This window comes from Nelumbo lutea, chromosome 3 (genome assembly GCF_056320005.1).
Source record: "Nelumbo lutea isolate HS-2025 chromosome 3, American lotus-T2T, whole genome shotgun sequence".
NCBI classification, from domain to species: Eukaryota; Viridiplantae; Streptophyta; class Magnoliopsida; order Proteales; family Nelumbonaceae; genus Nelumbo; species Nelumbo lutea.
The window spans coordinates 27,206,027-27,277,943 of record NC_142686.1 but is presented as its reverse complement, the minus strand read 5'-3'; the positions used below and the strand labels follow the sequence as shown (position 1 = coordinate 27,277,943).

Below are 71,917 nucleotides of genomic sequence, written 5' to 3'. Positions count from 1 at the left end.
GACACTTGGTAGCTCTTCGGCCCACAATCCCTTAGCTCGATCCAGACGTGCTTTCAGTCCGCGCAGGATGGCTCTATTCATTACTTCTGTCTGACCGTTTGCCTGCGGGTGCATGACTGACGTGAAGTTTTTCCGAATCCCCATGTTCTGGCACCACTCTTGGAACTTGATATCCTCAAACTGCTTGCCATTGTCAGAGATTAGTACCCGAGGTAACCCGAAGCGACATACTATGTTCTTCCAAAAGAAGTTCTGTATGTTTCGGGCCGTAACAGTTGCCAGAGGTTCGGCTTCTATCCACTTCGTAAAGTAATCTACTTCAACAACTAGGAATTTTCTTCCAAGTGGGAATGGCCCCAGGAGGTCGATGCCCCATTGTGCAAAGGGCCACGGGCTGGCGAGGTGTTTGAAGTCGGAGGCAGGTTGACGGTAGATATTGGCGTGCTTCTGACACTTGTCGCATTTTCTGACGAGCTCGACAGCTTCTGCCTTCATCGTTGGCCAGTAGTATCCTTGTCGAAGTGCTTTTTGGGCGAGTGCTCTGCCCCCCAGGTGTCCGCCGCACAGGCCTTCATGAGTGTCGCGAAGTACGAACTCGGCTTCGGTAGGTCACAGGCAACGCAAGTAGGGGAGCGTGTAGGACCGTCGGTATAACCGTTCGTCTATTATGACGTATTTGGCTGCTTGGCGCTGCACCCTCTTGGCCGCATTGCGTTCTGTAGGGAGGGTTCCGTCTATCAAGAAGCTCGCGAGTGGGTCGATCCAGCTCGACTCTGCTTCCAAGACGGGAGTGACCTCCTCTGTCCCCCCGAGAATACTAGGCCGAGGTAAGTCTTCTATGTAAACAACTCTCATGTTGTTGTGACTTGTGCTGGCTAACCGTGACAGAGCGTCGGCCTCAGTGTTCTCTGACCTCGGGATTTGCCTGATGAAATGTGACTGGAAGTTGAGCAGTGCTTCTTTTACTTTGGCCAAATACGCGATCATGGAGAGCTTGCGTGCTTCATACTCGCCCGTAACTTGGTTGACCACGAGCTGGGAATCGCTGCAGATGACCAAGTGTTTTGCCTTTACCTTTCGCGCTAGGTCCAGCCCAGCTATCAGTGCTTCGTACTCTACCTCGTTGTTGGATGCCGCGAACTCAAAGCGTAGTGCGTATTCTAATTTCGTGCCGCCCGAGCCGCATAAGACTATTCCAGCTCCGCTGCCTTGCCAGTTCGAGGAACCATCCACGTGAAGGATCCAGGGCTCCTCATCCCAGTTCGTGTTTCGCCTGACCAGGAGAGATGCCACACTAGCTGCTACTTCGCGGGGTTCAGACTCTATTGGCTCGGGAGCTCCGGGTTCGCCCGAACTGGGGACCTCGGGCTCGACCTGTGGGGCTTCGTGGCTGAAAGTGCACTCGGCGATAAAATCTGCCAAAGCTTGGGCCTTAATAGCGGTTCTTGGCTTGTACTGGAGGTCGTACTCACTGAGTTCGATGGCCCATTTCGTCAGTCGACCGGAAACCTCGGGTTTGAGTAAAACTTGTCTCAGAGGTTTGTCAGTCAGGACGATGACGGGGTGAGCCTGGAAGTATGGGCGGAGTTTCCGAGCTGCTGTCACTAGTGCGTATGCTAGCTTTTCTATCTGCGGGTACCTTGTCTCTGCTCACTGCAAAATTTTACTAACATAATAGATGGGTCGCTGGACCCAGTCTGTTTCTTTTATTAGTACCGAACTGACCACCTCGTCGCTTGCCGAGAGGTACAGTTCTAAGACCTCGCCCTCCTCGGGCCGGGCTAAGGTTGGCACACTAGCGAGGTAACCTTTTAGCTCGTCAAACGTGAGCTGGCAGTCCTGGGTCCACTCGAACCCTTTGCCTTTGATTGCTTTGAAGAAAGGAAGGCGGTGGTCTGCCGATTTGGACATGAAGCGGCTTAGAGCGGCTATGCGGCCGTTTAGCCTTTGAACTTCTTTTACTTTCCGAGGTGGTCTCATATCTAGAATGGCTTTTATCTTGTCCGGGTTGGCCTCAATACCGCGCCGATTGACAATGTACCCTAGGAATTTGCCCGAGGTGACGCCGAAGACACATTTGTTGGGGTTCAATTTCTTGCTAAACTGACGCAGGATTTGGAAAACAGAATCTAAGTCTTGTATTAATTCTCGTGAAAACTGAGTCTTGATGATCATGTCGTCTACATAGCACTCTATCTTCGTGCCAATCAGGGGCCGAAATAGCCTATTTACAAGTCTTTGGAAAGTCGCCCCAGCATTTTTTAGTCCAAAGGGCATGACCTTGTAGCAATATAGGCCGAACTTGGTTATGAAGCTGGTTTTTTTCTCATCGGATGGGTCCATCCGGATTTGGTTGTAGCTCGAGTAGGCATCCAGGAAGCTTAGCAACTCATTTCCCGAGGTCGCGTCCACTACGCTGTCAATTCTGGGGAGGGGGAAGCAATCTTTCAGGCAAGCTCGGTTCAGGTCGGTGTAGTCGACGCACATGTGCCACTTGTCATTTGCCTTTTTTACCAACACCGGGTTGGCCACCCAACTCGGGTAATGGACTTCCCTTATGAAGTTTGCTGCGAGGAGCTTCTCGACCTCCTCGTCGACCGACCTCCAGCGTTCTGGGGCTAAGTTGCGTTTCTTCTGTCTAATGGGTCTGACTACAGGGTCAGTATTAAGTTTGTGAGTTATCAGGCCGGGGCTAATGTCGGCCATGTTGGCCGCGGACCAGGCGAAAATATCTAAATTTTGAAGTAAAAAACTCACCAGTTCGGTTCGTAGGGGTTCCTCGACGGAAGCTCCGATCTGAAGTGTGTGAGCTGGGTCCGTAGCCGAAGTCGGGATTGCGACCGTTTCCTTCGTGGGCAAAGCTCGCTCCTCACCTTGCTCCGCAGGTCGCTCCAGTTCGAGGTCGTCGGCCGCCTTGGTTTTTCCCTTCAGGGCGGCAACATAACACTTGCGGGACTCAAGCCGGTCGCCCCGCGCTACCCCCACACCGAAGTCCGTAGGGAACTTAACGGCCAAATAGTAGGTGGAGACCACCGCCCGTAGGATATGCGTGATCGGCCGCCCTATTATGGCATTGTATGGGGAGGGGGTCGCGACCACCAGGAAATCATGGTTGAATCTGACCGCACAAGGCCATGTGCCGACTTCCACAAGTACTATTATTTTTCCGAGGGGCCTGACTTCCTCTCCGCTGAAACCCACCAGGGGAGTGTTCGAGGGCTTCAGCTCGCTCCTCTGTAGTTGTAGCTAGTCAAATGCTGATTTAAAGAGGATGTCCGCTGAGCTGCCCGAATCTACGAGTACACGTCTAACCTCGAAGTCGCTGATCCTTAGCTTAATGACAAGCGCGTCATCATGGGGGTAGCGGACCCCTCGCGCGTCGTCCTCCGTGAAGAAGATCGGTTCTTCGGTCTTTGGTCTCTTTGGGGAGTTCCGTTCCTCGAGGGCCGCTTTGCGAACTGAAGTCCGGGCCGCTGCCGAGGTACACCCCGCTACCACCGAACCTCACACAATTACATGGATGGTTCCCCGAACTGGCCTCTCTTCCGGAGGCTGTCGCTGCAACGGTTCGGCAGGTCTGCTGCTAGACTTGGGGGCATCCTTTTTGTGCTCCCCTTGCCGTCCCGCCTTATTGTTATTATTGGTGTGCTGTACAAAGTTTCTCAAGTATCCGCGACGGATGAGCCCCTCTATCTCGTCCCGGAGGTTATTACACTGCTCGGTACTTTGACCGTGGTCTCTATGGAAACTACAATATAAATTCTTATTTCTCTCGTTCGGATTTCCCTTTAGGCGAGGTGGCCACTTCACGTACGGGGCGTCTTTGATCATCATTAAGATCTCGTTCCGCCTTGTGTTTAACGGCATGTAGTCCGTCTGAACTGCTAGGGGGGCTCGGAACGACTGGCTCAGTTTCGGCTCCCGGGCTGGGTTTTTTCTGTCGACCGGGTTGGAGAGCTCGCCTTCCCTCTTTCTTTTCTTGTTCCCGCCTTCGGTTCGTTGGTTGATTTCTTCCTCTGTCCTCATGAACTTATCCGCGAGCTTGAGGAATTCGGCCACGGTCGCAAGCTGATTAGCCACCATGTGCCATTTGAATTCTTTGTGCGTCACCCCTCTTTTGGCCATCGCGAGCTGCACTGCGGGGTCCAACCGCGGTATCTGCAAGCATGCTTCGTTGAATCGCTTGATGTAGCCCCGGATGGATTCTCCTTATCTTTGGACTACTCCGAAGATGCTTTCCTCTGTTCTGGGGCACCGTTGGCTGGTGACAAAGTGTGCGGTGAAGACCTGCATGAACTGGGCCCAGCACTTTATCGACCCGGGGGCCAGGTTACTGTACCAAGTGTGGGCTACCCCCCTGAGGGTGGTGGTAAAGGCCATGCAAATGCACGATTTGCTGGCCCTGGCGAGGTGCATTTGGGACTGAAAGGCGTCAACGTGATCATTGGGGTCGAAGGACCCGTCGTACTTGTCCAGAGGTGGGAGCTTGAAATTTCTGGGTAAGGGGACCGCCAGGAGTTCTGATGCGAGGGGGGAAGGAACCGAGAGAATCGGGGCAGCTCCTACCTCGTCCGAGCTCATCTCTTTGCCTCTGAGTTCTGACAAGGCACGGGTGGCGGTTCGGCGACTTCACCGGCACCTTCGTTGTTGAGTGGGCCTTGTACTGGCGCTGCTGGCCTCCGTGTTACCGAGCTCGATGGGCCCAGAAGGCTGGTAGTTTGCCGCCAGGGTGCCGAATCGGTTTTCCGTGAGCGGGAACTCGGTTTGGAGCGCCAGGGTGTCGACCTCGCGGGCGAGGTTCCCGACCCGCCTACGGGTTGCGAGGCAGGGATGATATTTTTCTCTCTTCGGCCTGGGGACGAGGCCTGACTGTTAGGGGGGTGGCGAAGTGGAAGTAGTGGTTGGTACAGTGGCAGTTGGGGGAACTGCTGTTGATAGTGATACTGGGAGATGTTGTGCAATACTTGGTGCTGGTGAAACTGGTGCTGCTGGAACTGTTGCATTTGGGCCTGCATTGCTCGCATGCACTGCATCAGGTCGTCCAACCGGTTTTGGCTGGCTGCCAGGAGGACGGCAGTCGGTTCAGTAAAGGTTGTCTCAATGGGGAGAGGAAAGGGAATGCTTGTGGTAGGAAGGTTTACGGGTGCCACTGCTTGTGGTGCGTTCAAGCTAGGGATCCCATCCACCGAAAGGGGGATGGTAAACTGTCCAACGCACACCACGGGGACTTGAAGTTGTTCCCCGGTGGTGTTTGTCTTCGTGCCACGTTCGGCGTTGCTGGAGGAGGCCATGAGTGTTGGGTTTTTTGAAGAAAAGGGGTTATGGAAGTTTGGAGGGAGGCTTTTTGAAGCGTTCCCACAGACGACGCCAATTGATGGAGCGCGATCCGGCCGGTCTTAGCTATCAACGACCTTGCTTCTGAACGGGGTAGCAGGGAACCTGAAACGGAGGAGATGAGGAAGCTCCGGGGGGAACCCGGTGTAGCGGCTCCGAAGCTCAAGTTAGAATCCTTCAAAAGCAAGATAATACCAGATAGCGCAAAGTTTGCATACCTTCTTTGTTGGGGGCAGGGGGCTCTTATAATCACTTCGTGCACTCGCTCCGAGGCCATTGTCAGGTCGGGTATGATTACCCTTGTGCTTGTCAATTCGGCTGTCATCCTTTCTGCTGGGACAGAACCGTCACTGCCTAACCGTCTCTCTAACTGGAAATGGCGGTGTCAGTGGCGGTGGTAGGTGGCCGTTTAGAGTGCGGCCGCCAAACGTTAGATCCCAAGTCAGTCAGGTGCGGCGCCCTCGGGCACGGACTTCCTCAGTGTTAGGCATGGTACGACTTGTTTGGTTTTGGTGCCCAGGAGGTGATGCGGAGTGCTGAGCGAGGCGAAGTCTTGAGTTCGGAGTTATCTATAGGGCAGGTCAGTTCGGCGAGGTGTATCTCGAACTGTTACAAGGTAGGCCAGTTCGGCGAGGTGTATCCCGAACTGTTACAAGGTTGGCCAGTTCGGATTACTCTGGTTTTGGGGCCAAGGGTGAGTTCGGGCCCCCCGTAGGGAGTTCGGTCCGCTGGTGTCCCCTTGTTCATGCCTTAGACTTGGCCTTTTTCCGAGCTGTTGTTTCTACCACGTGTCGCGTAACAGTGAGGTCGGGCCAAATCTTCCTTCATCAGTTACGATTAATTACAAAACTGATATTAGTTGATTCATACTATTAGAAGAAGATCATGAAAGGAGCTTTTTAGCATTTTTTTCCTTTCCCCATGGCTGGGGTTGAACTTTGGAGGACCATCTAACACAAGCACAAGAACCAACCGAACCCAACCAAAACCGGGTTGGGATTATCACACCCAAATCCTAGAAGCCTTCTGTGGTTTAATGGGTCCGATCATGATTCAATAATTGCCAGCCTTCCTTGAGTTGGAAAGAGATGGCTTACTTAATCATTTCAACTTCAACAGAAATTTTATTCAGAACATTACAATTGAGATTATGGTCATTTATTAGAACATTTCTTATAGTTTCACAGATTTATTTAAACTTACCTTATAGTTTACATTTTATTAAAATACCTCTTATAATTTTCAACCTATTTACTTAATCGACATTTCATTAAGAACTATTGGTTTTTCCATATGAAAATAGTAACATGATCACCTAAACTAAGTGGAAAATGTTTAAGGGCATTAACCCATGGTTGTTTATTCCAAAAGTAGCCCCTAAATTGAGTGGAAAATGTTCAAGGGTATAGATCCATGGTTGTTGATTCCAAAAGTACCCCTAACACTTTTTTGTATAAAAAGAAAAATTAACCAAATAGAGAAAAATAGAATGGTTGTCCGTGTTTTACTAGGGGCAAAAATAGCATTCTTGTTTCTAATTTCTTTTGATTAAATTTATTCGAATAGATATTAGTATTAAAACAATCATTTTCCACTTTCATCCAATGAAAAATGGATTAAGGAAATTGATTGCAAACTATCGAGGATGTTTTAGTAAAACATAAATTATAGTATAGGTTTTAATTAATTCATGAAACTATAAGGGGTGCTTTAATAATTGCCAGGCTAGACCAACCCTGGTCTGGCTGTTTGGTACCTAGCAGTCTAGCACAAGCACGGCTCTTCTAACCCGGTCTAATGACAAGTCAGTCCAATGCAATAAGCCTATTCCTAGGCCTGCCCGATCATGGGCCAGGCTGGGTTACCCATTGCCAAGCCGACCTGCAACCAGCCAGTTAACCAAAAGAGGAACCCTCTGATTTCACTACATTTATATGGACAGTGGATAAAAGTTTTATCCTGAAATAAAATAAAAAGGCTCCACCATTAGGCGGTCCTAGCTCTTGAAGCGTTATTGGACAGATAGTAAGGTGTAGATCGCCACACCAGAATTGGTTTTCAAGCTAGCCTGATGCCACATTGTTTTTAAAGGAATTAGGGCTCACATCTTTTATATCAGAATTCATGTGTTCCCTTTTTCTTTTTCTTTTTCTACTTTCCCCTTTTTCCTTTTTCTTGACCTAACCCACCCAGATCTAGTTGGAACTAATTACTGAAGATTGTTAATGGTGGGTATACAGAACCTCACTGATTATAAGTGGTTAAGTTTGGGCCTGATAGCTGGGTTATGGTGTTGTGTAATTCCAGCCCCTGTGGAGCTCTAGAGGGCCTTTTCTATTTCATTTCCAGCAGCCTTTGTTAGTCGGGATGTTTTTTGTGTCTTTTTATCCTTTCAGCAACTTTTCTATACGGTATATAATAAGTAAAATCTTGGATAAATTACAGAGTGCTTTGGGGGTAGTACACTTAGAGCCTGTTCTTTCCTCTTAAGTCTTATCTTTTAATTTCAAGAGAAAAATGGTTGTTCTTTTCCTCTTTTCTCTTAAAGTACAATTATACAATTTTTTGTTTTTCAATGATATCCCAAAAAAAACAAACAAAAACTCTCATATATAGGGTCAAAATGGATATTTGATTATTTTTAAAATTTAAAACAATATTCTCTGATTTAGGCTTCAAAAAAAAGAAAATTTCACCAATAGCAATATACCTCTTAATGTAATTATTGCATTTTATGGGCCAAGAGAAGAAATGATAGTATTTCTTGATAAATAGTTCTACCACTTTTTTTTTTGTATTTTTCTTTTTCTTTCGCAATTTTCTGTATTAGTTTTTTTCTTTATTTTTTTGGATTCATGGCCTGATGGCCTGTATTTTTTCTTTGTTGCATTTTTTTATAATTTTCTACATTTTATTTTATTTTATTTTCTGTTTTATGTTGTATTTATCAATTATTTGCAAAATAGTTTGATGAGATGATATAAAGGCATTTCGGGATGTAAAAATGTTTAAACAGTCCCATGAGAATATTTTGTAAAGTTAACTGACCAAAATTTAAAACAGGGACAAAGTGCTGTAATTGATGGGTCTTTGTCTCAATTCTCAAAAGAAATTAAAGTTTGGGAGGATGGCAGTTTGTAATTTATCTATGTTTCTATATCTCCTAATTTACAGTTTCTACGCAAAACCGAAGCCGAAGTGAGACATAACATATCTCCTCTATATCATCTGCAATGTGACATATCTTGGATGGATACATTAGTGAGGCATAACAAAACATAAAGCACAATACTATTCGACACGCTAGCCATAGGAGAAGCCATTACCTTTTTCTTTAACAAAGCTGATGCTACAGCTAAACCGCTTCCAATTCAAGGTGTATCAATCGTGGATTGTTGTAGATTATTGATTCTCATGACTGTAATAAACTTTTCAAAAGAAGGAGAAGGAGAAGGAGAAGAAGATGGAAGAAAAAAACACAATTGAACAATTCCTAATCATTTTTAAATCGCCAAATTCAAGCCAAAGGAGCTAGGCCCATTTTCTGAGTTTTCAACTTACTAAGGAATCTTAGATATGGCAAATCGGTTATGATGGAGCGCAATCCGGCCGGTCCTATCTGTCAATGATCTTGCCTCTGGCTGGAGCAGAAGGTGTCTGAAACGGGGAAGAAAGCGAGTATCTCCGGGGAAGAACCCAGTGAGAGTGCTCCGAAACTCAAGTTAGTATCTTCTCAAAGGCAAGATAATAAACCAGATGGCGCAAAGTTATCACATACCTCCTTCTTAGGGGGAAGAGAGCCTTTTATAACCACTTCGAGCACTCACTCCCAAGCTCCTGTCAAGTCGGGTATCATTACCTCTGCACTTCTGCCAATTTGGGTGTCATCACCTCTGCTGGGGTAGACAACCGCCACTGCTCTCTTTGTTGGAACCGTCTCTGTGACTGGAGGTGGCGGTGGCAGGTGGCCGTTGAAGTGTGGCTGTCAAGTGTCAGATCCTAAGTCAACCAGGTGCGCTGTCTCAGGATACGAATTCCTTTGGTGTCAGGTACGGTTGTTCAGTTCGGCGGCCTTGAGCCGAAGTGCTCGAGTGGTGTGCGAGGTGAAGTCTTGAGTTCGGGTAGAGGTGTGGCCCGAACTGCCTTGGGGCGGGCCAGTTCGGGTTGTTGCCCTTTGCGCTCCTCGTAAGGCTCGGGGTCAAAGGGAGAGTTCGGGCCCCTTTTGGGGAGCTCGGACCACTGGTTCCTCCTCTCAGAGCTCGTGCCTTCAGCGTACTGCCATGCCGAGCTATTGCTTCTGCCATGTGTTGGGTGGTCAAGAGGTCGGGCCAAATCTTCCTTCATCAATTGCCCCCCACTCCTCGCGCTAAGGGGCTTGCCTTGGCACAGGGAGTTCGCGAGGTGGCGGGTGGATTTGACCTGTACTTCGAACCGGTTTACTGATAGCGCGAAGTGTGCATTCGTCAGGAAATTTTCGGGTTTCTCGAGTGCCAAAAAAGTCAGGGAACGCGCTAGTCCATCTTTAAATGCTGGGAGACGTGACAGCGTGCATTATTTCAAAATTTAAAAAATGCACGACTGGGAGACGTGACAGCGTGCGTTATTTCAAATTTGAAAAATACACCGCTGCTGCCTTCAATGCGGGGAGATGTGCGTCGACGCTGCTTCAGTTTCAAAAGACATGCGACTAGTCACGTCTCGGTCTTAGGAGGCGTGCGGTCAGCTTGATTGTGGGCCGTTAGATTTGCCTCGATCAAAACCGTCGGTTTTCGGTCACTATGGTCTAAATAGTGGGGGACCCCCAATCGCTTCCCATTGTCATTCTCATGCGTTTGCTTCTTGAACTCGCGTCCAAGTTTTTAGCTCGCGTCAACCTTCCGTAGTCCATTTGCTTTTTCCGGGTGAGTCTGTGCTTTCTTCCTGGTATTCTTTTCCTCCCGATGTCTAGCTCGGACAGCTCAAACAGCTCTTCGAGGGGGTCAGATGCAGGTTCTACGAATCGAGCTGCATCCCCCGACAGCCTTAGTGAACCCGAGGTAGAGCTCGAGGAAGAGTTCGAACCCATAGGCCGAGTCGTCTCGGGTAGTTTGGCATCCTCCCGTTGAGGTCGGACGTTGGACAAGTTTGGGCCCTCAACCATGATGCCTGAGGGGCTTTACACCCTTATCACCCAGTTTAACATGCCTAGGGAGTATACCTACTTTATACCCTCGGGCGACTTCCCTTAGGAACACAGTCCTGACGAGATTGTGATATTCCGGGAGCAGCTCGCCGCTGGGTTGCGCCTACCTTTCCACCCCCTCATCGTCAAGGTTATGAACCACTTTGGCGTTATCGTTGGTCAACTCCACCCGAATTCTATCCGAAATTTGGTTGGGACTATCTCCCTCTTCTGCGAAGAGATTTTGCCTTTAGACCTTGAGATCTTTTCCTCCATTCTAATGCTTAAGAAGCAAGCAGGTCCCCTTCCCAGGCAGACGGGCGTACTATCTCTCTCCTTGCCCAGGTTTCAAGCTTTTACACGACCTTCCCAACAATGTCCCGGCATGGAAACGGGACTACTTCGGGGTGCGAAGTGCAATGGGGTGACCGTTCCAAACCGGGTGGGGTATGGCTACCCCCGATGCCGGTGTTACACTAGATAGGGAGACGGTGAAGGGCCTCTGGGAATGGGCCCGGATTGGGCTAAAATGCCACCATTATTTGATAGAGAACAAGCTCATCCAGGCCGGCCTGAGTTCGGGTAGATTCCTTGCTCAAAGGCTTTCCTTTTGTTTTGCTTTCTGTTCTTTTTTTTTTTTTCTTGATGCCGAGCTCTTTGTACAGATGTGATGGATGTAGAGAAGACTCGTGGTGGGAACCTGTTTCATGCCATGAAGAGGAGAAAGCGAGTTGCCAAACGGACTCGTGCCGAACTGCACCAAGATGCAGAGCCCGAGGTGCTAGGCTACCTGCCAGCGGATCCGCCCAGGGAGCCCGAGATGGCCCCTCCCGTACAAGAAGCGGTAGAGGCTCCTTACGCCGAGGCTGCTTATACGGGGGCTCCTTACACTAAGACTGTTTATATGCAAGTTGGGCCTTCAGGCTCAGGATGCCAAGGCGAGTTCAGGAGCGTGTTGTCGCCGAACCACGCTCTTCAAAAAAGTAGGGAGGCCATTTACCTCGAGGAGGTCGCGGCTTGGACCGAGCTTCCTTTGAACCATATTACCGGGCGTGCTGCCTCTCATGCCATGGTGGTAAGTCAACAACTTCTTGTCGGGCTATTTGTCATTACCTTTCTCGTTGTTGCTCATTCTCGTTATTTTTCCTTTTGGTAGGTGAACTTCTCCATCCATGCCTTAGCGGCCCAAGCGGAGAGGAGCACGAGGTGGGCACGAGCTGCCGAAGAGGCTTTCCGTGCTGCCGAAGCGGCTTTTCGTGTTGCACAGGCCAGGCTGGTGAGGTCTCAAAGAGACATCGAGGCCATGGAAGTGGTGGTGAAACATATGGCAGACCTGAGGCTGGACTTGCAGCATCAGGTCGAATACCTTCAAGAGGATATTAGGGAGAGGACATAGATCTTTTCTCAGGGCATTGAGGATGACAAGAAGAAGGCCGTTGAAGACTATATCGCCTCGCCGCGCTTTGACGACTTAATGGTGGGCTCGTACAGAATGGCTTTTAAATTGAGCCGGTAGATGATCAGGAATACTACCCCGAGCTCGACATCAATGCCATAACTACTTCGCGCATTACTTAGGAGATGGCCAATGCAGCTGATGGTGAACCAGATTCCGAGGATGAGGTAGGACCCTCGGGTATCGTTGACGTGGCTTCCGAGGGTGAGGACTGAGATTGTCGGACTATTTGGAATGTAAACAGCGTATATATATATATATATATATATATATATATATATATAGATATATTGGAATGTAAACAGAGTGTTTTGTAATGAAACGTTCTTTTGACTAAGTTGTTGTCACCCTCTTTTTCCCGAACTGACTATATTGCCGAACTGACCATATGCTTCAAATAATGAGATGTCGAGGTCTTTGTTAGCTCGTTATCATTTTGCCTTTGCGTGTCCATGACGAAGAGGTGACTATCTTAGGGTGTCGAGGTCCTTGTTAGCTCATCATTCTAACCCTCAGGCTCTGATAGCGACTCCTAGTCCACTTCGCTTGGTAATTTATAGGTAGTATTGTCTTAAGTTAACGACGTTCCATGCTCGGGGTACTTGTTTGCCCTCTAATGTTTCGAGCTCATATGCTCCCCCGAGCACCCTCTTTACTCGGTAGGGCCCTTCCCAATTCGGTCTAAGTTTGCCCACGCCGGGCTCAGGTGCCATGATCTTACGGAGAACTAGGTCGTCGATGCGGAAGTTCCACTTTTTTACTCAAGCGTTGTAGTACCGAGTTACTCTTTGCTGGTAAGCTACGGTTCGGATGTACGCGAGGTCTCTTACATCGTCCAATAGGTCGAGGTTGGTACGTAGCTTGTCTTCATTTGTCTGATCGTCGTATGCTTCTAGTCGCAGTGTAGGTACTTCGATCTCCGCTGGGATTACCGCTTCAGTGTAATAGGTGAGGTTAAAGGGGATCTCTCCCGTGGTGGTTTTTTCCATAGTTTGGTGAGCCCATAGAACACTTGGTAGCTCGTCCGCCCACAACCCTTTAGCTCGGTCTAGTCGCGCTTTTAGTCTGCGGAGGATAGCTCTATTCATCACTTTTGTTTGACCTTTTGCTTGCAGGTGCGCGACCGATGTGAAGTTCTGCCGACTCCCCATATCTTGGCACCATTCCTGAAACTTGATGTCCTCGAACAGCTTGCCATTGTCTGAGATCAGTACTCGAGGTAACCCGAAGCGACATACTATGTTCTTCCAAAAGAAGTTCTGTACATTTCGAGTTGTAACTGTTGCGAGAGGTTCAACTTCTACCCACTTTGTGAAGTAATCTACCGCCACCACTAGGAACTTCCTTCCACCTGTTGCTGGCGGGAATGGCCCTAGGAGGTCGATGCCCCATTGCGCAAAGGGCCATGGATTGGTAAGGTACTTGAGGTTGGCGGCAGGTTGATGGTGGATATTGGCATGCTTCTGACACTTGTCGCATTTTCTGATGAGCTCGATGGCCTCTACCTTCATCTTTGGCTAGTAGTACTCTTGTCGAAGTGCCTTCTGGGCGATGGCCCTGCCTCCAAGTGTCTGTCGCACAGACCTTCATGAGTGTCGCAGAGTATGAGCTTGGCTTCGGCAGGTCGCAAGCAACGCAGGTAGGAGAGCGTGTAGGACCGTCAGTACAGCCGCTTGTCTATTATGACATATTTGGCTGCCTGGCGCTGCACCCTTCTGGCTACATTGCGGTCCACAGGGAGGGTCCCATCTAGCAAGAAGCTCATGAGTGGGTCAATCCAGCTCGGCTCTGCTTCAAGGATAGGAGAGACCTTCTCTACCCCACCAAGAATGCTAGGCCAAGGTAAGTCCTCTATGTACACGGTTCTCATGGAATTGTTACTGATGCTGGCTAACCGGGATAGGGCGTCGGCCTCAGTGTTCTCTGACCTCGGGATTTGCTTGATGAAGTGTGACTAGAAGTTGAGCAGAACCTCCTTTACCTTTGCCAAGTAGGCGATCATAGTTAGCTCGCGTGCTTCGTATTCGCCTGTAACCTGGTTGACCACAAGCTAGGAATCGTTGCAGATAACTATGTGTTTCACTCTTACCTTTTGTGCTAGGGCCAACCCAGCTATCAATGCCTCGTACTCTACCTTATTTTTGGATGTCGTGAACTCAAAGCGTAGCGCGTATTCCAATTTTGTGCCACCCGGGCCGTGTAGGACTATTCCAGCCCTGCTGCCCTATTGGTTCGAGGAGCCATCTACGTAAAGGATCCAGGGCTCCACATCCCAGTTCGCGTTTGGCCTAACTAGGAGAGATGCCACCCTGGCTGCTACTTCACGTAGGAGAGATGCCACCCTGGCTGCTACTTCACGAGGTTCAGACTCTATTCACCTGGGAGCTCCAAGCTCACCCGAACTAGGGATCTCGGGCTCAACCAGCCTAGGGACTTCGAGGCTGAACGTGCACTCGGCGATGAAATCTGCCAAGGCTTGGGCCTTAATAGCAATTCATGGCTTTAACTGGAGGTCGTACTCGCTGAGCTCATTGGCCCACTTTGTTAGCTGACCGGAAACCTCGGGCTTGAGTAAGACTTGCCTCAGAGGTTTGTCAGTCAAGACGATGACAGTGTGAACCTGGAAATATGGGCAGAGTTTCCGAGCTGCAATTATCAATGCTTATGCCAATTTTTCTATCTTCGGGTATCTCGTCTCTACTCCCTGCAAAATTTTACTAACATAATAAATGAGTCGTTGGACCCGATCTACTTCTTTTATTAGTACCGAGTTGACCACCTCGTCGCTTGCTGAGAGGTACAGTTCTAAGACCTCGCTCTCCTCGGGCCTGGTTAAAACCGGCGCAGTAGTGAGGTAGTTCTTGAGCTCGTCGAACGCGAACTGGCAGTCTCAGGTCCATTCGAACCCTTTGCCTTTAATTGCTTTAAAAAAAGGCAGGCAGCGGTCTGCCGACTTGGACATGAAGTGGCTTAGAGCGGCTATGCGGCCATTTAGCCTCTGAACCTCTTTTACTTTTCGGGGTGGTTTCATATCTAGGATGGCCTTTATCTTGTTCGGGTTGGCCTCAATATCGTGCCGATTGACGATGTACCCAAGGAACTTACCTGAGGTGACTTCGAAGACACACTTGTTTGGGTTTAGTTTCATGCTAAATTGACGCAGAATTTAGAAGACAGAATCTAAGTCTTGTATTAATTCATGCAAAAACTGTGTCTTGATGACAATGTCATCTACATAACATTCTATCTTCGTGCCAATTAAGGGTTGAAACAGCTTATTCACGAGTCTTTGGAAGGTCGCCCTGGCATTCTTCTGTCTGAAGGGCATGACCTTGTAGCAGTACAGGCCGAACTCGATTATGAAGGTGGTTTTTTCCTCATCGGACTGATCCATCCTGATTTGGTTGTAGCTCGAGTAGGCATCCAAGAAGCATAGCAACTCATGTCCCGAGGTCGCGTTCACTAGGCGGTCAATTCTGGGGAGGGGGAAGCAATCTTTCGAGCAGGCTCGGTTCAAGTCGGTGTAGTTGACGCACATGTGCCACTTGCCGTTTGCCTTTTTTACTAGCACTGGGTTGGCTACCCAGCTCGGGTAGTGAACTTCCCTTATGAAGTCTGCTGCGAGGAGCTTTTCGACCTCCTCGTCGACCGCCCTCCAGCGTTCTGGGGCTAATTTGCGTTTCTTCTGTCTAATGGGTCTGACAGTTCGGTTCGTAGAGGTTCCTGGACGGAAGCATTGATTTGTAGTGTCCAAGCCGGGTCCGCAGTTGAAGTTGGGATTACGACCATTTCTTCTATGGGCGAAGCTCATTCTTCACCTTGCTCCGTAGGCCGCTCTAGTTTGAGGTTGTTGGCCACTTTGGTTTTTCCCTTCAGGGTGACAACATAGCGCTTGCGGGACTCAAGCTGGTCACCCCACGCTACCCCGACACTGAAGTCTGTAGGAAACTTCATTGCCAAGTAGTAGGTGGAGACCACTTCCCGTAGAACATGAGTGATTGGCTACTCTATTATGGCATGTGCCGATTTCCACAGGTATTGTTATTTTCCCGAGGGGTCTGACTTCCTCTCCACTGAAGCCCACCAGAGGAGTGTTTGCGGGCATCATCTTACTTCTCTGCAACTGAAGCTGGTCAAACGCCGACTTGAAGAGAATGTCCGCCGAGCTGCTTGAATCAACAAGCACACGCCTGACTTCGAAGTCGCTGATCCTTAGTTTAATGACAAACGCATCATCATGGGGGTAGTGGACCCCTCACGCATCGTCCTTCATGAAGAAAATCGGTTCCTCCGTCTTCGGCCTCTTTGGAGAGTTCTATCCTTCTCAGACAGCTTCGCAAACTAACACCCGGGCCACTGCCGAAGTGTAACCCGCTACTACCGAACCTCCCCTATCACGTGGATGGTTCCCCAAACTGGCCTCTCCTCCGGAGGCTGTCTTTGCGATGGTTCGACCAGCCTACTGCTAGACTCGGGGGCATCCTTACCGTGCTTTCCTCATCGACCTATCTTAATATTATTATTATTATTATTATTATTATATTATTATTATTATTATTATTATTATTATTATTATTATTATTATGCTGTATAAAATTTCTCAAGTACTCGCGACGGATGAGTCCCTCTATCTCGTCTCGGAGATTATTACAATGCTCGGTACTATGACCGTGGTCTCTATGGAAACTGTAGTATAAGTTTTTGTTCCTCTCGTTGGGGTTCCCTTTTAGGCGAGGTGGCCACTTTACATATGGGGCATCTTTGATCGTCATCAAGATCTCAGCCCGCTTCGCGTTTAAGGGTGTGTAGTCCGTCCGAGCTGCTAAGGGAGCTCAAAACGGCTGGCTCGGCTTCGTCTCCTGAGCTGGATCTTTCCTCCTCCTGTCATCTGGGTTGGAGGGCTCGCTTTCCCTCTTCCTCTTCTCGATCCCGCTCTCGGTTCTTTGGTTGATCACCTCCTCTGTTCTCATGAATTTATCCACAAGCTTGAGGAATTCAGCTACAGTCGCTGGCTAGCTAACTACAATGTGCCACTTGAACTCCTTGTGTGTCACTCCTCTCTTGGCTGCCACAAGCTGTACCGTGGGGTCCAGTCGCGGTATCTGCAAGCATGCATCATTGAACCCCTTGATGTAGCCCCGGATGGAGTCTCCTTCTCTTTGGACTACTCCGAAGATGCTCTCCTCGGTTCTGGGGCACCGCTTGTTGGTAATGAAGTGCGCGGTGAAGACCTGCACGAACTGGGTCCAGCTTCTTATTGACCCAGGGGCTAGGTTCCTGTACCGAGTGCGGGCCACCCCCCTGAAGGTGGTAGTGAAGGCCACACACATGCATGATTCACTGGCCCTTACCAGGTGCATTTGGGACTGGAAGGCATCGACGTGGTCGTTGAGGTCGAAGGACCCATCATACTTGTCTAAAGAGGGGAGTTTGAAATCTCTGGGCATGGGGACTGCAAGGAGTTCTAATGAGAGGGGGGAAGGGACTGAGAGAATAGGGGCAGCTTCTACCTTGTCCAAGCTTATCTCTTCTTTACCTCAGAGTTCGGGCAGGACGCGGGTGGTAGTTTGGCGACTTCGTTGCTGAGTGGGCCTGGTACTGGCGCTGCTGGCTTCGATGTTGCCAAGCTTGATGGGCCCGGACTGTTGGTAGTCCGCCGCTAGGACACTGAATCGGTTCTCTGTGGGTGGGAGCTCAGACTTGGAGTGCCGAGGTGCTGACTTGGCGGGCGAGGTTCCCGATCCACCGGCGAGGTGCGAGGCGGGGGTGATTTTTCTTTCCCTCTGGCCCGGGGATGAGGCCTGGCTCTTGGAGGGGTTCTAAAGTTGGGAGGCTTTTCCTCGGTGAAGGCGTCCGCCCTGAGGGGAGGGCTTAACCGGCTTCGGAGCGGGGTGCCAAGGTGGAAGCTGTGGTGGGTTCAGAGGCAGTTGGGGGAACAACTGTTGATAGTGATATTGAGAGGTGTGGTACAGTACTTGGTGCTGCTGGAGCTGATGCTTCTAGAACTGCTGCATTTGGGCTTGCATTGCTCGCATGCACTGCATCAAGTCATCAAACTGGTTTTGGGTAGTCGCCAGTGGGACAGTAGTTGGTTCGGTAAAGGTTGTCTCGACAAGGAGAGAGCCTTTTATAACCACTTCGCGCACTCACTCCCAAGCTCCTGTCAGGTTGGGTATCATTACCTCTGTACTTCTGCCAGTTCAGGTGTCATCACCTCTGCTGGGGCAGACAACCGCCACTGCTCTCTTTGTTGGAGTCGTCTCTGTGACTGGAGGTGGCGGTGGCAAGTGGTCGTTGAAGTGCGGTTGTCAAGTGTCAGATCCTAAGTTAGTCAGGTGCACCGTCTCAGGATATGAACTCCTTTGGTGTCAAGTACGGTTGTTCAGTTTGGCGGCCTGGAGCCAAAGTGTTGGAGTGGTGTGCGAGGTGAAGTCTTGAGTTCGGGTAGAGGTGTGGCCCAAACTGCCCTGGGGTGGGCTAGTTCGGATTGTTGCCCTTTGCGCTCCTCATAGACTTGGGCCCACGGCAGTGCTCTGTGGGGAGCCAATCCAATTTCCTTGAAGTAAACTAGATGTTCTTTGAAATTTCCGCAAGGAATATTATAACCTTATCAACAAATTGGTCTTCAATAAAAGTGACCTAATAGAAAGTATTTTTTTATTATATATGAAGTATTTCTGTTTTGTTTTGTGTTTCTAATTTACAAAAAATAATAATGTTTTCTGCTTCTTGACAACATATGAAGTTTTCTATGAACTCTGCATTCATGTCTTGGATCTGCTAGTTGTGATATGGGGTTCTGTTGTAAAACTTAGGACAAACTGTACATACAGAGGATTGGGACCCACATTTGGCTGAAACCATTTTAGTAATACCATCATTGTATGCCACACATCCAAAATAAGTCGGACCCACCATTCAAAGAGACTGACCAATCAGTGAAAGATCAATTTAATTTGATCATCATAAGCATCAAAATCTAAATTTATTTAAAAGGCTATAATCATTTGATATTGCTTTCTTGCGAAGTACCCATCAAAGGTTAGAACTTAGAACACACCTACCCTCCTCACAACACTTAAACTACACTACTTGAAATTTCTTAAGGAACAGGACATGCATACCACGTGCCAATTCTCTACTTGTCAAACCAATTAAGATTTGAATTTCATATCAAACCAGCCCTTTGATTTCCTAAGTATTTTAACATACAAAAATATACAGAAAATGATTTGGAAATGTTCCGTAATCGTATGGTTAATTTGTAGGATATAAAAATGGACAAAGGGACTGACTAATTAATCATTCTTATTTATTGATTTGAGTAGCTTTATTTTGGAAAAGCATCTGCTTTGGGATCAGGCCTACGGGCCCAAAAGCATTGTGATGATGGGCTCAAACGTGTATGTCAAAGAAGATGCCCTTTCATAAAAATTCTAATAAACTTGGATGGGATAGCTTTGGCTACACGAAAATGATTTTAGAAATAAGATATTTGAATCTTACACCAGACTCCAAGGATCCCAACCGGACAACATTTTCCTATTAATTGGATGCACTAATTTATTTATTTTAGGAGTTACTTCTTCATTTTATATTTTAAGGAAATAGTGATAACTGATAAGTTGGTTGTTTATTTGTTAATTAGGTCAATCAAACAATTAACCAAAAGAAATAAAATAAAATAAAAAATTGAGTGGGCTTAGGACCCATCCGAAGAGTAAACTGTGAGATAGGGTTAACAACAGTAGTGTGTGTCAACATTTAGTTTCTAGCTCAAGCTCTTAAATGTAGTTCAACACACAAAGAACCATCCATGTAAAGGCTCCAACTCCTAAGGTAGACGATGATGATAGTTAAGTAGAGGTCATGTAGAAGTCATGTAGACGCGATTTGTCCAAAGGATGATAACTCAGCAAAAAGAGCTCAGTAAGCAAAAGTTAGAGTTTGTGTATTCGGTCACCTCGATACAAAACCACATCAACATAAAGTCACCTTGGTGTAAAGGCATCTCGGGGCTCAAGACCCGGAATGACATGTCATCAACTCCAGAAGCTGCCCAATTAACTCCGAACCTCACGGGGTCTTGCCACATAACGACAGGTTTTATCATCTTCTCGCCCGAATCGGGCGGAGATGATAGATCTCCTTAACTAATATGTAACTCCCCGGCTAAAGCGGAAACGAATCTCATCTACTAAGGACAAAGATCTCAGGACCTTTTGTAAGACCCACGGTGGCTCAGCTATATAAGGGCAACAACCCCTCCAAAGCTCGGGTATGAGCAATTTCTTACATTTAAGCTCTTTAGCATCCAAAATTTTAGCTCACAACAACAACATATTACTAACTTAAGCATCAAATCGACCTCCCCGGGGCTTCCACCCCGGTCTCTCTGATCTCTGTTTCGTCGATTGATCCAGCTCGCCACGCGAAGCAGGTCCAGACAACCCTCCAGGTAGGAGCTTCTAAATCGTGCATCATCAATTGGCGTCGTCTGTGGAAATCATGACCAAAAGGTCATCACAATTTTACTTACAATCTCAAACTCAATTCCAACCTCAATGGCATCATCCAGCCGCAACGGAAAGAGTGACATGAATATCACTGGGGGAAAGAGTAGCAAGCAGTCGTTCCCCAAAGATCCTTAGTGACTATCAGCCAGTTCACCATCCCCCTAACCACCTCTAGGGTCCTGCCGCTGTCCGTGCCACACACTACCCAACAAATGAGTGTACCACTACCCCAGGTGAGCACCACATTCTCAGTGCCTTCCGTGATTTTCCCGAGGGTTAGGCACTCCTAGTTCAACAATCTCGTCCAGAACGTTCGAACGATGTAGATCCAAATGTCTGTTGGTAAACCATCGTTAAGGGCAAATTCAGAACCAAAGATAAAATCGGGTTCATCAGAACATCTGCCAGTCCCCCCCCTCGCGGTGAGAGAACCTTGTAAGTATCGGTCCCCTCCTCGGGACGAACGCTGCCGCAGGGGCACAATAGGCGACCAGCGTACTCCTGCTCCCCGAAAAGAAAGCTCGAGAGGTAGGCCAGAACCCATCCAACCTGAGAGACTCAGTCAGCAAAATCTGCATATGGATCGTCAGCTCGGGGCCCGAGGTGTGGGCTCAAGAAGAGACCCCTCAATCCCCCACAACAGCCAGCACCGAATGTGCGACAAAGAAGAGGTGGTGAGGAAAACCCCTGAACCACCTTGCCTTACTATTTGGAGTAAGATCGAAATACCTAACAATACTGAGTTTGGCAGCACAAATGCTGCACCACCAAAGAAACAACAGAGGCGATGCCACAAGACTCACCGCTCAACAGCAATAAATGATCCACTAGTGAAGCCCAACCATCCCATAGATCAAGGTGGAGAAGGAGATGAGGTTAGCTTGGTGGCCACAAGAACAACACCTGCTCTCTTGAGTCGGTCATCCCCCCTGTCACCTGAGCTACTAGCGACCCTAGTGCCGAAAGATTTCAAGGTACCACCGCTAGACAAGTATGATGGGTCCTTTGATCCTATCGATCACGTGGACGCATTCTAGTCCTAGATGCATCTCGCCGGGGCCGACAAGGCATTTATGTGCATGGCTTTGTCCACCACATTCAGAGGAGTAGTTCAGACCTAGTATAAGAACCTTGCTCTGGGTTCCATCAGAAGTTGTGCACAGTTCACAAACATGTTTATGGGACCATTTCATCACAAGTAAAAAGTGTCTGAAGTCACAAGAGAGTCTTCTGAACATGGTGCAGAGGGAAGGAGAGTCTATATCAAGCGCTTCAATGAGACATGCCTGCAGACCAGACCTTGACCTAGCAGTACGTCTCACCGCAGCGCGAAAAGGAATTACTCACAAAGAGTTCAAATGGCACATCGTGGCCAACAAGCCAAAGAACATCATCGAGTTTCTCAATTTGGCCGATCAGTTTATCAGTACAGAAGAAGAGATAAACCAAAAAACTAACAACCAGCCGGGCGAAAAGAGGAAAAGAGAGGAAGAAGGAATGAGCAACAAAAAAAGGAAAAAAAGCAACTCCCCTAAGCAAAGAAGTAAGTCCCCAAGCTCAAGAGGTAAATCTCCTTCTCAAAGCTATAGGTCGGGTCAGTGTTCCAAGACCCCGCCCGTGGAGAGAACCAACTATACACCCCTGAACGCGAAGAGATGAGAGATCCTAATGGCCATCAAAGATTCTTTTATCGTCAAATAGCCATCCAGGCTAAGGGGAGACCCAACAACTAGGAACCCAAATGTCTATTGACACTTTCATTGGGACCATGGTCACACCACGGAAAACTATAGGAATCTCTGTGATGAGATTGAAGAACTAATCCGCCGCGAATACTTGAAGAAGTATATTTTGCATGAGGAAAAAGGATAGGGGGACTGACAGGGAGATTGGAAAAAAGATTCCCTAGAAGGCAGTAGACAGAACGAGCAGCCACCTCAGTAGTTACTAGAGGAGAGTGAAGGCGCAGAAAGAACATCGATCCGTGAATTGGAGAGTGAAGGCACAAACCCGCCAAAGTGACCTCGACTCAAAGAACCTATCTTCTTCACCAAAGATGACGCACGCGGGATTCAGTATCTGCATTATGATGCCTTAGTCGTAAAGCTCAGAATCAACGACTTTGAAGTGAAGTGGATCTTGGTGGACTCAGGCAGCTCAGCAGATATCCTCTTCAAGGAGACTTTCAATAAGCTGTAGTTACAACGGAGTGACCTAAAGCCAGCAGACGCACCCTTGGTTGGATTTAGCAGAGAAGAAGTTAGGCCCCTTGGTTGGGTCATAGTACTAGTGGAGGCAGGCACGTGGCCAAATATCATACGATTCGAGCACACTTTCCTGTTGTCAGGACTACATCCCCCTACAACGTGATCATAGGTCGGCCTATCACACACGTTCTATGTGCGATAGTGTCCACCTATTATTTAGCAATGAAGTTTCCAACTGATTACGGTGTGGGGGTTGTGCGAGGTGACCAGCTCGAATCCCGTAAATGTTACGTGGCTACCCTAAAAGGAAAAGCAAAACTGGTAGAGGATATCAAGCTCGAGCAACCAGCATAACATATAGAGGAGCGAGCTGCCCCGACAGAAGAAACGGTCCACATAACGGTTTCTGAGACCGAATTGACCAAAACTCTTCAGATTAGTGCCTTGATCAGCGAGCCACTCTGAACTCAACTAGTAAGTTTTTTACTTAATAATTTAGATATTTTTGCTTGGTCCACAGCAGAGATGTCTGAAATTGACCCCAAAATAATAATTCACAAGCTTAATGTTGACCCTTTAGTCAGGCCATTAAGACAAAAGAAATGCAACATCGCCTAGAATGATGGAGGGTAGTCGATGAGGAGGTTGGGAAGCTCATCGCGACAAACTTCATTAGGAAAGTGCATTACCCAAGTTCCTAGTCATGGTAGTAGATTACTTCATGAAGTGGGTAGAGGTCAGGCCCTTGGTAACCATTACAACCCGCAATGTACATAACTTCTTCTGGAAAAATATAGTGTGTCGTTTCGGACTACCTCGCATGTTGATATCCGATAATGGCAAGCATTTTGAAGACATCAAGTTCCAGAACTAGTGTGCCAATATGGGAATCCAACAAAATTTCACCTCGATAGCACACTCGCAAGAGAACGAGCAAGTTGAAGTGACAAATAGGGTGATCCTTCATAGACTGAATGCTCACCTAGCTCGAGCTAAGGGATTATGGGTGGAGGAGTTGCCTAGTGTCCTTTGGGCATACCAAACCACCATCAAGACCGCCACAAGTGAAACACCCTTCAACCTCACGTACGGTACAGAGGCAGTGATCCCGGCAAAGATCGAAGTTTCAATGTTGCAACTCGAGGCTTACGACGAGGAAGCAAACGATGACAAACTCCGTACCAACCTAGACTTGATAGAAGAGGTAAAAGACTTAGCCTACATTCGGACAACGACTTACTAACAGAGAATAGCTCGGTACTATAACACCCGGGTCAGGAAGCGACTATTCTGAGTCGGTGACCTAGTCCTTCACAAGGTAATGGTACTCGAGCCCGATGTGGGAAAGCTTGGTCCGAATTGGGAAGTCCCTTACCAAAAAGCCTAAGGGCTATAGTGCCGAGTTGATAAAAGATTTTGGCACCTCATGGGACCTAGTCGCCTCTTCAGCATGGGCAAGATCAAGGATAAGGAGAGTGGACCTTAAGTCACTCCCAGAAGCTTAAGGGCTAAGGTGCCGAGTTGATAAAAGACCTTGGCACCACATACAAGCTTAGGTACAGATAGGTCAGGTATATATACCCTACAATGTCTACCCCCACCCCAGCATTCAATAACAATTGATGCCTATTTGATTTCGGGAGTAACCTCAAGTTTGGGAGTGATCTATACTTAGAAGAATTTTTTTCCCTATATGGTTTAGCTCACAAGTTCGTAGAAATCTACACTTAGAAAATTTTGTGCACAAGGAGTTTTTATAAGAAGAGTTGTATTTCATTAATAAGATGCTTCGGGTGCATAGTACAAAAAAAGAGAAAGATTACAACTATTTAGTCGAGCTCGGAGGCTTGGCTCATCAAGTATTTACAAAGGGGGGGGGGGTCCAAGAAAAGAGGCAACAGTAAGTTTGGGGCTCCTCATCCCCAGTAGAAGCATCAACGGGTGGATCTGTCTCCATGCGGTCCTCGGCGGCATTAGCATCATCAAGAAGGTCGTCGCTGCTCTCCTCCTCGGAATTGGGGTCCTTTGTAGCTTCGACGGCCATCTCCTTCATGGCTTTAAGTGTCATGATGGCGCTAAGGTCGAGGTGGGGAAATTCACGCTGGTTCAACCACCTGCTGAGCTTAAAATCCTTGTGGTAGCCCGCTGTCCCGACCTCAACCATATTCTTGCGGTACTCCACCGAAGACTTATACTCTTCCACAGCCGTGGCCTTAGCATCCTCTATGGCCTGAAGCAGAATTTCAGTCACAAATGCCTCGAGGTTCTCGTTCTCTCTCTTCAGGACCACCTCGCGCTCCTTAAATTGCTTCTTCTTCGCTTCGAGCTCCTCCTTCTCCGTTATCAGCAGAGTCAATAGCTCCTTAGCTCGAGCATCTTTTTTTAGTTGATTGATCTCGCAACAAGCTAAGTTGAGCTCAGAGTGGGCATTTCGATAGGACTCCTCAACTTCAAGAGCTTACTTCAAGTTTAGCTCGGACTGACAAGCCAAAGCAAGGATAGAAGAGTTCACCTGCCAAAAGAAGAGAACAAGCATAAGTATGAAGAAAAATCTAATATGAAACAAACTAAAGACTAAATATGTACCACCATGCAGCGGTGGTCTCGGTGTGAAGGCGAGCCTTCTTAGAGGCCCTCTTCTTCTTCTTCTTCCCCTTTTGCATGCTCCCGAAGATCTCATCGGTAGGGATGTTGTCATGACAACTGCAACAAGTGACGAACCAAGTTAGATATGACACCGAAGTAAAACGAACAAGAAAGAGGTTTAACAATTAGTGACTTACCAGGAGGGCTCAGACTGGTCTGCTCGAGCTGCTCCCTCGGTCATGAAGTTTATGAACTTTAGGTCGAGCTTTGCCCAAGATCGGATCTCTTCCCTTGTCTTCAAGTCTAGTTTGGCACCAGACGGGAAAGGCCACCCCTCGGTGTTACAGACCACAAAGTAGCATATCTTCCAATCCGAGACCTTGTTAGGGAGCTCGTGCAACAGCTTGTACCCGGGACGAGGAGACATATAGTAACTTCGCCTGTGCTCAGGTAGAACACAGGATGAGTTATTTTTTATGGAAAGGATTGAAGAGAAGATGTCGAGGTCTAGAGGTTGGTTGTAATCGTGGAAAAGGGCAATGGTACCTACGATGTTACAGATGGAATTCGGATGTAGCTGGTCTAGGGCAATGTCGAAGAACTTGATGATTTCGACTATGAAAGAATGGAGTGGAAGACGCAGCCCGGCTACGAGCTACTCCTCAAAGACCACGATCTCGTCATAACCGTGATCTCAAGGAAAGTTCCCTAAGGGAATGCTATAAACAAGATCATTGGGAAGTCAGCCTGTCCACCATCATTGTGGACGGACCAAAGTTGTCCGGTAGGCGACCTAGTTATGAGGTGGAGGCGAACTTGCCAGAGGCTTCTCGGTCTCACCGAGGTGAATCTATCTCGGACGGATTAGATTCCACATCCCATGCCGAAGTGCCTACCTTGGCATGATGAGGCTCCGCGGTCTACGCCGAGGTCCCCACCTCGGCCCCAACAGACTCGCCACTCCCACCTAAAAGACTATCTAAGCTAAGACTAGACATATTAATAAAAAAGGCAATGGAACCGAAAGCAAAGGGAGATGAATTCACCAAATGAAGACCAAAAAGAGCAAGATGACCTCGGAGCCAGGAATAGCCAACACCATGCTGAGAGACTTGAACGTGAGCTCAAGGACTTTAGATTCACGATTTTGAAGTGGAGAAAATGGGCCCTTCGACCCCTATTTATAACCTCTATATCTGGGAGTCAACGATTGTGATCTATACGATCCGATGGCTCCCATGGAATCCGACTGCATGCTAGCCGAGGGTGAAATCGGTTGAGCGTGTTCTTTGACGTCCGCGGAGTTTATAAACAGTGTGATGTCTGCGCATAGCTGAGACGCGATCTGGGTCGCTTCCTGGTTGAGCCAAATGGTTGAACAGGTCCGACCAATGGTCCACCCTCCATATCACCTAGACTTCGTGCCAAATCCACCTGGGCTCGTCATGAACTCCCCACATCGGGTCAGGACCCTCGGTACGAGGAGTGGGGGGCAATTAATGGAGGGTGATTTGGCACGACCTATTAAGTAGAGGGCACATGGATGTGATCTGCCCGAAGGATGGCAACTTAGCGAAAAGAGCCAATTCAGCAAAAGTTAGAGCTTTGGTATTTGGTCACCTTGGTACAAAACCACCTCGACATAGTGTCACCTCGGTGTAAAGGCATCTCAGCACCTAATCCAGCTTGAGGCTCAAGACTCGGAATGACACGTCATGAACTCCAGAAGTTGCCTAATGAACTCCAAACCTCACGGGATCACATCGCATAACGGCAGGCCTTATCCTCTCCCTGCCCGGATCAGGCAGAGATGACAAACCTCCTTAACTGATATGTTACTCCTTGACTAAAGTGGAAACGGATCTCATCTACTCAGGTTGAAGATCTTGGGACCATTTCATAAGACCCACAGTGGCTCAGCTATATAAGGGCAACAACCCCTCCAATGCCCAGGTATATGTGATTGTTTACATTTAAGCTCTTTAGCATCCAAAATTTTAGCTCGCAATAGCAACATATTATTGACTTAAGCATCGGAGCGACCTCCCCTAGTCTTCCACCTCGATCTCTCTGATCTCAGTTTCATAGATTGATCCAACTCACCACGCGAAGCACGTCCAAACAACTAGGGCTGTTCACGGGTCGGGTTGGGTTGGTTTACTAGGGTTTTCCCAACTGACTTGACCTGGTCAGGTTACCTGAGGTGGAAACCAAAACCGACCCACTGATAGGCAAACTGACCTGGTCAGTTTGGGTCAGTTTTGGTTTTTCTTCTGTACAAAAAGGACAGAGAAGCCTAGAACTATAAGGAAATTTATTTGACCATCATTTCAGCCATCTGAATTCAATTCAGAGTCCAAGATAAATCTTCATGTAAATCTGAATTAGTTGTTGTTTAAGAGTCCAAGATAAATCAGAATTCAATTCAGGTAAAGAATAAAATCAATAAAGTCTTCATGTAAAAACAAGTGTCAAGTAAGACAAAAGTTATCAATAAAATAGAAAGTCAAACTGTTTTATAGAAAGAAGGCTGAAATATTTATATTTCAAGAAACTTTCTAAATTCTAATATAAGTAAAAAAAGACACCTAATTCTAATTGTAATTGCCTAATTAGTTGCCTATTTGGTGTAAAAGACTATAGAAACTAGGATAGATAAAATTTAGTTAAGTAGGAACTAGAACTCTAAAAGACTAGTTAAGTAGGAACTAGCTAGAAGACTAATTGGTTCGATTTGGTTCGGGTCGGTTTATGAATTTGCCCAACCCAAAACCAACTGGTGCTGATGAAAACCCGACCAACTTAAATTGGATTTGTCCAAATTGATCGATTTAATCGAGTTGGGCCTTCTTATAAATAACCCTACAAACAACCTTCGAGTTAGAAACTTTCAGATCGCGCGTCAACTTTGTTTCCCACAAAATCAAATACCATTAGAAAATGAATTCCGGATACTTTTCATCAAACAGTAAGCTAAGCTCCTTTCAATGTTTTGACTTATAAACATCTTTTTAATAGAGTCCTTATTAAATCATCACTATGACAAAGGTAGAATGGGCCCAGCAATCAGGGACACCGACCAATCAGTGAAAGACCCTGAAATCAGAATCTTTGTAAAAGGCTATAATCATTTGATATATGCTTTCTAGTGAAGTACCCATCAAATGTTAGCCCATACCAACTCCCGTTACATTATTGTATAAAATATACTACAAAGCTAAACACATGCTAAGCCACATGCCAATTGATTCAGATATTTTTACATGGAAAAGATCCTAAAGTTTTGTCCAATGGGGGCCCAAAATCATGTGTCAATGAGGCCCGAAAAGGGTTGATGTGTCACATAATGTCACAACACAATATATAAACATTCCTCATGCACATGTGTTGCATATTATCCTTAATGATAAAAGGAAGATGTCGCTCTGTAAACACTACAACTCCACATTCCTTTGCAGGTGGATGGATATCTTGGGTTATAAGAAAATGGCTTTAGCAATAAATTACTAAAAAAACAATAAATTTAAATAAAAAATGGAGTGGGCTTTGGGCCCATCCGAAGCTCACCAAATGTATGAGTATGAATAAGGGATTGCCACCTGCACATGAAGAAAAAGTGAACTAGCACATGAGCTCATCTTCCCCTGTGTAAGAAGACCAGCAAGGAAGCTGCAGCCAGACGAATGTTGTTCCATTTCAACTACTCCCTTTGCTTTAACATTAACATGTTTCACGTTTTCTTCTTGGACCAACAGAATATTTGTGTAAGGGGACCGACTATTTGAATCGATTCCTTCGAACGTGAAAATAGTCGTTTGCGTTTTAATCATGAAAAAGCTCTTATTGGTGGCTGTTAGATGTAGATGTAGTAGAGAAGCAGAAGAGAGGAAGAGATAAATCAACCAAAATTTATCTTTGCACACGGATTACCTTTAACTTTTAGGCTGTGTTTGGTTTGAAATAAAAGGTAGGAAAACTTATACAAACCTTGTACAGGTTTTTCTACCTTTCCTTACAAATCAAAGACATCCTCATGATATCGTAGGAAGATGGTGCTTACGAGCTTGGATTGGATCTGCAACCTATAAAACCAACATGGGCTTTCCGAACGTCCAAACCACTGCTCAAATATAAAACTACTTTCTTCAGAATACCCAGTGCTCAACCATCACATCACAGTCAATTAATACAACATACCCCAAATGCAGAAGCCCTCCCACTCACAAATGGATTCTAAAACAAGCTTCATTGGAATGCCAATTAGGAACCTGTTTGGCCTGGAACTGGGAGGGCTTCAGTTTAATTTGCTTGAGAGTTGCTTTAATTTCACGGATCCACTTTAAGGAAGAAACCAAGCCAATTTTCTAGTTGAGTGATGGCATACTTGGACTTTCTGGGCTTTTCAGTTTTCACTAAACTTAGCTTCTAGCAGTCTATGTGAGGCTCATCTTACAACGCCATAAACCGCTGTGTGAAGGGTCATGTTTAGCCTTAGATTTGATTTGGTTCAACCTGAACAAACACAATGTGGCTCAAACTTAAACCAATCCATCCCATGTAATACATCTATAGTCAAGGTACAAATATTTCAACAATGTCACTGGGTCAGGTTCAGCACCTCTTCACGTCAACCTGAACCGACCCAAAACCTGATTTAAGGCCAACCCGATTGGCCTTAAACCCATGACCAACACTGGATTGACAAAAATATCCCCATGTAATACATCATTTTCGGTGATGGTTGGTTGATGAAGATGCCATTTTGCCGAGAGGAGTAGCACTATTATGGGCCTCCTTAGTGGTGGATTAATTACTCTGTAATTGAGATGGTTATTTGGTATCCCTCGAAATATGGAGGCATACACGTGCACGTTGCCCTGTCCCCGCCTCTTATAGTCTTATTCTGAGAAGGGACCTGTTATTAATAAAATTTTCCCAACAGGTTACTGAGCCGCATATGGGGAACTTTTCCTTTCTAATTGATACAAGATATTCCTAATGTACAATTATAATGATTTGTTAGGACAGTGTTGAGCGTTTATTGATAACAGATCTGAAATTCTGAACCCCCTTTATCAACATGTGTGAATTTTTGCATATAACACAATGGATGATATACTTAGATTTACTTTTTTTTTTTTATTTAATTTCAAGAATTGAATCAAATCATTTCTTGGAAAGGTATTACTACTATTACCCTTCAAAAGTGGCCACATGTCTTAACTCTTAATATTCAATAGATTCAAAAACCAATACGTATTGTATAATAGGCACCAATACTAATCAATATTAAACATTGCATATGAATCCATTAATTAATGTGGTCATGTAATCACATAAAGTAAATAGATATAGATATGGTTGTGGGAAGATGGGTTCATAGAGAGCGAGCCACATACATAATTTATTAATCACTATCTAGTTTGATTTGGTCCCCCCACCCTCTTTCTGCCCCAGCTTCATTATTCTTGCCGACCATTACCATTAGATGGAATTCCCAAACAACCCCTAAGACCTAGGTCACATCTGCATTTTACTTTCTTCTCCAGGGTCCACACTTCAATCCATTTATATTAAATGGGAGTAGAGAATCAGAGAATCAACACTCACTTTCCCATGGGGCAGCCAAATAAGACCAAAATTGGCTGATAGTAAAGTGGGTACTAACTTGATCGACCACATCAGACTAATTTGAGATCGATGCAACCACAACTCCCAAGAGAAAGAGTACAAATCCCTCTCTCAGCAAAGCCTTTGTATGTACCCAGCCTCAACTCTCTATCCTACTTTCTTATATCTAACAATTAACAAGCACGGGCATGAATTAAAATATCCAAGTACAAATAAATATTTGCAATCCGAACCACGGAGTATGTTTTCTTTATTTGTAGTTAAGCTAGGGATGTTTGTTTATTTTATTCAGAAAATGCTATATTAAGCTAGGAATATAATCAAGTTAGATGACCCCATGTATTTTTTTTTTAATTTATAGATCCAATTATTTAAATTAATGAAAGAGATTATAGAACACTTGTTTGGGTCCCAAAATTGCCCCTACTCCCAGTTCAATTCAAAGAAAGAAAAAGTATAGAAAAAAATTCATAGTAAATACGAAAAACAGGGCATATATTGTAAGGTGGGTCATATAGTTAATCCAAATTGTGGGTATTAAAAAAAGTGGGCTAGAAAGGCTAGAAGCTAATCAACCCTCTACATGCTATAAACGTTTCCCATACGGAGAATAAACCTCTTTAAACAAAATCACCCATTTCTACCACCTTGAGTGTCGGTGAAGCTGATAAAAGGAAAGACAGAAAAACCATGAGCACTGGTGTCAAGGTTTTACTTTACATGGGTTACTAAGAATTGATGTGCCCCATTCAAATTTGTGACAATTATTGATACTAAAACCTAATTTTAATCACAATTCTTATGTGAATTACTACTCCCATGTACCAAAGCTGAACACCTTAACATCTCTCTGATCAATTCAACCCCATGGTGATGATGATGTTTTTGATAGATTTTATTTCATTTCTTAAGCTAAAACTATATTCAGCTAATTTTTTTTTTATTCTTTCTTTGATCAAGGATTTCCATTAGTTTTCTATTTCAGGATATTTTCTGTTAGATCCAATTAATATACACATAGCCAAGAGACAATCATGTTACCATTGCACCAAACGAATCAATAATATTGGTTTCTATGTTTGCGATTTATTCCAAACTTGCCAATGCCTCATTGAAAAGGTGTTTGTTGAGGGAGATTTTCTTTTTGTTTTTTATGGTTTTTTTTTTTTTTGCAATTTCTTTAAACATGACCAGACTTTAGAAAATGGCAATTATATTCCCTAATACCTGCAACTGATTTGCATATCAGCTTCTCTATTGGTCATTGACAAATGGGTTTATGCTACTAAAAACATTTATATGTACACACATACCATTAAAATAAGAACAAGATGAAGGGAGAAAAATAAAAGAAAGTGAAAATATTTAAAAGGGGTGGTGAATATGGTGATTGGGTCACATCCCTTATTTATTAATGTGACACAAATTAATTCCCAAAAGTACTTTATTGAAAAGACAAAGTCTCTGATGTGGTTGTGGCGTAGGCGCCTAGTTTATTATAATAAGTATTTGATGTGCCCAAATCAACTCCCTCTAGAAACAGCATCGATAAGTTCTTCTTATGCTTTCGACTTTTAAGTACTTTTCGTGCAAATCAAAATTCAACCTGGAGATCTCTGCTCTGGCTCAGAGCTTAGACTTCGGGATCAAATCTCGCTGCCAACATCCACTGGGGTTAAGGGGATGGGAAGACACCCCATTCTGTAGCTCCACCAACCGGGGAGAAAAAAAATCAACCTGGAGAAGAAAAATTTTGTAGCAAAAAAGGTAATGAAGCAAAATCACTTTACACCAAAGAAAAAATTTTCCTCACGCTATACGATTTGATCATGTAATCGCGGGGGTTTCTTTAAAGTAAAATGGCCAAAATACCCCTGTACAGTTGGACAATTATTGTAAAAGTTTGCTGACTTGGTAATCGTGCTTGTTTGTCATTTTTATAGAAAATTGGGAGTGTTTATGTAAAATGAAGCAATCTAATCTAACTTCACACTACCATAAATATGAGAAGATAAGAACAAAACCTCCACCCAAACGGAAAGTAGAAACCACCACTGTCGCTTCTTCGCATGCCCGCTCGTCGAAACCGTTGAAAAGGCCGGTTCTGACTGTTACTTAACGCCACACTCACGTTCCTCTCCAGTCTCCACCCAACATCTCTCTCTCTCTCTCTCTCTCTCTCTTGTTCGTTTGCTCGCTTGCTCGCTTAAATTCTATTTTAACATTTCGAACGCCAGATCTTTCTCCAATCCATCTCTGCTATCTCCCTCTTTTGTCTCGGTACCGTGCTTGTGAAGAGAGGTCATGGAGTCGGAGAGCCAGTTCTCCGGTGACGATTCCAGCAGCAACCTCGGTGCAAGTACTGTCAGGAAATCGGCCATCGTAAAACAGACAATTGAACTCATCCAGTCCGAGGATACAGAATCCAAAATTCAAGCGGCCAGAGAAATACGACGTCTCACCAAGACGTCTCAGAGGTACCGACGGCAGTTTTCTGGCGCAATTGAACCCCTTCTTTCCATGCTAAAATCTGACTCCCTCGAATGTAAAGAAGCTTCTCTTCTCGCCCTACTCAATCTCGCCGTCAAAGATGAGAGGTACATTGTTATTTCGTTATTTTTGTCTTGTTTTCATCTTTGCAATCGTGTGGTTGTTCTGTTTAAATTATGGATTGAATTTATTGGAATTCTAAGTATTTGTCAGTAATTCCATTAGTTTGAATTGTTTAAATCGAAAAACTGATCCTTTTTGGTTAAGTAATGAGATTCCATGCCTCCAAAGTGACTGTTCTTTGGTTCCGGTGCTACGCTTCGTTTTAACCTTTCCCCTTTTTCTTTTTCTCTTATTCTTTCTCTTTCCCCTGAATTTATCTTGTCGAATTGATTTCTTTAACTTTCGAGGCTTATCTTATAGTATGGAACAAAAAGTTAAGGATTTCTGGGATTTGCTAATTTCTTGAATTGGGTTATTCTAATCATGTCTGTTTGTTTAGAAGAAGCAAGTGGGAAGGAAGTAGGGAGTTATAAGAAATGTGTATAATTATGCAATTTGAATTATATGTGAAGGCAATTGTTTCTTCATCTTATTGCCATTTTTGGCTTAGCTATTGTATCCTTTTGCTCTTTCTCTGTTCTTTGGGGAGTGGTGCAGCGAAGCCCATACTCATACTCATAATTTTAGGAAATCCATGAAGCTTCCCTTTTATTCATGAGAACAAATGGTATTTCTAGCTAATTGTGTTATTAGTGCACTTCTATAAACCGCCAACTGAAGGTGATAACTCTTCCTATATGTGAATCCAAGTCCCTTCCAAGGGAAATAGAAAGCTGTGTCGTACTTATCTGTGTCTAGCCTTCAACATATCCATAAATCAGATAAGACCTCATTATTGTATTTTCCTGCAGACGAGGAGGCTATTATAGTATGAAGGGACTGCAAAGTCATCTTTCTTTAAAGGTGATTGATTTAAGTTGTGGAATCGGTTCATCATATTAATTTGGCAAGAACATTGGCTGCATAGCTTACATTCTAAGTTCAGTTGGCACCAATTTATGTGTACCAAGTTCTTGTGGTCAACACACAACCACTAATATTCAGAGACCATTTCAAGAAAAGAAACGGAAAGGAAATACTAAGATTGCTTATTTTTTCTCTCTACTATAGATGAGTAGGCAGTTGGTCTTTTATTTATATTTAGTTGGAATGGTGTACCTTAAGAAAAAGGTATAAATATGTGTTTGGATGACCTTAAGAGTTAAGGTTTGCTATCATCATCAAAGTGGTCCAGTGGTCCATGTTCATTAATCAAAAGCTACTTTGCTCAAAAGTTGAAAACGGTTTTGTGTTGCTTAAGTCAACGTTGTTTTCATGAATATGATGTAAAGATGTTCTAAGAGTTGTAATTTGCTTGACTCTGATATGGACCGTGATCAGATTTTAGGCTTAATATCAAGGAGGGCTTAGAGCAGTGGATCTCCTGTAGTTTTGGTTCTCTCTAATTCCATTCCTGTTTGCGTTCTTGTCATTTTAGCTACATTTTCTCCTCTGTCCATTTCATATTTCTTCTTGATGTCTGTTTCCTTTCTGGTAAAGCATATGTCTAACCTGGGTAATAAATTAGTTGACGAAACAATCTGCATAAGAGGACTATTCCATCATGTCTTCAGGGAAATATGCTTTTTTACAGTATCACTCCTCATAATATTCAATTATCAGAAAGTTCCTTATATACATATGTTTAGGAAATGTTTTGGAATGACTTTGGTGAGAATTCTTAGGTCAATCTTAATTAATGCATTTTTAATCAAATGTAAAATAAAAAATAATCAGTCTCAAAATTTCCTAGGGTATCATTTTTTGTTTCATTCTCAAGTCCAATTGTTTTTCTGTTGCATGCAACCAATGTAACAATTACAATTCACATACTGCTATTGGGCTATAATGATTAAGGCAAAATGAGAATCTTTGTTTATATGCTAACCATTTATTTTGAGCTCCATCTGTTATCGTTGGCTGCATAAGAAAGCAATGGCCCAATGAACTCTTCCTCTTTTATGAACTGGAGTCTAAATAGTTTTAAAAAGTCCTGTTAGCATGGTCAAATACTTGTATCTTTCCTAAATTGGTTTAACATAGTGCAAACCTTTAGCAAGAAATTCACAATTTCTTATGACAGAAAATCTTCCATTAGGGTGGAGAAAGGTTTATGGATTAGAATGGATGGTTAGAATATCAGTAATAAAGTTTCCATGCAGAACTTTACTAATTTTTCCATATGATTATTTTTGGAAGGGGTGAATATGATACTTGGTTAATGCCTTATCCTACCAACAGATATTTATTTGTTCAGTAGCCCACCCAAACACACAATTTCCTGTTTAGATGGTTTAGGTTAAGGCTGCAGGTTGAAGCTGGAAGAACCATACATCAATTAATAGATTATCATTTATTGGTTCTTTGAAATATAGATTGGATTGCTATTGTTTAAGGGTTCTTTACTAATTTTTCCATATGATTATTTTTGGAAGGGGTGAATATGATACTTGGTTAATGCCTTATCCTACCAACAGATGTTTATTTGTTCAGTAGCCCACCCAAACACACAATTTCCTGTTTAGATGGTTTAGGTTAAGGCTGCAGGTTGAAGCTGGAAGAACCATACATCAATTAATAGATTATCATTTATTGGTTCTTTGAAATATAGATTGGATTGCTATTGTTTAAGGGTTCTTTGCTCCTTTTAATGTGTTAGATGATATTCTTTTTCAGTACAGTGGTAGCCTTTGTCTCATTGGAACACAATCATATCTTCCTTGACGTTTCTCTCTACCCAATGCGATTTTCTTCTTTATATTACAGGAATAAGATCAAGATTGTAGATGCTGGTGCCCTTGAACCACTAGTCCTTCTTCTTCAGTCAAACAATTCAAGTTTACGGGAGTATGCCACTGCATCTTTGCTCACCCTCTCTGCGTCTGCCATCAACAAGCCAATAATAAGTTGTTCTGGCGTCATTCCTCTCCTAGTTGAAATCCTTAGAGATGCAGGCCAACAAGCCAAGATTGATGCATTGATGGCCATTTACAATCTCTCCACTCACCCAGGGAATCTCAGCATTATTCTTTCAGCAAAGGTCATCCCTCCTCTTGTTAACTTGCTTAAGAACTGCAAGAAATCTTCAAAAATAGCTGAGAAGTGCAGTGCACTTTTAGAGTCTTTGATGGGTTTTGATGAAGGGAGAACTGCATTGACATCTGAAGAAGGTGGAGTGCTTGCAGTTGTTGAAGTTCTCGAGAATGGATCTGTCCAAAGCCGAGAACATGCAGTTGGTGCTCTTCTGACAATGTGTGAGAGTGACAGATGCAGATATAGGGAGCCAATTCTTAGTGAAGGCGTCATCCCTGGTCTCCTTGAACTCACTGTTCAGGGAACACCAAAGTCTAAGTCAAAAGCACATACCCTGTTGCAGTTACTGAGAGAGTCCCCTTACAGGAGATCTGAACTTCAACCTGACACACTAGAGAATATTGTTTGCAATATCGTCTCTCAGATTGATGGTGAAGATTTAAGTGGGAAAGCGAAGAAGATGCTGGCAGAAATGGTGCAAGTTAGCATGGAACAGAGCTTGAGACATTTACAGCAGAGGGCGTTCGTGTGTACCCCCTCTGATCTGCCTGTAGCTAATTGTACCTCCAAAGTTTCATCAAAATGATTGTTTTTGTTGTCACCTGTGTGGTTTTTCTAGAGTGGAAAATATTTTTTTTTCCATAGTGAAGAAATAAGATAGCAAATATGCCAGTCCAGGCCATGGTGGTATCTAGTGACTGGTAATTGTCAATATATAGGGATTACCTGGGTATTTTCTTCTTTTGTAAAACAATAGCTGTTGTATTAAATGTTTTACAAATGGTAAAAGGTCTACTGTTTACTCTTTTGAATTCTATCACTACTTTGTCCTCTTCATGATCCCAAACATCCAGCCAATGAGCTAATTTTGTTCAACATTATTGATCCAGTTCGTTGCTTTACATCAAAGCCATGGTCACTTAGAGGCAGAGCAGTTATCCTCTCATATGGAGAAGGTTCTTTACATGCACATTGTATCATCAAGCAACCGGGGAACACAACAGTTTAGATGTCAACCTGATATGATAAGCGTTAAGGTATCTTTGCCCCAAGGAGAATGAACACTAATACCATCAGTATCTTCTTTTCACAGTTGAGATTTCATGTTAATGTGGGTTCTGATGGAAAATGACTTGGATATGAGAATGCCACTCTGGAGCAGTAGCCATGAAAGATCACTTTATTTGGATACTTGGAACCTTTGTTGCTCAAGTACCTACAGTTTGTTTGATTTCTATACTTTTTCTATTTTCTTCAGGGAGTTTAATTTTTATTACTGAGGAAAGAGTATCGCATGTACAACTGTGACCAAGTACAATGAGATGTTGTACAGCACTATGGTTGTAATGTCACCAGTATCATAGAATTATCAGCAATGCTCAAAAATAACTTGAAAATCTAGAGTGAAGAGAAAGAGACATCTCTGAAGAGAGCTTTATAACTGCCATCCAAGACCAAAGAATGCCAATTATCTTGTTTTTTAGGGCATCTACCGAGCCAGTCTTGTCTTTGAATATCTTACCTCTGCAATCTTCTCATTCCATTATCACCCAAATGATTGCAGCCAGTGTGGAAGACCATAATAATCTGCCTCTTTTTCTCAATCCAGACTAGTGCCAGCACCATACCATAAGAATCTGAATAAGAGTCTCTGGGGAGCTCCAAGTAAGGTGAAATACCTTAAAGATATAATGTCATAATCCAAGTCATGATGATAGGTCAAGGTGATCCATTTTGTTAGGCCTTTTTCTGGGTTTGGTTCTGCATATAGCTTCGCAAGCTGAGCTTGGTAGGGTTACATATGTTGCAAGAAATGTCAACTAAAGTTCACAATGGTCTTGACTCTTCACCAACTTCTTGTGCATATTCTAGCACCCAATGATCCCAATCCCATTAAAATCTTGTTTCTGGTTAATATAGTTATATGCTCATTCTATTCAAACAAAAACTTTTAGGCTCCATTTGGGAAGAATGCAAATAAAGTACAAATATAAATATGTAGAGTGCAGTCTGGTCCATGCAAATGCAAAGTTTGTTTAGTTTTGCATTGATAAATTTATTTTCTTGCCAAACGATTTTTAGTTGTAATGGGTGCAAACATGAATCCAGAGGTCGAAATTTAATTTCTTTTGTTTGTCTGAGAGGAGTGAAATGGGAGGTAAAATGATGTTGTCCCTAATTTATATGGGAGAAGATGAAAAGAGGAAGTTGGTGGTTTTGAACAAGTAAAATTGCTTTGGTCCACACTTCGAAGGAGAGAGAAAAAAATGTAGGTAGGCGAAAGGTGGTACAAAATCCACAGAAGTTTCTGGGATGTAAATTCTGCACTGCTGATGAATGCAAATGAAACAAAAAATAGTACAAGTTTTGTCATAGACATGGGGAAAATCAATAGGAAAATAATATTTTCCTAATTTCAAGTGCAACGTTTAACATATTGACATCTATGCATACCAAACGTCACCTCTTCTTTCTGAAAAAGAAACAGAGGAAAAAATATGAAAACCAGTTGAATCAACCAACAAAGAAACAAAAGAGCCAAAAGTCTCCGGTGCAAACTAGAAACATGTGAAACCCTTTAAATCCATACCTGATCTCTCTGTATGAATCATAGAGTTTTTTGGGGGGTTTATCTGAGTGCAGAAAATGGATTTTATTTACTGTTTAGTAAAGACTCCATTTATCATCAATATCTTCTGCCGCTGTTAATTAATGATTCACAAAACTCGAGTCAATATGAACTGGAGCTACCCGATGCAAAGCAGTTTTTTTCTTTTTTTTTTTTATTTTGGGTAATAAACGTAACTTGTAATAAGAGCCCAATGGATATTCTAATGGTTAATACATGCAACTCATAATGTCTCAGCTAAAATCAAGGAGTGTAGCTCAGTCCAACAAAATAAGTGGCTGAGGTCAATTAGATTAGTTATGTTCTTCAATATGTACAAGCATCAAGTTTCATGAATAATTTCTGAAATCTGGAACTATATCCTGGATTTGTGATATTGATCATCATCTGTAGGTTGTGATCTGGGCTTTTGCCACGTATTGGATATTTGAAAGCTCAAAACTCACCATAGGCATAGGATTTGATTGGGTCTCCACCAAAAATAAGCATCAATTCTTGATTTTCCACCTTCCGGTTTATGCATTGAAGTTCAATAAAACTTTTCTCCACCCATCAAACATTGGTAGCAACCACACATAGTTGAGAATTTTGGTCACTCTTAAAAGAGGATAATGACTGATACATATGCCAATAATGACACAGACTTGCTAATCACTATTGACACCTTCAATCTGCTAAACTTTTAAGATCCTTAATCCAATTTACTACAATGGTCACCCTTGAGTCAATGATGACACAGAGTCCTCTTAGAACTGCTTCAACCACCAAGCAGAATGTGGGTCTCTCTTAAGCTGTGTTTGAAATTCCTTAGCCTGTATTTATTTGCACTGCAACTTGAACCAGATACAAATGTTGCACTCAGTTTAGTTTTGCATTTGTTTATTTGTAACTATGATTTGCACTTCTTCCTGATACAAATTTTTTTTGTTGTCTCATTTGCACCGATTGGAAGTGCAATTTTTTTTTCACAAAAACTGATGCCAACTTTGCGCCACTTCTCTCCTACATCAACTTTCTCTCATATAAAGTGAGATAACATCATGATGCTTCTTATCTCATCCTAGATGAATAGCCCTCTTCCTACCTTCATTCTCTTTCAAATCGGTTGATGGTATACATAATTTTACTTGCCACTAAGGAATAAAGATAAAGCCAAATCTGAACCGATTATACAAGTAGAAATGAAATTTACACTGCCAACAAACTGAGCTTTAAGAACTTTGCCTAATTTTCTATTTCTCTCTTATTTTCTGTTAAATGAAACATAAGAATATATGTGAAAATATGGAGGTGAAAGAGATGATAGAGAAAGATGGCTGAATGTGTGGTGGTTAAGTGAAAAGAGAAGAATACGAATCTTTCAAAGGCTCTAGAATATTAAAGTGACTAATCTATTCAAAAGAAGATAACGGGATGATGGAGAATCCAATGACACTGTCGTGTCCAAACTCAACCAGTGGTAATGAATTTATGTCTCCAGGAAGTGAAAGAAGGGATATTACATAAATGATGCTTATCCACCTTCGGACAGGTGATTTCAGTAGGTAAAGAGTTTGACTTGAGACAAGGGAACAAATTCATATATGAAGCAGCGTTGTCAGGCCCAGATTGGCTCTGATGGTCCAAGTGGTGATCCACTGAGAAAAAATAGTGAATTGGGTGGTCGGACAACTTCCCTTCCAATAAGTTATGGGGAGTAAGAAATTCAGACCAATTAGCCACTATTGGCTTATCTAAATCAGTCAATGGTAAAGTCAAAGTAAGAATTTACAAGGCAGCAGAAAATTGAGGTTACCCTGGGCCTAGGCCCAAATTAAGCCCTAGAAAGTAAAGACTAAAAACCATTAAGCTTTGTTTTATTGAGTATGATTTCAAAAAGAAAAAATAAGCTTTCATTGGTTTGGAGAGGACACAGACTGGTCCAAACTTGATTAGTCTTCGGAATAGTTTGACTCTATCTTATTTTTAATCTAGAACAATAGGTAGACTCTCTAGCTAGCTCATAAATGTCTATCCAATAGAGATGCAACTTAGGCGGGCTTGGGTTGGGATTTTGTCAAATTTTGGATAGACCCGGCCCAGAAATCTGGAAGTAGTAATAAAACCCTGTTCTGAAGTCTGAAGGACCTCATTTTGCATTGCCTATGACCAGGCCTACTGTGCATTGCCTCACCACGCAATGCAGTAGAAGAGGAATCAATGGAATCTACCACCAAATTGTGGACGCCAATTCAAGAGGAGCAAATTTGTTTTGAATTTCTTGCAGAGGAAATGAAGCAGCCATTGGAAGTAATGACTTGCACCTTCAACATCTTTTGGATGAAATATTACAAGGTTGTAAAGTTTTAGTTAACATTTATTTTTTCATGGCAGGATTGTAACTATGGTACGGTGGGTCATAATATTGCATGTTATATTTGATCATTTAAAAACAAAATCCACTAAATCATGGAGAGATGTTTTACTCTCACTGAACCATCCATGTCCAGGGATCATGAGCTAAAACATCACCTTCTCCTAAGAGGTAAAACTAGGAGAGCTAGCTAGCTCCAAAAATTATTTAAAAACCGATCGACCAGGTCGTCCACTTTCCAAATCCGGCCAGCCGATGTCTATGAAGTGATCTCTTAGCCTTAGCTAGTTAGGGTAGAGACCCTTTGAAGTTTGAATGAATAATATTGGTGGATCCAGATTCCAGACCTTATGCATACCGATGTTTCAGGGGTAAGCCCCTGAGAGTCACAGCTTCACACTCAACCATACAAAATTATGAAAAAAAAAAAATCTCCTATTTAAATTTTAGGTGGTGATTGAAAATTTTAGGATCTAACATTCCATCTTGTGGGACATTTGTCACTGAACGAACCATCAGGTGGAACCAGTCTTGATGACAGGGAATTAAAAAACTGTTAATTAGAGACGTTTTCTGTTTACAGTTCTATTATATCATTGGGCTAAACAAAGTATAAATACAAGGGGCCCATTTTGGATTGGATTAGTCATTACTCATTAGCGTGGTGAAACGGTCGTCAACCCACCCATCTGGGTCATTGTTTCTTCTTAGACCTGTGATCTGATCGAATACAGGTATGTATGTCATCAGTTGCTATTTACTCATCTGGACTACTTCAAAGGTACAATTGAATTAATCCATCATTATTTTCTTGGAAAAACGTAATTATATAATTAAGACCTGCATGAACAGCCACCATTAATTAATCTTCTCGTCTCCATTCAAGACCGGATAAAGTTATCTCCTTTTTATCTTTAATAATCTGCAGAGAGAGAGACAGACAGACAGAGAGAGAGAGGGTGGGATAATATAATTAGACAATGGCGGATGAAATAGAAATCACAAAGTTGGAAGAAGGTTCATATAGTCCTTCAGTCGGCGGCCACAAGATCCCTGAATTTTGCGCATCAGGGACTGTCGTAAGCCTCATACAAAAGGTATTTACATTATATTAATAAGATGATGATACAATTTTTGAAAAGCAAAGAAAACTAGCTAGAAAAGGTTACGTACGTATATCAATCTGTATAGTAGTTGTACTGTGCCTGCATGCATAGCTTTCTTTTTCTCTCTAAAATGTAAAATCTAATTAGTTTTTGAATCATGCATGCAATTAATTAAGCCGATCGATCGACTGAGTTATCGTGCATCATCTTTGTCTCATCTTTAGGTGATAGCAGAAGTTATTGGGACTTATTTTCTTATATTCGCCGGCTGCGGGGCTGTGGCCATCAATAAGATATATGGGTCTATCTCATTTCCAGGGATGTGTGTGGCATGGGGTTTGATAGTTATGGTGATGATTTACGCCGTCGGCCATATCTCCGGCGGCCATTTCAACCCAGCAGTCACCATCACTTTCGCCATCTTTCGAGGCTTCCCTTGGGCACAGGTCCTCACTTTCTTTCATTCTCTTAATTTCCCTTTTCCTTCTTATTGGCTGCTTCAGGACTGATTTGGACAAACAAAATACAAGACAATATCTGCAAACAGCAACCCATTTTAAAGGCTTAGCAGTTGAGACTTCTTCAGGCATGTTAGAGCTTCTAAAACTTCTTAGAGCTAAGAGGTTTCCTTTGGGGGTGTTTGTTGCAATTTAATCTCTTCAGTCTTCACAGATTATATGAACCATTTATTAATCAAGACAATCGGATTTGATCCAATTAAGGGTGTCAATGAACCAGTTTTGGATTGGATCCCGCCCAGTCCAAATTCAATTTGGACGGATTGAACAGGCCAACAAGATATATTGGATTGGACCAATATCTAGTCCAAACTCAATCTGGTCCAAAATATTTATTATATTGGATTAGACCTGGTCCGTCCGTAACAAATTTATATTTGATTGGATTGGATTAACCCAATATCTAGTCCATTGATATAAGATAAGAATATATGTGTCAATGGACTGGGTTTGGGTTGAAACCAATCTAAATCAAAATGAATTTGAATAGATTGGATGGTCTAGACATTGAATTGGACCGGTCCAAATTGGTTCAGAACATTTATTGGCTTGGATTAGACCTGGTCCATTTATAATGGACTCACATTGGACTGGACCAGATTGGACCAAATCTAATCCAATTGACACCCCTAGATCCAATCACACATGATTATACTTAACATCTATAATTACTTAAGATAATAACAACTTAGAACTTCATTTTTGATAATATAACCTTTGAAAGTAAAATCATCATCCAAGCCTTATCCCAATTATATATGTGAGTGCGCTACATAAATCCTGTTTATCGGTTCTGTTTTTATATGTTGATAAAACAAATGTTTTTAATTAAAAATGAATATTTTATATAATACCTATGAAATTTACCTTTTAAACACTAAAAAAAAAAGACATTTATATATAATTGGTCTGGGTCTTAATTGATTTGACTAAGGTTTTTAAAATCGAACCGGATAATGAACCAATCAGGGATCCATTTCCCGGGTCGAATGGTTTGACCAAGGTTTTTAAAATCGAATCAGACAATGAACCAGTCAGCAGTCTGTTTCCCGGGTCGAATGGTCTGATTGTTCAAACCGAACAGATGGCCCATTTTAACAAAAAAAATTAAAAAACCACCAAAACCGTTGGACGGTTTAACAGCCCAAATCAGCGGTTCACTGACCCAATCAACTGTTTTGGGCGAAATAACAGTTCTAGATAAAATGAAACCAATCACCTGACCGGTTCCCAGTTTTTCCGGTCCGATTTTCAAAATCATGGGTTCGACAATAAGAAAAATTATTAATAAGGACGGACAACAAAACAAACCCCAGAGCAAGAACCAACAACGAACCCGACCATTGACATATCTAAAACGGGATGTCTACTCCGTGTATCATTCTATATGAACAATTAAACAATCTAATTATACGTGCAGGTGCCCATTTACGTTATGGCTCAGGTAGTAGGATCAACATTTGGAAGTGCCACATTGTATCTGCTATTTCCCGTAAAACCTAAGGATTATTTCGGAACTCTTCCTGTAGGATCTGACATCCAATCTCTGGTCCTTGAGATTATCATTAGCTACCTCTTGATGTTTGTCATCTCAGGTGTTGCGACTGATGACAGAGCGGTCAGTACAGTAGCTCTAAAGCTTTAGTAGTTAACAGAATCATTTATTCATCTTTTTATCATTTTCAGTTGGGTTAGAGTTTATTGGCAAGAACAAATTAATTTTGGATTCATGCATGCTTAATTAGAAACATAAGTTTCAGTATCACGAAAAAATCTGTTTGGATCTAACTTCTTGGAAAGGAATTAAAGTTTAGTCACAGCAAATTTAGTTTCTCTTAAATTAAGCTTAATTTTTAATAAGAGACCCTCTAAGCTTTTTTTCGATCTTCTATGTATACTTTTTTTTTTTTCTTATGAATTTTTTTTTTGCAGATTGGGGAACTTGCAGGGATAGCAATCGGAATGACAATACTATTAAATGTCCTTATTGCTGGGTAATTCAATTCATTAATTCTCATTCTCTAAGCACTTTAATTAGTAGCTAAAAACTCAAATATACATATATATATATATATATATAGCACTCAGATCTATACTTCATTAACATAAATCTACTGTAAAAGAAAACAAGAATGTCCATTTAATTTGCAGGCCGGTATCTGGAGCATCAATGAACCCTGCTAGGAGTCTTGGACCTGCCATTGTTATGCACCAATATAAGTCTATCTGGATTTACATAGTGGGGCCAATTGTTGGCACTATTGCTGGAGCTTTTTCCTATAATTTAATAAGGTTCACAGACAAACCTCTGCACGAGCTAACCAGAACTGGATCATTGCTCAGGAGTATGAGAAAGTAATAGCTATTACTATTAGGTAGGTTTAATATATCGATTGCGCTTAAGGCACAGTTTGAAAGGAGTACAGATGTAAATGTATAAAGTGCAAAACCTTATATTTTATATTATTTTTTATGTATTTATAGTGTCCATATTTGCATTTGTACTCTTTCTAAATTGAGCCTAATACTCTATTTTACACACAATCCTTCAATTATTCATTTCCTTTTTAATTTTAACATTTTCTTTATTTGGGTTTGCAGTGGTTATTGTTCATGCTCTTGCTTCCAATCACGGATGAATGCATCGTATCTCAAGCCACCTTGATCAGCTCCATGGGAGATGGATGCATTATTTTCCATGTATTAGTTAGTCCAATTTATTTGTGCATTCAGACGAATATCCTACTCTGGGCCCGACCAATCAGGAACTTGGGTTGGGTTTCCATGAAATAACCTAAACAATGTAGCTTGGTTTAGGTATGAGGCCTTGGCCAACTTGACCCAATCCAAACTCGACATGTCTTCATATTTGTATGTTCAACAATTTTAAAATTGAAGGCAAAAATTTTGTAATTGTGTGATATAGCAATATAACTTTGTTCAGAAGTGTAAATTGGACTGGATTTGGTCCAACCTGATCCAGTCCAATGTGAGTCCACTTACAAATGTACAGGACCCAATACAAACCAAATCCAATCTAATCCATTAAAATGCAAATGGACTAGATTGGATCCAATCTAAACCGAATGAAATATCAAAAATTATATATAAAAAACAGAACATATAAAAATTACAAAAATATATTAAAATGAAGAAATCTGAAAATTACAAAAAAAATACCCTTTTGGCATTGAAAAGCGCTTTTCTAAAAGTGCTTTCATAAAAGTTCTTTTGTGGAAGTACTTTCATAAAAGTGCTTTCTAGAAGTGCTTTCGTAAAAGTACTTATATAAAAATACTTCCATAGAAGTGTTTTTATAAAAGTACCTTCGTATAAGTGCTTTTGTAAAAGTACTTAAGTACTTTCGTAGAAGTGCTGCTGTAAAAATACTTTTGTAAAAGTGCTTTTATAAAAGTACTTTCATAAAAGTGTTTCTGTAAAAGTACTTTCATAAAAGTGCTTTTATAAAAGTACTTATGTAAAAGTTCTTTTGTAAAAGTGCTATTATTGAAGTGCTTTCGTAAAAGTGCTAGTACAAAACTTCTGTAACAGTGCTTTCATAAAAGTATTTTTGAAAAATGCTTTCGTATAAGTACTTTTCATAAAATTATTTTTATAGAAGTGCTTACGTAAAAGTACTTTCATAAAAGTGATTTTATGCCGGCTTCAATTTTGATCGGTTTCAAATTGGACAAGAGTTTGGCCTCATAATCAGATTATTGAAAATTTGGTTTAGGTCCAATTCAGACCAATAAAAAATATGGACCAATTTATTTTGGATTAACCCAATCCAATAATTATATGAACCATCCAAATCTGATTTAATAAGGTTTGAATCAGATTGAATCCAACCCAAAACCGGTCCATTGACACCCTTAACTTTGTTTTCGCATACATAATAATCCTCAAATCAGTGAACTTGATCCTCTCTAAGATATAAGAACATTTGATAAAATGAAGTGAGGAGTCCAGTAGGATTGGGGCTCAACCATTCAACAACAATGGTACGATTAGGGTTGACCTCGACCCAACCTAACCCAGTCAGATTTGCACTGTTAGCTCATAGGGCCACAAACGTTGATGGGCAGGGCTGGGCTTTGGGCAAACCCAGGTCCAACTTTAAATTTCAAGCCTAGGGCTGAAGCCAACCCAACCTAAATTTGAACACTCTAAAGCATGGTTTTTAAAAACGAACTGGTGACCGAACCAGTCAGGGGTCCGGTTACCAGTTTGAGCGGTCTGGCCGTTTGGCCCAAATGGCCGGCTGGTTTTGACGAAAAATAAAAAAATTAAAATTTTGAAAAACGGTCAAAACCGTTCAAACGGTTTGAATAATTAACTGATCGGTTTAACGGTCTGCTGACCAAAATCAATGATTTTAGAGGAAAAAGCGGTTTTGGAGGAAAACAAAACCAGTCAAATCCCAGTTTTTCCGGTCTGACCGTCTGGTCCGATCCGATTTTGAAAACATTGCTCTCAACCCATGGACCAGCCTTGAGCTGGGCAGGTTTGTCAACTTGTATAATAATAATTTGTGTCGTAAAAATAAATTAAATTTGATTTAAGTGGTTGAACAGATGAAGTTTAAGGTTTAAATGCTTTCAAATGAGTTTGTTGACATTATATTTATATTATAAATCATATTTTTAACATGCAAACTCAATGAAACCAAATTAAGATAAACTAACTCAGGGATACGTTAGGCCGGGCTTGGTCTAAGTCCAAGTTTTAAAACCTGGACCCACCCAAAGTCCAAAAATTTAAACGCAAGCTAGGAAAAGGTTGGGCTGTGTTGATCCAAATCCACTTAGGCCCGCACAAATGCAACTCTGACAGTTCAGTTGTTTATAGGATAGAGGCATGTTTTTGAAAACGAATCAGTGACCAAACCGGTCAGGGGTCTGGTTACTAGTTCAAATGGTCTGAATATTCGGCCCGAATGGCCGACCTGTTTTAACAAAAAAATTTTAAAAATTAAAAAAAAATTAAAAATTTGAAAAACAATCAAAACCATTTGAACGATTAACTGGTAAGTTTAGCGGTTTACTGACCAAAATCAACAGTTTTGGAGAAAAAAGCAGTTTTGGAGGAAAATGGAACCAGTCAAGTGATCAATTCCTGGTCTTTCCAGTCCGATCCAGTTTTGAAAACAATGAATAGAGGTGATGAAGGTATGGTTTCATTTTCTATAATGAATGTTGCCTACGGATTCATTAGGACGGTTGTTCAAGGAGATTTTATGCCTTTTCACCTCTTAGAAATCAAAACTGAGAAGGGTTTTTTTTTTTTCAAATAGATATAGAAGCACGTTTTTCTTTCTTTTTTAATTATATATGGCTTTTGAGTAAAAAAGCTGAAGCCATCTTTTTCTTCATTTGGCTTTTTCTTTTTTTTTCATGCATCTAATTCATTTTACTTCAAAAATGAAAATATATAGTGAGATTGGTCCTACTTTAGCTTTCATATTCCATTGTTTCCTAATTTAGAGTCAGTTATATATGGTCAAATACAAACCACTCTAGTTCTCACCACAATCTCACACGTACATCTTATTCCTCTCCTTTACCACACATGTGCTTATTTATATTTAAATTAAATCATTAGAAATACTAGGTGACCCATGTAATGCACGGGCTGCTTTTTATAAGTGTATTTTAAAGGATAAATGAAATAATAGTGATTTATCAAAGTTTTTATATATTTCTAGTTTTTTATATGTAAAATAGTAGAAAAATATATTTTTTCCTTTTTAGTTATTGAGTTTCAAACGTATTCCTTTTTATATAGTCAGAAAATATGCTTAACATGAGATCAATAACCAAAGCCTCATGTTAAGTGCTTTTTATTGTTGAACTAGAAGAATCCATGAAACAAATTTATATTAAATTAATAAAAGAATAGAGAAAAACCTAATAACCAATAGAAAGGATAAAGGGTTCCTTTAGACTTTTATATATATAAGAGGAAAATTGTTCATCCCATGTATTGGTGGGCAAATTTGGGTTTTGGCATTAGTTTGGGTCAAAATTATGGTTAATATTTAGGTGGACCCATAACCTAGCCCAATCCATCTAATTAATACTCCTACTTTATTATATAGAACCAACAAGGATTAAAAGAAATCTAAGCGGAAAAGAGGGATTTGATGAGAAGTGGAGATGTTACAAACATCAACTATTAAGGTGTGTGTGGGTGTGTGGGTGTGTGGGTGAGAGGGGGGAGGGTATTATTAGAGAGTGAATATGCACATGTGTGAGAAATAAATATGCATATGTGTGTTCACCCCATGAGGGTTTTAATTTTGTCCTATTATATTTTTACTGATTTCATTTAGAAATAAATATGCACATGTGCGACAAAGGAGAGTAGGAGAAGGCACATGTGAGCTTTGTGGTGAGAGGACTCCACCTCCCCTCTTTCCTCTTTTGTAGTCAAAATTTAAACCCTCATTTCTTAAATCTCTCTCTCTCTCTCTCTCTCTCTCCTTAATAGTCAATGTTTGTAACATCTCCCCTCCCCATTAAGGCTCAATTTGGGAAAAGTGCAAATGTAGGGTTTAGAAGTACCATTTACAAGGTTTTGTTGCATTGAACATATTTGTATTTGCAATCCTCTCAAACCGTGCCTAAATCCCTCTTTTCCTCTTAAATATCTATTAATCCCTTTTGTCTCCCTCTAAAGTAAGGGTGTAAATTTGATGGGTTGGGTTAGGTTAAAGGCCAACCTAAATATGAACCTTAACTTGGACCAAAATTAATGTCAAAAACCCCAAATTTATCCACTAGTACACGGGGTCAACCAATCTTCTTCTTATATAAAAGATTAAAGAAATTATTGCTTATTTGCATGGGTTATCAAGTTTTTTTTTCTGTTTTTGTTAATTTAATTTAATGTAGATTTGTTTTATGGATCATTTTGGTTCAATAATAAAATGTAGTAAGAAAACACTTAAAGTGAACCTTTAATTTGGTTATTTTCGTTTATTTTAGTCAGTTTAATTTTGAAATTATTATTTTTTAACTTGATTATTAATTTCATGCTAAAGCTCATTTTATAAATACGTTGTTCTGAAATTGGAGGAGACAAGTGATTTATCACAAGGTAAAGGGATGGGCAATAAGAGCCAAAGGCAGGGCAAAAAGGAAATGGATTAAACTTGTGAGAAATTATTTTAAAGGACGGCAAATTGACAATAAAAATGCTATTGAAAAGGATGAAATCGCAAAAACACACTTGACAAACTTGAATGATGATGATCATGATATTGATGTGTACCAAATGAAGTATGACCATTGAAATATCAAACATTAATTAGAGGTCTATTCAACGCAAATAAACACTGCTTCATGTCCTAAATCAAATGAAAACTCAACTTAAATGCTTCAAGACTTTTTGCTTGAATGATGGATCTTAACCACGATATGGCACCGGAACTAACCCATTCCACTATATCAATACTTACTTTATAAGATGAGAGTTGACCTATCCCACTGTACAATATTAAACAAACAAAGCATGCCTAATATTATTTTTGGGGGGGTCCAAATCAGGTAACTAATTTGAGGGATTTCCACTGCTTCAAAATTTACAAAAATGCTCAACCCGATAAGCACAAGTTGCATTCTCTGATCAATGACTAAGTTTATTCGGGCTATACAACAACCAACTACACTTTAAGTATCACGATGTAACCTGACCCAAAACACAACAGTGATCACCAATTAATTATGAGTCTAATTAATTACAAGTATGTTCAAGATAAACACAAAATCCATATATTTGATCGATCACCAATTAATCTTAATGCAAAATGGGTGGTGCATGCATTTGGAGTCTATTCTTTTTTTTTTTGAAAGGGGGAAAGTTAGCCAATGGGATTTTTTTCTTATTGACCAAAATATCCAAGCTTTTTTTTTCAGATTTATCTAGGATCTATGGAAAATTTATTTTCCTTGGGTATGGGTAAATGATACTCGTCTTCTAGGTTCATGATTAACTTTCCCACTTAGGGTGAAAGTTGTCAACATTTGAATGGAACAAAATTATCCTTTTTAATAATGATTTTTTATCACTAAAATGGACATTGTCTTATTTACTTGGAAAATAAAAGAACATCGGTAAATGAATGCACTTACTTGGATAAATAACTTCCCAAAAAGCAACAGAACTTTAGTGGAATATAAAATTACATTTTGTGAAATGTGAACCAATGAAAATTAAGTAAATTAATTAAAAGCTTAATTATGGGTCATAATGATTCATAATTAATGCACTATAATTGGAATCAACACTCTTACAAAAATGTTGGTTACTACCCACTTGAGGGCTTTTTGGTAAATACATCAATGAATAGGGCTGCAAATGGATGAATTGAATTTGGTTAAAGGTATATCTGATTTGATTTGATAAGAAATTTCACTTGTCTTGATACAATAAGAATCCGTGGCACTTTTAAGATTATAATTTGAATTCGAATTGATTATCTTATCAAATATCTAATTCTATTTGGCTAGTAGTAAAAGAAAACTTTTTTTTTTTGCTATAAAGTAAAAAAAGCTTGATGATATAATAATATAATAATATGTAATATTTCACAATTAATGGATCAGATCAGAACTTATCAGTTCGAATTGGGGGCATATCTGACTTCAACCCAATAACTTAATCGATCCAGATCAAATTTGATTTGTTAAGATGAAAAAGTATATATATATATATATATATCTGAGAAGAGGACAGTAACAGTTTGGTAAATAGAAATGGCTACAGTGTTGTGTTGTACATTATATAAAGAATCAACCCACTTTTAAATGGATCCCACGAAGAGATCAGCTGGGCCAAATAATGAAGCAGCTTTTCCTGAATGGTGGAATGAAGTTCTGTCACTACTCTTAAAAGGAGCAAAACAAAATGTATGAATCAGATGGCAGAGTGTCTATCCCATCATGCAAGCTGTTTAGTCTGAGTAGTCTCTTGAGGTTGGATCCACATCCACATAAGAAGGGGTCCAAAGAGCCCGGATGTTCTGATTACCTTGGATCAATTGCCGGATTTCCAATAAGAATGTACCTTGGAGCATGTAAGTACAAACTGTCCTATAAATTCAGAACATGGTTCATGATCACATGCTCCAAGATGCATTCCTATTGGGAATCCAACAATTAATACACCCGGCTAACAGGTAACCTGACGCCCATCCACAAGTTGTTAACTTGAGATTTACTCTCTCTCTCTCTCAAAATAACATGGACCCCCAAGGCAGGACTGTGAACAATAATTAATAATTCCTACTCTGCATTGATGCATGTTAGGTTAGGTAAGGAAGGGTCCCCCCTTCCACACCCTTCAATAATCCATCACTATTTTTAAGATAGATGACGATGAACCTTCATTCTAGGCTCAGATGAGGGAGCTAGGGAACCATGGCATCAGTTGGACCAATTGATGAGTTTCAAAGCTGTAAGAGAGTTGACTGGATCTTGGATTCTAGTATGTTTGATCGCATGACAAGCGTCTCAGGGAGACCTTTTATCTGTTAAATCTTCTATTTCCTTTACATCATTCTTTAAAGTTTAAACAATTAATACAATTTTGAGACGTTAATTCCCTCAAAAACCAGCACAACAAAAGAAGCAAAAATGGGTTCAGTGGCTACTCTGGTCTGCTCCACTACTCCATCCATTCAAGTTCAAAGTTCAAAGTTCGAAGTTCAACCTTCAAACCATGAGATTTAGTTGTAGTCCCCCCTAAAATTCAGGGCGAAGAAAGCAACACGTTAGCCTCTCTGCCTGAGCTGGGCCCCCAACAATGATATTGCTACCACGTGAAGGATTTGAGGGTCCTCTTCTTCACCTTTTTCTTAAATGGCTCCAAATATCAAATATATGTAGAGTCGGCATCACTCCAGTCTTCCTTTGTCTTCCAAGTCTTTATCGAGGGTTATATCCTCAATTAAATCAATCATGAGCTCTTTCTTTCTTTTTAATCCTGTTATTGGCTATATGTGGACTCCCTATACTCCACATCCATTAATTAGAACACTGGGCACCATCAAAGAAAATGTAGAAAATCCCATTCTATTAAAACTAAATCAAAGATTTTACAGACATTTGGAAAAATTCTTTGCCCGTATCCGTATGAGAAGGGATCATTGGCCATCGCTTGGTTTAATGATAAAAATACCGAAGCCCGGGTTCACTGCAGGTTTAATTGAGAGAGTAGAGAAACCACGTTGTGTACAAAATAATAATAAATACTACTACCACTAATAATAAAGACTCCGAATATTAGGGACCATCATAACTCATAACCCATATTGATTATTGAATGAACCAACAAAATCAAAGTGTTTTTTTTTTTTCTTTTATTATATTTGCAGGAACCTCTACCCATTAAAATTTTTTAAAATACGATATATCTGATGCGTGACATATCAAAATGGATTTCCAAAGGGGTCAGCACATGGCATTGGCATAGGTGAAGTATTTGGTGTATCTCCAACTCTGCTGGTCCGTCTCTATCAGTCCATATCATCAATTGATGGCATATTCATGAGTAGGGGTGCAAATCATGCCGGCCGGTTTAAGGCCAATCCATCCTAAGTCCTAACCCAACCCAAGGTTTTAAACCCCCAGTCCAATCTAATCAACCCTAATCCTAACCCCACCTAAAATCCCTCGACCTTAACCCAAGGCAACCCGGCCTTTCTTTCATCCTCTTAAATTTTCATAAATCTCTCACATTAACTTTCATGATCGTATAATAATGACCATATATTGACTAAGAAACCTCGTAACCATATATTAACCATTTTTATTGGTATTTTTTAGTTGTTTTTTATGACACCAATGGAAAAAATGGAATGTCTCAAATGATTAAAGTATATTATATATGAATTATGGTAGATCTCTTATTAAAATATAAGATCATGGAATTAGTAATTAATAAAACATACAACTGTGGAATAAAAATCAATGAGACAATTAAGAAGATCAAGGCAATAACTTGATACATCATAATTAGGCACAACAACATAAAAGAAATTTAAAAGAACACAAAGTAAACAAAATACACTAATGCCCATAAATAAATTAAGGGGGTGTTGGACAATATGATTGATTTTGTTTTTTGACAACAACAAAAATTGTCACATTAATTAACTGACACATTAAGTTTCAAGTGACAGTTGTTTTTGTTTTTAAAATCAAAACCAATTTTGTTCAACACCCTCTAAAAATTCAACTCCCATATATCCATAGCTATATGGATTATGGTAGTATTCAGGTCGATCGGGTCTAATTGCTTGAGAGGTATACCCTAATCCAATCCGAAATGAAGTTGGATCAGCAAAAAATAACCCTAATCCTAATTTGATTGTAAGCCTGATCTATCCAACCTGACTTCTTAGGTTTTGTATTGGATAACCCGGCTTGGATTGCAGCCCTATTCATGGGTATCATTGGATACTGAGTTTGTCCAACATTCATGAGCATTACTATGCATTTGTTTTTCAACTCTCTTTGTGACACCACTGCTTTGAACCTTAGGCTGTATTTGGTTTAAAAGAAAAAAAAAGGGGGGGGGGGGGGAATGAAGAAAAACCTATACAAGGCAAGGTGATGTTGCACGATCTGGGCACTTCTAACTAGCTGTGACTTGGTTTTTAGCTGGAACGGATGGCACCTAAGAGGAAGGAGAAGGTGAAGGGTTCCAGGGGGTTTTCCCGGTGGGAACACTCCGATGGCTAAGTTAGAACTGGAGAAATCTCAAGGAAAGAATAGAGAATAAGAGTGTTGAAAGTGCTTAAGCTTTAATACCTCTACTTCGTGAGAGTTGGAGTTCTTTTATGTCGGAGCTCGATCATGCCTGGCATAACCGCCACTGCCCTAGCCGTTACTACCAGGGCAGGTGTGGCAGGTGCAGGTTGCTGCTACAGATTACTATCGCCAGGTATGGACTTGACTGACATGCCATGCTTTTCAGAGACGACAAATAGAGTGCCGCCTGGCAAGGGATCAGAGCCGTGCCACTAGGTCCAATAGGTACGGATGTCAGGCAAGCCTCTCCACAGCTTGCCAAGCTATTGTACGTCAGACTACCTAGGGCAGGTTTGTCTCGATACCAAGGTGCCAAGGTGCCTGCGTTGGAGGTGGTACTGCCCCGAGGTGCTTCTCCCTCAGGACACTTAGCCGAAAACCGAGGTGCTCCCTTCTTAAGAAGAGAGAGCTCAAAGCCCCTTAGGAATAGCTCGGGACCTCCCACACTTGGTGGGAGTCAAGGTTGACCAGGTGTTAGTCATTGGCGAGTCGCTTAACCTGCCGAGTGGCTAGTGTTGGACTCGGCGTGTCTCTCCCGTCGAGTCACGGTTTTGCTATCAGGCTGAGCTGTTCTTTGAGCTAGGTCACGCACACGTGTCCCCGTGCTACGATGTCGGGCCAAATCACCCTCCATCAGTAAGGAATGAAAAGGTCGTGTTTTGATTGCATCCTTAATGTCTTCTAACTGGGCAACAACTTCTTTAAATGATCATTTTTAATTGTCTTCTTCAAGAAATTAAAATTACAAACACTAGGGGAACATATATAAATGTCTAAAATTTCTCCTTCCATAAAACTTTCAAGGCAGACTAAGGGGGTATTGGACAACATATATATTGTTTTCATTGATGTTAGTTGTTTATGTTTTCAAAAACAAAACCATGCAACCATCTGATTGAACATCCCCAAGCATAGAGAATTTGTAAAAGGAAGATTTCTTTATTGGAGCTCCTAAAATCAAACCAAATTATGGCATAGACAATCTGTGAAAGGAAGGTTTCTTTACATGCATTGCTTACTTGAAGTTAGTTGTATAGATATCATTTACAATGGGTCCAGACATCATTTCCACAAAGCTTTCAAGCCAGACTAAGTGTAGATTCAATTTCATTCACACCCCCTCGCATGAGAAGGGCTTCTATTTTAAATATTTTTTTTTTACATTCAAAACAAAAATTAAGGGTGCATTTGGTTTACAGTCCAAATTAGAATCAAAATCAGAATTGGAATGATATATTCCCCCACCTGTTTGGTTCCAACAGGAATTGGAATTGGAATAGGTTGGACTGGGATTTCTCATTCTTAAGAGAGGGGGAAGGAATGGGCATTCCCTCAAATGGGGGAATAAAATTCCACCAGGATTGGGAATCGAATTCCGATTCTGTCCAACCAAGCAGTTAATTCCAGACCCCCTATTCTCATAAACCAAATGGGCCCTAAGTGTGCTGACGTAAGTCTCATGTTAAATCTCTTTGGCTCTATTTATTTGTAGTGCACTTTCATTTGCACTAGTAAAAATGCATTAAGGCTCAGTTTGGTAGGAGTACAAATACAAATATGTTGTGTGCAAAACCTTAAATATTATATTATTTTCTATGCATTTGTACCACACATATTTGTATTTATACTCTTTCAAAACTGAGCCTAAGGCTGTGTTTGGTTGTAATACAAATTTATTTGCACTGATGCAAAATCATAGCAGTGCAAATTATGATTTATTTTTATTTCAAAATTTACCTTATTTTGTTTGATTGCAATACAAAATCAATTAAATCAAGACTTGAAGCAAAATAAAGTAACACCCAAAATAAAATTAAAACAGAATTTGTATTATTTTCATTTGCACTCTCATGCATTTGTACTAATGCAAATAAAGTTGTACTGCAACCAAACACAACCTTAAGTACAAATAAAAAGAATGCAAATTCTGATTCACTTTTACCTTGGGTTTTACCTTCAAAATTTATTTTACCTTTTATCTAAAAATCAAGCAAAGAGGCAAAAGCCCAAATAAAAGGAAATATAAATTTACATTCAAATTATTTGCACTCTCATACTTTTACATAATTACCTGCATACTAATCGTAATAAAATTTGAGCCTTAAAAACAACATCTGCCTCTTCTCTTTTCGGAACTTTTTAACATTACAAAGTTCCCTAGTTCCAATCATCAACCACTAAAAGCGACAACTAAGATTTGTGAAATCATAGCTGCATTTAAAAGATCAAACAATTAAAAAGCCTTCTTTTTAATATGTAACCAAAACTATTATTTTAATATTCAGATATTAAACAAATAATTATCGGGTTCTGACCATACATTCATATGCAAGTTCTATCAAACAAATAGGAGCTTGATATTCCAGTGGATTTACTTTTCCAGCTGCACTTGTAAGCCTTCCTGATAGGCCCAAGTAATGATGATTCACGGGCCTGGTAATGATAATAAACAACTTTTTACGATGAAAACAAAGGTTAAGCCCATGCACTATTGGCCCAAGTAACCAAAACAGATTGTTGTTTGTTTTTAACAAAAGCTACTTGAAAGCTATGGCTTTTGGAAAAGCTACTTAAACCCAAAATAGTTGGAATTATCACTCCCTCGATCAAGGCAAGGAGTTGTTGCCACATTCCTATCCACGGAATATTAAGGTGGCATTCAATAGTGTGTAAATATTGTAAACGGAATCATTTTGGTCTTATCTATGGTAAGATATAGTGTTCTGCTATGTGTGGACAATCCCCGTCCACAAAATAGTGTGAACAGGAACGGGCCACACCTCAATTTATCGCCCATAGTATTTTCTCGTTGATGGGCCACATTATGGTGTTGACATTTTGTAGGAAGGTTTCAATGTAACACATGGTCCAATTACTCTCACATTATTTAATCTTTTAATAATTTTTAAATTTTAAATTTTTAATATTTTATTAATAAAATAATAAATTTTAATGTTAATTCTAGTACAAGTCCGACGTTTCTCCTTCTCTACTCTTTTTTCATTATTTAAATCTTAATTTTTAATATTTTTAACAATAAAATAATATTTTTTAATTATTTAAAAAATATAATTATTGCCTATATATTAATTTATTAATGCCACTTTCAATTTATTTATCATATAAAATATAAAAATTAAATATTTATGATTGATTGTGTAGATCTCCCATAAAATGTATACGAGATACATAGAATTAAAAAATTTTGGTATAAACCGATTCAATCCATACAATGTATTCACAGTTCAAAACAGTTATAGATTGTGATAAGATGACTGTCACAAGGTATAGTATAAACTAATTCATATCCACTAATTTCTCATCCACACTACATAATCCCTATTAAATCCATGCATTGAAAATATATTGGGTGTGGCAAAAGTTACCGTGTGACTCATGGCTCTGGTTGGGCACGTTGTCCTCTCGCTCATCACTGAGACAACTACTCTACAAGAGACGATGAGACGACAGAGAAGCGTAACGGGAGCTCCAAAGTCAGAGCCTCAGTGCAGCAAAAAGCCAAGTAAGCTAAAGATGAGAGAGAATATGGTTGCCACGTGGGCTCAAACTATTGATCCTAAGTTGTCGATTGTCTGAAACGGTTACCGTTATAAATACCGGCTCAGGTTCCTTATCCGCATCTTCGATCAACATCAATCCATTTCAGCCGTACGATAGTTAGAAACATTAACGGCGATCTGACGATCATTGACGGAGGGGAAGCGAGCCGTTCTTCCCCAGATCAGGACAAGAGGAGGAGACAAGCAGGGAGCGGATCTGTTAAGCATCTTGGTAGTTTAGAAGTCTCGTCCCACATGATAGAAAAATCCATTATTTACAAAGAAAATAAAAAATAAAAGAAATGAAAAACTCTGGCGGTATGGCTTCTTAGTTCAGTCCAACTAGCAGACTTAAATTCCATTGTTGATTGATCCCATACGTTTTTCTCGAGTGCTCAGAAGCTCCTGAAGTTCTTTTATTCATACAGATCAAACGGAGCTCCTGCGATTGAGCTCTTTGTCGTCGGATATATTGAACTACAGAGGTTTTCGTTTTGTTGTTGCTGCAATTCGCCACTAGAATTATGGCTTGAAAGTTTTTAACTTTTTCGTTTCTGTCGATATTTACTTCCTATGCGAGAGGAATGTTCTTGATTCAAGACATTTGAAGGTATATTTCTAGGGAAATTATTTTATGCTGTAGTGAATTTTGTGTTTTTTTTTTTTGTGGTATTTTGACTGATCTGCAGTATTCTGTACTTGAGTGATACTTGTCAGATGAAGAGATGCGTGATTTAAGTTATTTTTTGAACTAAATAAGCTTCCCAATTCCTCTACTGAATCTTTTACCGTTCAATTTAGATTCATGGTCTTGTTTCATTTTCTATTGCTCTTGGAAATGGGAGAAGTATTGTTCATGCAATGGAAGATCTGTTATATCAAAGACCTGAAGTCTTTATTAAATAATTTGTTTAGTTAAAACACTTCGACTAATAGGGTTGCTTATATCCTTAATTGCTGATTTTATGCATTGATAATAATTTTTTGAGGATGTAATGGTAAAACTGGTTTCTGAGGTAGAACGTAGAAATATAATTTTCTGTCTTGAATGTACAGGTATTTCAGGGATGTGAGAATTGATTTGGTTTCTCATGGCTGGAGAAGTCGGAGAATCCATTAGCTTTAAGGTAATGGTTTTGAGCTCATAAAGTAGAGGTCCAATAAGCATTTAGCTAACATTCTTATTAAATTGGTCGATTTATTATTTATAGTCTAGATGCTGACGAACATATCATTTATCAGTAGAAAGAACTACCTTGTGGTACGATCTTGTTGAAACCATACAAATTTGATCTGATATAATCTTCACTGAGAGGTTTCATGATTACACTCAAGTTTTTATAGGTTGAAATTGGTTTATGAATTAGTGTTACACAACTATGTCTCTTCTTGTATTTTCTCTGTACAAAATTTGCTTAAAAGACCAAATATGTATAGCCACAACTCACATGCAATCTGAAGTTATATTACTTTTCTTTCAAAACTGGCAGGCAGAATCTTTACATTCTGGTTCCATATCATTTGGAAGATTTGAAGGTGAATCCTTAGCATGGGAAAGGAGATCCTCCTTCTCACATAATAGATACCTTGAAGAAGTCGAGAAATGCTCAAAAGCTGGTTCTGTCACTCAGAAGAAAGCCTATTTTGAAGCACATTTTAAGAAGAAGGGTCTTCTGCTGCAGACTTCATCTGTATCCCAAAATGGAATGGAACATCAAACTAATGAAAATGATATCCTGGACCACATGAGTTACATGGAAGAATTAGAGCAGGGTAATGAAAGAAGCCATTTTGCTAATTATGATGAAATCCCACATAATTCAGATCAGCATGGAAAATATGATATTATGGGTTGTGAAATGGAGGTTGAGGACTTTTTACCTAAATTTGACATGGAACCCCCTCTCACTAATTCCCATGCAGTGTTGGATGATGATGACCAACTCATAGAACTTGATATAACACAGCAAAATCAATCTCTTAGTAATGCTGATGAACTGTTGGATGGTGATCAACAACAACATGCTGGAACACACCAAAGTGAATATGAGGTCACCGTACTACCTTTGGTTAAGGATGAACCAGAAATGGAAGTAAAACATAATATTGCTGATGAAACAGAAAATATGGATGGAAAAAACACCAAACTATGCACAAGTAGTTGCATGGCAAGGAAAGCTGATACTTCCAGAGTGAAGAAACCACGAAGAACTTCTCCGAAGGTGAGAGTTTTCCAATGTAATGGTTCATAAATGGATTTCTGTTGATGTGCATGTCTTTCTTGTATGCTCACTTAGTTTGCTGTGTAGAAATTTTGCTATAGTATTATAATCTCTATTATAGACTATTATGTCTGTCTTTTGGCTTACTCTTCTTGATATCTTGATCGTAGGTAAAGGCAGTAACAGAAACAAAATCTGCCAGACCCAAACCAAAGACTCAGATTCCAAGAAAGATTTCAAATGAATTATACAAAGATCCTGCAAAGAACCCAAGGAGAATTGAAAGAGAGGCCCCAGTGAAGACTAAAACAGAGAAACGGTCCCCTCAAAAAGTTTCACCAGCTATTGGTTCTCAAACCAGAATTACAAAGCGAGAGGTAAGCATCTTAAAGTATGGCATTCCTTAACTTCTTTTGTTTATAGTATGTTCTGCAGCAATATATTTAATCACAGAGAAAGTCAAAGTTTTATGTAACCATCCCAAGCTTTCAACATTATTGAAAAGTGACTATTCATGTTTCATACTTCAAATAAGTTTAGTAAAATGTGAGTACATGGCTACATGCATCTATGTAACTATTGTATACCAAAGCAATGATAAGATAAATCAAGATAGGGTCTGTTACCGTTTGGTTCACAGTAGGAATCGGAATAGGAACTGGAATCGAAATCCTTCAGAATCGGAATCGAAATGGTCTATTCCCATAGTCTGTTTGGTTCAGACAGGAATGGGAATGGGAATTGGAATCAGCAAGAATGGGATTTCATTCCCCAGGGAGGGGCAGGGAATGGCCATTACAGCCGGAATGGGAATGGGATTCTGATTCCACCCAACCAAATGGTTGGAATCGGAATAGCCCATTCCGGTTCCAATTCCAGACCCCTATTCCCGTGAACCAAACGGGCCCATACTGTCTTATTTGGAGTGTACACACTTTCCAGTTCTGGTTGATAAGTTTTTTGAATAATAACAATTACCAAAAGGTCCAAAACTTGAAGTTTGATTATTTTAGCAATTTTTTGTTATTGTTATAGATTGGTGTCCCCTCACAGTATCCTGGAAATTTGAAGGTGAAATCCAGTGAAGAAAATAAAAGGTATGAAGTCCTTTTCTCGATTGTCATACTATATCTGATATTCCTCAGTTAACTCTTAGGAAATTTTATCTTGTTTTTGTTACAGTGAGAAAGATACAAGGATGAAGAAAGCAGGCAGTAAACCTCAACCTTATGCATCAGAGAAGGATGAATCCAAAGCACATCAGACTGCAAACAGGTTTGTGAATAGCATAATTGGGTTAAATATAATTACTTTTTTGGGTCCTGAAAAACAATCATTGCCTTTTAATTTTGGATTTCTGGTCATGGTTTGGTTAATGTAGATCCAAGAGAACAGTAAATTCACCTAAGACATATGTAAAGTCTAGTCCTGCAGTCTTCAACTTCAAGTGTGATGAAAGAGCAGAAAAGAGGAAAGAGGCAAGCAGTTTTGTTCATTTCAAATTTGTTTTATCTATAATGGATTGAACCTGAAAGAGTTACTCGTCCATTACTGTCCCTTATCTGAATCAGTTTTATATGAAGTTGGAGGAAAAAATGCATGCTAAAGAGGTTGAAATGAACCAGATCCAAGCAAGAACACAGGTGTGTAGAATGATCTCTTTTTAAATTTACATATTCGAACACAGTTAGAGCTAAGTTTTTTGACAAGGTTCAGTTTCTAATCTGGCTAACATAATGATGGTCATATTTATTTTGCACGCAAGTTTATTTCAATTATTATATATGTAAAAAAGAAAAGTCCTTTTTTATGATATTTGGATATTTGATTATGTTTGTATTCATGTCAATGATACAAATTCATAAAATAAAAAATAATACAGCATTTATCTCGTAATTTATATTATTAATTACATCCCCTGTATATAATTTTTCATTCATATCTCAGGTTGTTTTGTAAATAACATGAGAAAAATCATTTTCATAAGACATCTTATGTTATCTATATAAAGTAGACGATTATGTGGGCACCCTGCCATCTCTATTTCATAAGATTTTTATGTATTTTGTCTTAGTGGTGTGTTCAGCCTTTCCTTTATTATATGACAGAGCCCATTGTATTAGTTACTGTATTTGTAGGAAGAGACAGAAGCTGAGATAAAACAATTTCGAAGAAGCCTCAACTTCAAGGCAATGCCCATGCCCTCTTTCTATCATGAAACACCTCCACTGAGTTCCAATGCCAAAAAGGTACATAGACTACTTTTATGTCCTGAAGCATGCAATTCCTTTCTCATGAACAGAGATAAAGAAAATTCAAAGTGGTAAGAACAGTTATTTTCTCAATAAGTTGGACATGTTGCACCCCAACAGGGCAATCAAAATTGACCATGTCACCCATTTAAGGAATCATACCATCAATTTAAAATAGTGCAACAGCCCACTTTTCCATTGTTGTCATTCTTCTTGCTTATTCTACTTTCTTAGATATGGCTAGTAATGTTAACAGAAATACCAGTAAGGCTAGAGTTTTCTGACCTTGTGCTCTACTTGTCTTGGAAGTTACAACTCTAGCGGCAGATCAGGTTGATTTGTCAAGGTCTGTCATGCCTTGGTCAAACCTGAGCCAGACAATGTATGCTACATATGTTATAATATGATTCCTTTTCCCATAACAATGTAGCAACTTTGTCTCGGTGATGGAATAGTTGAGTGTGAATATATATACCCAAAAAAAATTGTCCCTTTACACTATTAACAATTGCTTTTTGCTTATATGATATTGTAACCGTTAAATCAAGCTTTGTTGTTCTTGCAAACTAAACCCCATTTGACCAAAACAAGACTTGCGTTGGGCCACATTTAGCGAAGAGACTCTCCTTGTTCTTGAACTGTGAGTCTTAGGTTAATTCATGGGTTTGGCTCAGGTTGCAGTTCCAAAAAAATGTCCCTTTACACCATTAACAATTGCATTTTGCTTATATGATATTGTAACCATTAAACATGTTTTATTGTTCTTGCAAACTAAACCCCATTTGACCAAAACAAGACCTGCGTTGGGTCACTTTTAGCAAAGAGACTCTCCTTGTTCTTGCACTCTGAGTCTTAGGTTAATTCATGGGTTTGGCTCAGGTTGCAGTTCTAACATTCCATTTTTCTTTTTCTTTTTTTTTTACTTTATTTTTGGTAATGTAGTTCTGGCTAAGGTACTGGAAATGAAGTTTATGTCCTATTAAAGACCTGATTTTTGTCTCGATGGAATCGTTTGTTCCTGTATGGAATTTTCCTGAAGAAAGAAAGTCTGACTAGACTAGAATTGTCTGAGCTTTCAGTATAAAAACTCAACTGGAGGACGAGGAGCGGGTTCCTCTCAAATCTCAATGAGAAGAATGAAGCATGCTGATTCTTCCACTGACTCAAAACAACTTCTACTTCCATGCAAGGCCCCAATCCTCAATTTAGGGAATTAGAGAACCATTTCTATTTAATTTCATGGTGTGCATTGGTAGTTCATGTGTTTTCATAATTCATTTATTAGCATTTAGAGTGTAATCTATTTGACCAGTTAAATGGACAAAATCATGCATGTATCTCACATTTGTCGCTCTAGCATTTAAGTATTTGATTCTATCTTACTTCTGAGCTGTAATACCCGGATACCTCTACAAGGGTGCCATATCACATTGGATGTTTCAATTTCATATTCGTATCTGATTCCATATCCCAGTGGCATCTAAGTACATAGCTTCTTAGAGTTGTTACTCCACATACAGAGGTTTCTCTAATTATTTTGCACATCTAAAGTGCATAATTACTGGTAAAAGGAAAAAATGGAGAAGCTTTCTCATATGTGGGAGCATTATTAATCTCCTTTTCAGGGTGTGTCAAATGATGTAAAATCAACTAAACAGCGAGGTGAATCTACAAGTCCAGCGAGGAGGGCTGCATTCAGATCACAAGCATCTTCTGAGGCAGGAAACCAGAACCTTTCTGCTAGTGAATCTGCAAACATAACTGTTAATCAACAAGTCTCAGAGGACATTAACTGTGCTATAACAGTACCCACTGAAACTGATGGTGGCTCTCCAAATTTATCAACCAATAGAAGCCATGCTCCACAAACTGGAAAGAGAATTGAGGCAGCAGGGAAGAAAGAGAAGGAGAAGAGTAAGCATCCCAATATACAGAAACAACTAGGATCAGAGACTAGTAAGGTGAAGAAAGAGAGAGTTGAGAGGAAGAGGGTAGATGGAAAAGTAGGGCAAAGTAGCAATGAGGTAGCAAGCAAAGAAACAAAAGGAGTTGACATGGGTATAGACATTGGCGGGTCAGGACTGAACAATCTAGCAGTTGGTGTTGCCTCCTAATTGCATCCCCAACTGTCACCATCTTACTTGCATTTATGTTTTACTTCATTCTTACATGTATCCAGTATGTAACATACATGTAGTTGTAGTTGGAATAGAAAAAACAATGGTGGCTGTTTCAGGGAATTCTTGAAATGGGAATCTCCCTTGCCACTTCTTTGGCTCCCTGAACTTCTCCATTGTCCACAGAATCACAGATAATTATTTGGTTATTATAACTATAGAATAAGATACCAGGGCAATGCGAGTCTATACTGAGTATGATGTAGCATTCACTGCTTTATGGGCCACCATAAAACAGGTAATTCGGTCTTGGTCCCTCCGGTGGCATTTTACATGAATGTTGTTTTTCTCGTTTCTACAAAATGCCACATCAGCAAAAGGAACAATAACATGTTTTTGATTTGAAAGTACGTTTTCTCACAACAAAAAGAATCTATAGTTTGATTTTGAAAATAGCCTTGTTCAATAGTTTGTGAAATGAACAAAAATATGTTTTTTGACTTTTTGCAAAAAAAAAAGAAAGAAAGAAATGTTTTCACTTCCATAAAAACTGATGTTATACTTACTATTTGGTATATATCAATGAGTATAAAAGAAAAATAAAGGTAAGAAAAGTGTACTAGTATCCATTTAATTAGAATCCTTATCTGTACTATGTGTTAATAAAGCACCGTATCAATATGATTTTACTGATGGATTTGGTCTTTGCCAGTATAAACTCATGTGTAATATTTACGGCCTAAATGTTAATAATAACGACAAATGACCATCAGTAAAGAAGCAGAAAAAGCTTATTCAAAGATCTTTAATGACATATTGATGCAACTTATAGCAACAGAAATTGGGTTCATAATTTTTTTACCGACAACAATCCATCGGTAAAAGTGTTTGTATTTTTTACAATAGTGTTAGAGGAAAATTTGAACCTTAGTGGAACCTCGAGAGACCATATTAGACTCCAGATTCTGTTGGGGCTTTGGTTAGTAGTACACAAGTCATCCTCTAGGTTTTGTGGCTTCCAGGCGAACTGATAACCAGATTTGACGCTATAGTTACCATCTTTGCTATAGGCGGAGATGGTTTGTCCTCCATAGGTTGTTGACAGAAAGAAATGGTTGTGATTGTAGCAATTTTCCCCCATAATGAAGACTGAAGAGAGTTCCAAGCCAGAGAGGTCCCATTGCAAAGTATGCTGCTTTATAAGATTCGAGACTAGAATAGAAATGCAAATCAGCGGATAGCTTGGCAGGTGAGAATCCAAAGGTCTTCCCATATATTGAAAGACCTCTTTGAACCATCCAAAGGTCTTCAAGCCCAAGATGGCTTATGCCTAGTTTGGGCATGAAGGATTGAACTATTTGAGAAGTATATATTCTTAATTAAGACGAACAAAGGGTTATGTACTAACATTAAAAAATAAAATATTATTTCAATATTTCAATAGCTAAATATCTTAAATAATAAAATACAAAAACTAGCTAAATAGTTAAATAAAAAGTATTTAAATATTTCAATAACTAAGCATCTTAAATTCAAATAATGAGTATTTTCAAAATATTTTATATATTATTTAAATATTTAAATAAATAAATATTTTAGATAATGAAATATTTAACATAACTATAATTTAATTAGTTAAAATAACAAAATAATGCAATCAAATAAAAAACCATAACATAATGTTCAAATTAATAATAATTTAATATTTTTACAAAATTAATAATGAAATTATATAATAATTCTATAAACTTTAAAATATTTATTAAAACACAAAAAAAAATTTATAATAGATTAAATAATATTCATATTATTATTAGTTTTATATTTTTACAAAATTTCATCACGAATTATGTACTAACAATATAAATTATGATTTTGCAGATTATTCGAATCAAATGTTATTCAAATAATAGAAATTTAACATTAAAAATATAAAATATTATTTCATTATTGCAATAACTAAATACATTAAACAATAAAATACTATGAATAGCTAAATAATTACATAGAAAAATATTCAATTATTTAAATATTTCAAAAACTATATATCTTAAATTCAAATAGTGAGTATTTTTAACTATTTTATATATTATTTAAATATCTAAATAACAAAATATTTAACACAACTATATTTTAAATAACTAAAATAACAAAACTATGCAATAAAATAAAATAAAAAATATTAACATAAAAAAATCATAACATAATATTAAAATTAATAATTATTTAATAATTTTACGAAATTAATAATGAAACTATGTAACAATAGTATAAACTTTAAAATATTTATAAAGAACGCAAAAAATAATTATAATATATTTAATAATATTCATATTATTAATATTTTTATATTTTTACAAAATTCGTCATGAAATTATGTACTAACAATATAAATTATGATTTTCCAGATTATTCAAATTAAATATTAATCAAATAATAGAAATTTAACATTAAAAAATAAAATATTATTTCAATATTTCAATAACTAAATATCTTAAATAATAAAATACTAAAAGTAACTAAATAATTACACAAAAATGTTTAATTATTTAAATATTTCAATAAATAAATATATTAAATACAAATGATGAGTATTTTAATATTATTTAAATATTTAAATAACTAAGTATTTTAAATAACGATATTTAACATGACTATATTTTAAATAGTTAAAATAACGAAATTATGCAATAAAATAAAATAAAATCATTACATAATATTCAAATTAATAATAATTTAATATTTTTACAAAATTCATAATGAAATTATGTAATAATAGTATTAACTTTAAAATATTTATGAAAAAACAAAAAATAATTATAATAGATTTAATAATATTCTTATTATTAAGAGTTTTATATTTTTACAAAATTCATCAAGAAATTATGTACTAAAAATATAAATTTTGATTTTTCAGATTATTCAAATTAAATGTTTATTCAAATAATAAATTTAACATTAAAAAATAAAATACTATTTAAATATTTCAATAACCAAATATCTTAAGTTCAAATAATGAGTCTTTTTAAATATTTTATATACTATTTAAATATTTAAATAACTAAATATTTTAAATAACAAAACTATGCAATAAATTAAAATTTTTAAAATAATAAATCCTAACATAATATTAAAATTAATAATAATTTAAATGTTTTAGAAAATTAATAATGAAGTTATGTAATAATAGAATAAATTATAATTTTATATATTATTAAATTCACTTAATAATTAAAATTATAAAATTTAAATAAGGATTTTATTTAAATAACTAAATAATATTTTAAATAACCAATTTCACTTATATCAATTAATAATTCTAGAAAAATAACTTTCAAAAAATATTATTCATCAATAATGATTTTAAAATCTTAATTGATATTTATTATATATTTAATATCCTAAAATTAATATTTATTGTATTTTCTGCAATTATTTATATTTTTTATAAATATGTTTTCAATAATTATGCATAAATCTTCATTTGTTTTGTTACTTAACAAAAATATTTTATAATTATTGGATATTAAACTACTATTATTTAACTTTTAAATTTAATTTATTATACTTATTGTATTTATTGTATTTTTGTTGTACTTTATTCATCGATATTTAGTAGAGATTAAAATATTATTTGATATTAAAATTTTTGTTGACTAACTTAATACAGTTTTTAGTATTTTTATTATGTTTGTAATTATTTTATTTTTATTAGTTATTTATTTTATTTTCATTATCAATATATTTTCAATTATTATGCATTTTTGCTATACAATTTGAATAATTATTGAAGATTAAACTACTTTTATTTATTTGAGTTGTGTTGTCCAACTTGGAGGGTGTAAGGCGCTCCACTACTACCCCTCGGGTCTTGTACTCGGACACCAATCTAGGGCTCATCTCTAGAGCTTCATCGCCTGGTTTGTCCACCACATCAGGAGACCCTATAGCACCTTCACCATCCCTTGGCCTCGTCGACCCAACACTCTCATGGGGAGATTCATTGCCCCATTGGCTACACTCAGCGCCTACAGGGGCAATCCTCTCTCTCAGCACACGGATCTCGGGCTTCAGAGCAGGGCCCTTGGACTCATTAGCGTAGCCCTTGCTACTGCTGATTTATGTGGTAAGGTGAGGCGAAAAAGCGCCTAACTCTTTAGAACACTCAAAGCACTCAGGACCGAAGTCGGAGTGAGACATGGCTTTAGTTCAAGTCTTTACCTAATGGACGAGATCTTGGAAGGTTTAAGGGTGATCAAAGTTGAAGGTCGAGGTCTCTGAAGGTTCAAGCTCTTAAAGGCAAATGGTGAGGACAGTTTCGACTAAGTGCCCTATTTGAAGGAAAACAAACAGCTCAGATCATCTCCGATCCAATGGCCATGGAGTGACCGCCTTAGCAATCCGATCCGATGCCCGACACATGTTGACCACCTTGGGAAGACGAAACGACACCGAATGAGTCAGTTGGTCCACTCACTTAGTCAAGAAGTCCACTCGCTAATCTTGAGCCAGAAGCAACTCGACTCGATCGACCCAATACTCGTCCCGCGTACGGTCACAATGTGATGACCCATCTCCCATATGGTCACGACCCGACACCCGTCTTAGGCACGGTCCTGACCCATCAATATCGAGACCCGTCACACACACGGTCAGTACCCAGTGACAGAATCTATCCCCTGTATGGCCATAACTCATTGACATTAACATTGCCTCGTGCACGACCACGCCATGCCCATTAGTTACCCATACCTCGCATGGTAGTAACCAGCTGAGGTCGATGCCTGACCTATGTATAGACTCATCAACACATCTATGAAGCACACGATTGGAGGGCACATGCATCTCGTACCCATAAAAAAACACAGCACCAAGCTCTCTGAAGCCAAGGCCAATGCCTCCGTGCTTTTCGGCCCTCCACAACTCTCCCAAGAGGCAAAATCAACAAAGTAGCTACCACTAAGACAAGGGAAGCCCTCCGTAGCCGAGGCCGACATCTCCATGCTCCTGAGCCAGGCTACTTACAATGAAGCAAAAACAAGAGCTGACATCTCCACGCTCCCGAGCTGGGCTATCCCCAACGAAGCCAAAGCCAATGCCGACATCTCCATGCCTCTACAAGGGGTTGTCTCCAACAAGACCAAAGCCGAAGCCAAGGTCCTCACCAAAATAAGCTAATTAGCACCTCCTAATAAGGACGATACACTATCTTTGGCCGAAGCCGAGATCACAACTCCGACCTCCACCACGACCTCTAGAGTGGGGGGCAAATGATGTAGACACACATGGTAGGACCAATGGCATGGACGCACATGACAGCAGGCCCAGGATAAGGATGCATGGCACAGGCCGGATGGCATCATGGTCATTTGCTCATAACTAACTCTAGGCAAGTTCAGCTATAAATAGGTGGTGTCACTTCCAAGCCTTCCAAGCCTTTTATCATGACTATTGATCAAATTGGTTATTTTATTATAATTAAAGAATATTAACTTTTTACAATTAAAGAGATGGCTTTTAATAAGAGTTTCGTAGCTTTACTTTTAGTGGGTTATCTTTATATATTTTGAATTGATCTCACAACTTTTTATTTAAGTTGGATCAATTAAAAAAAAAAAAAGAATTTAAACCTAAATTTAATTGTAAACAATTCATGAAAGATTATAGAAGCCAAATAGGTTAAATTGATCTCCTCGTGTCAATGATACTCCGCCTATAGTTGGTTGGTTGTAGTAGAGTAGAGAGTTGGAATTGAAATTATACTCCGCCTCGTGACAACCTGTCTTCACAAGTAGAGGTCGGGGGTTATCCGCTTATGGGTTTGGGGAGGGGCTAACCCATTGTGTAGCCCCGAGTCGAACCCTAATATAAGAAATGAACATTCTTTAAAGTATAAAAGAAGTGAAAAAAATTAGCCCAACCCGAGTCGAACCCAACAATGGGTAGGTTGGGGGTTATGGATTCGACTTGGACTTGTACCGCCTACACCCGACCCCAACCCAAGTTGGTTAATGAGACTACAAAATAGGATTAGCCCATCCGGCCATCCCATTCCCCAAACCCACAATATAATTTAATTTGAGCGTCCTCTGGTCCCTTGCAAAACCAAAGATGGCCATGGCACATAACTAACTCTGTAAGCTTTAGGCCTAGCCCATGTTTCAGTTAATTAGGCACCATAGTCGATGAAATTAGTTTCCCCTTCCGAATTGGGACTGCAACGACGAGATAACATTATTTGTAATTTGTGCCTGATTACAAAACCTAAGCCCAAGCAGGTGCAAATTGCAATCATGATGACCATGTTATTTATTGGTACTACGACAATTTGGCATATTTTTTGTGTCCATTAGCAGCAGTACATTGAAGGCCTTTTTGGCATATTTTTTTGGGAAAGATATTCTGGTAGTTTTGACATGTAAAAGACGTATTGAGCTTTTACATGAAGATTCGAATAGTTCAAAGTATGTTTGACAGATGTGCATATTTATCTTTCTGTGTGATTTTAAAACCCGAAAGACGCGAGAAGCTTCATTTGAAGCTTCCCGAAATCAGCCCAAAATGGGCTTTTCGCATCTTTTCGACATTTTGTTTTTTGATGACTAGACCTTCCACACGCTAAACAAAAATAGACCAAAAAATCGGTCTTCCCAACTTATAAACAATTGAAATATCGTACGAAAAGACGCACTAAATAGACCCTGAATCATTCAGCTTGGTTCCTTCACTGATGAAAAAAGCCAACAACAAAAGCCCATCTTATTCCTTTCGAGGCTTCATGCCCACAATGAAGGAGAGAAGAGACATTGATGGTCCATCTCCAACCAC

At 40.1% G+C, this 71,917-nt stretch overlaps 3 protein-coding genes across 7 annotated transcripts; all 3 read left to right on the top strand.

The window, feature by feature from the left end:
* Positions 1-32,918: 32,918 nt before the first annotated feature.
* Positions 32,919-37,336, top strand: LOC148863823 (uncharacterized). Its single transcript, XM_088974872.1, has 2 exons — positions 32,919-33,488; positions 36,250-37,336. The coding sequence occupies exons 1-2, from the start codon at positions 33,196-33,198 to the stop codon at positions 37,100-37,102; spliced, it is 1,146 nt and encodes a 381-aa protein (XP_088830998.1). The 5' UTR covers positions 32,919-33,195; the 3' UTR covers positions 37,103-37,336.
* Positions 37,337-42,096: 4,760 nt separating this feature from the next.
* Positions 42,097-46,035, top strand: LOC148863822 (putative aquaporin NIP-type). Of its 2 annotated transcripts, none has more exons than XM_088978313.1 (7): positions 42,097-42,279; positions 42,427-42,595; positions 42,829-43,050; positions 44,543-44,740; positions 45,055-45,116; positions 45,274-45,497; positions 45,724-46,035. In XM_088978313.1, the coding sequence occupies exons 2-6, from the start codon at positions 42,479-42,481 to the stop codon at positions 45,479-45,481; spliced, it is 807 nt and encodes a 268-aa protein (XP_088834439.1). In that variant the 5' UTR covers positions 42,097-42,279; positions 42,427-42,478; the 3' UTR covers positions 45,482-45,497; positions 45,724-46,035. The 2 variants fall into 2 exon arrangements, with proteins under 2 accessions (XP_088834439.1, XP_088834440.1); XM_088978314.1 differs by having other exon boundaries at positions 42,109-42,232.
* Positions 46,036-58,589: 12,554 nt separating this feature from the next.
* On the top strand, positions 58,590-65,338 carry LOC148863821 (protein WVD2-like 7). Of its 4 annotated transcripts, XM_088978311.1 has the most exons (11): positions 58,718-59,108; positions 59,555-59,625; positions 59,989-60,271; positions 60,422-60,720; positions 60,891-61,097; positions 61,756-61,817; positions 61,903-61,995; positions 62,102-62,198; positions 62,292-62,363; positions 62,859-62,969; positions 64,598-65,338. In XM_088978311.1, the coding sequence occupies exons 2-11, from the start codon at positions 59,590-59,592 to the stop codon at positions 65,084-65,086; spliced, it is 1,749 nt and encodes a 582-aa protein (XP_088834437.1). In that variant the 5' UTR covers positions 58,718-59,108; positions 59,555-59,589; the 3' UTR covers positions 65,087-65,338. The 4 variants fall into 4 exon arrangements, with proteins under 4 accessions (XP_088834435.1, XP_088834438.1, XP_088834436.1 ...); XM_088978309.1 differs by having other exon boundaries at positions 58,590-59,108; positions 59,989-60,720; XM_088978312.1 differs by lacking the exon at positions 64,598-65,338 and adding an exon at positions 64,052-64,354 and having other exon boundaries at positions 58,590-59,108; positions 59,989-60,720.
* Positions 65,339-71,917: the final 6,579 nt, after the last annotated feature.

What these genes read in the sequence shown, in the direction of transcription:
- LOC148863823 (XM_088974872.1), top strand. Translation starts at nt 33,196, where the DNA reads ATGGAGTCGGAGAGCCAGTTCTCCGGTGACGATTCCAGCAGCAACCTC. An exon ending in CTCGCCGTCAAAGATGAGAG is followed by an intron (nt 33,489 to 36,249) that starts GTACATTGTTAT and finishes TTTATATTACAG; the next exon opens with GAATAAGATCAAGATTGTAG.
- LOC148863822 (XM_088978313.1), top strand. Translation starts at nt 42,479, where the DNA reads ATGGCGGATGAAATAGAAATCACAAAGTTGGAAGAAGGTTCATATAGT. An exon ending in GAGGCTTCCCTTGGGCACAG is followed by an intron (nt 43,051 to 44,542) that starts GTCCTCACTTTC and finishes TTATACGTGCAG; the next exon opens with GTGCCCATTTACGTTATGGC. An exon ending in TTAAATGTCCTTATTGCTGG is followed by an intron (nt 45,117 to 45,273) that starts GTAATTCAATTC and finishes TTTAATTTGCAG; the next exon opens with GCCGGTATCTGGAGCATCAA.
- LOC148863821 (XM_088978309.1), top strand. Translation starts at nt 59,590, where the DNA reads ATGGCTGGAGAAGTCGGAGAATCCATTAGCTTTAAG. An exon ending in AGATCCAAGCAAGAACACAG is followed by an intron (nt 62,364 to 62,858) that starts GTGTGTAGAATG and finishes CTGTATTTGTAG; the next exon opens with GAAGAGACAGAAGCTGAGAT. An exon ending in TGAGTTCCAATGCCAAAAAG is followed by an intron (nt 62,970 to 64,597) that starts GTACATAGACTA and finishes TCTCCTTTTCAG; the next exon opens with GGTGTGTCAAATGATGTAAA.